The 72089-nt window shown below is 40.7% G+C and overlaps 4 protein-coding genes across 4 annotated transcripts; 3 read left to right on the top strand and 1 right to left on the bottom strand.

Moving 5' to 3' along the window:
* Positions 1-4583: 4583 nt before the first annotated feature.
* Positions 4584-18593, top strand: LOC145412997 (solute carrier family 49 member 4-like). The gene is made up of 9 exons (XM_080282818.1): positions 4584-4702; positions 9514-9758; positions 10508-10620; positions 11414-11542; positions 12389-12518; positions 13950-14058; positions 14687-14873; positions 16166-16348; positions 18478-18593. Exons 1-9 carry the CDS (start codon positions 4622-4624, stop codon positions 18591-18593), a joined length of 1293 nt encoding a protein of 430 aa, XP_080138944.1. The 5' UTR covers positions 4584-4621.
* Positions 18594-35286: 16693 nt separating this feature from the next.
* Positions 35287-51023, top strand: LOC145412996 (solute carrier family 49 member 4-like). The gene is made up of 7 exons (XM_080282817.1): positions 35287-35489; positions 36275-36387; positions 36837-36965; positions 39164-39293; positions 44951-45171; positions 46040-46222; positions 50938-51023. Exons 1-7 carry the CDS (start codon positions 35287-35289, stop codon positions 51021-51023), a joined length of 1065 nt encoding a protein of 354 aa, XP_080138943.1.
* A 307-nt stretch (positions 51024-51330) lies between these two features.
* On the top strand, positions 51331-61679 carry LOC145412995 (solute carrier family 49 member 4 homolog). The gene is made up of 10 exons (XM_080282816.1): positions 51331-51376; positions 51966-52144; positions 53215-53456; positions 54860-54972; positions 55925-56053; positions 56741-56870; positions 57462-57570; positions 59698-59884; positions 60187-60369; positions 61576-61679. Exons 1-10 carry the CDS (start codon positions 51331-51333, stop codon positions 61677-61679), a joined length of 1422 nt encoding a protein of 473 aa, XP_080138942.1.
* Positions 61680-66550: 4871 nt separating this feature from the next.
* On the bottom strand, positions 66551-71267 carry LOC145412994 (uncharacterized). Its single transcript, XM_080282815.1, has 3 exons — positions 71229-71267; positions 67759-67981; positions 66551-67347 (listed from the first exon to the last, which is right to left on the bottom strand). Exons 1-3 carry the CDS (start codon positions 71265-71267, stop codon positions 66551-66553), a joined length of 1059 nt encoding a protein of 352 aa, XP_080138941.1.
* Positions 71268-72089: the final 822 nt, after the last annotated feature.

Genomic DNA, 72089 nt, shown 5'->3' with positions numbered 1-72089 from the left:
TTCTTAGCATGTCTTCATTTATGTATGTGAATGCTATTCTCATATTTGCAAGCAGTGTATACATGTTCCGTACCTTCTCGCTGATGTGGTCAGCCAGAGATAGTCTGTTATTGATAATCACACCTAGGTCTTTCTCTCTTTCTGATGTGTATAGGGTTTTATTTCCTAACTTATAATCCCAATCAGGTCTTTTTCCACTTTTACCAAACTTGATTACAAGACACTTGTCCACATTGAATTCCATTTGCCATGTACTACTCCATTCATGAAGTTTATTTAATTCTTCTTGTAGCTCCCTACAAGAGTCTGAGCTAGTAATTCTCCTTTGTATTTTTGTATCATCTGCAAACATATTCAGATAGCTCTCATTTCCAGTGTTACTGTTTATATCATTTATGTACACTAGAAACATGATTGGTGCCAGCACCGAACCCTGTGGTACTCCACTAGTCACTTCTTTCCATGATGAGTAGTTTCCTCTTAGTACTGTCCTCATTTCTCTTTTTATGAGAAAGTCTTGCATCCAACAAAACAGTTTGCCTCGAATTCCTCCTTGATGGTACAGCTTCCATAAAAGTCTTTGGTGTGGTACTGTGTCAAAAGCTTTCTTGAAATCTAAATAGATACTGTCCACCCATCCTTCCCTTTCCTGTATTGTGTTTGTTACTCTGTCATAGTAGCTCAACAGATTAGTAACACATGATTTTCCTTTTCTGAAACCAAACTGTCTTTCTGTTATCATACTGTGTTCTTCTAGATGATTTACCCAAGCTTTTCTTATAAGTTTTTCTAATACCTTGCTTACAACACTGGTCAGTGATACTGGTCGGTAGTTGAGAGGATTTTGTCTATTTCCTTTCTTGAATAAGGGGACTATATTTGCTTTTTTCCAAATATCAGGTAGTTTCCCTTGACTCAAGGATTTCTTGAAAATTAAAAATAATGGTTTACTTAACTCCTTTGCACATTCTCGTAACACCCAACATGAAATTTCATCAGGACCACTTGCTTTTCCTCTGTCTAATCTACTTAACTCCTCCTGTATTACTTTTTCTGCTATTTGTATATCTGGTAGTATGTGTGGACATGCGTGTTCCACATATTCCCTCTCAAAATTTTTTTCTTCTGTAAAAACTAATTGGAAATTCTTATTTAGTGCTTCACAAATATCTTTCTCTTGTGTATAAGTGATTCCCTCGTCCGTGATGGATTGTATTATATCTTTTACTTTGGTTTTGCTTCTGATATAGCTGTAAAACTGCTTTGGTTGATCACTACTTTTATTTATTATATCCTCCTCAAACTGTTTTTGGGATTCCCTCCTTATTCTTGTATAGTCGTTTCTTGCCTGTTTGTAATTATTATACGCCCTTTCACTATTGTGTCTTCTGTATCTATTCCACAACAAATCTCTTCTTTCTTTTAATTTTTTACATTCTGTATTGAACCATTTCTGTATTTTCTTATCTGCTTCTTTGTGCTGTGGGATGTACTTCTGGACTCCTATTTCATAAAATTCACAAAAATTTTTATATACAGCATTTAAATCTTGTCCTCTAAGCTCATTTTCCCGATCAACTTCTAAGAAATACTTCTTTAGGTCTTGATAATTTCCCTTTTTATAGTTTAGTCTCTTTTTGTAACTGTCATTGCTGTTTACTATGTCATATGCTATCCTGAAGTTATAATTTAGTACTGCATGATCGCTTTTGCCGAGTGGAGGGTGATATATTAAACTGTCAATGTCATTTTCTTGCCTAGTAAATATTAGATCTAGCACTGAAGGTACATCAAGTCCTCTTTTTCTAGTGGTTTCCCTCACATGCTGCGTTAAGAAAAACTCTTGTACGAGATCCAGGAGCTTTTGGTCCCAACAGCTTTCTTGGCTATTTATATCTAGAGTATTCCAATTTATATTTGTATTGAAATCCCCAGTTAGTATAATTCCTTCCGATTTCTCTTCCATTTTATGTAGCAAGGATCTTATACTCTGAATTGTACTCTCTGCCAGGTCCTCATATTCGTCTCTTTCCCATGTGTTTGATCTGGGTGGCATATACAAATTGGCTACAATTACTTTACCTTCAGATGTGTCGATCTCTACTGCAATCAGTTCTACTTGTGATGGTATATCTAGGTTTAATTCCTTGACTTTTAGATTTTTCTTAGTTAATATAATAATTCCTCTTCCTTTTTTTTAAATTTCTGTCTCTTCTCCATATATTGTATTCCTCTAAGTTTAGTATGTCATTGGATATCCTTGGTGTTAATTTTGTCTGTTAGGCATATTATTTGTGGTTCATTTTCTCTGACATAATCATTCATCTCTAGTAATTTAGATACCATTCCATCCACATTTGAGTGCATCAACTTTATCATCTTGTTTATATACTTGTCATGACATGGTTCTACTAACTTCCTCCTTTTTCTTCCGTCCTGTTTGTGTACCACTTTCGTACCTGCAATCCTATTACTTTGTAAAAAAAATTTCTTCTTGTCCTCTTCTGATCTTCCCTCATTTTTTGTTTTTGCTTCCTCCCTTTTCTCTTTCAGTAATTCCAGTTCCTCTTGTGTTAGACATCTTTTTATCCATACATTTTTGAACTCCTCTTTTTCCATAAGATTCTTTGCATTTTTTAGTATCTCTTCCACAGTGTTTACACTCTGGAAAGTCACCTTTAGAGGTCTTGTCTTGCTTTTCTCGTATTTCCCTAACCTTTTGTGTTCCTCTATGTCTTTACTACAGATTTCCTCTGATACTTCTTTCAGTAAGCTCATTACATTTGCCATCTCCTTTTTGTCTCTAGTGATTTTGTTTTTAATTTCTTCCTCTTCTATACCAGTGATTACTATTGATTTATTTATTTCTACTGAATCTCTGACTAACTTTGGATTGTTTTGGATTATTCTTTTCACTTCCTTTTTAATGTTTTTTTCCTCCACCCTTGTTTCTAAGTCTTTCTTTACTTTCACCATTTCAGCATACGTGATTTCTACATCAATTTTGTAGCTTTGCACAGCTTCATTCACCTGTGTTATCTTCTCCTCAATATCACTGCTCTGGTCCATAAGACTGCTTGCTTGTCTAATTGTCTCTGTGTCATTTTTTAACTCTTCCATAACACTCTCGTGATTAACTACTGTACTTCCCATTTCACTCACTTTCTTCCTAAGCGTATTCAATTCCACTGTTAGTTCACTGATGGTTGTGTCTTTCTTACTGGCCTCCCTTCCCAGTTTTTCTATCTCTTCCTTTTGCAAGTGCATTTGCTTCTTTATTTCATCAATTTCATTTTTGAAAGCCATTTCTAGTTTGTGTACACGTTCAACCAGTCTATTGTGAGTCTCCACTTCAACCAGTTCTTGGTAGAAATCATCATTTTGCTTTTTACTTTTATCCCTTTTCTTTTCCAAATTTGTTTTACTGAAGTATGGATCCATTTTGTAATACTAAATGAACAGAGTGTGTACTTACAAAGTATGCACGCTTTCCCCGTGTTGCTGTAGTATAAACAAACCCAGCTGACTCAAGGCATCGTGGTTCTTTGTTGTTTGAACCAGTCTTATTTAAACTTATTATTTCTTTTCCTTTTAATAATGAAAAATCATTTAGTCTAACCTGGTACAGAGCTTGACTCATTCAAAGATACTTATTTAGGTAATGCCTCTGGCCGTGTTGAGCTGGTATGGAGCGCCGGTAACAGACGTCTACCTCCGACGATGCCGTGTGTGTGGAGAGAGAGAGAGAGAGAGAGAGAGAGAGAGAAATACATACGAGTATATACGTACATAAACTAGAAACACCACATTATCCACATTCCTGTGTCTGATGTACTTTAATAATCTCACTAATCCCTATAATGATCAACCCAAGACTCAGTGCAACACTGTCCGACTTGCAGATCAGCGCACGGGCAGAATGGAGGACAAAAATAATCAGCAACTCATCAAATCGGCTGACTCAGGTATGCAGCAGCAACCACGAAGATTTACTAATCTACTTAGTTAATACTAATGAACTGTTCTCACTTTTTTGCATATCAACATCCTTTTTATGGTAACTTGGCCTAAAACTATCAAACCCCCATCATCACCACAGAGTTGAAAGAAAAGATTAACACTAGGATATGGTGCTAGTCATGATGAAGTGATAAGGAAAGGATATAGAGCTATTGCACTGTCATATTCTGGGACTGAGCAAAGGGAAACAAGTAGCACAAAGACAAACATTTGGCCAAAGTTAAGGTGAAAAGACTTCTACACAACTACATAAAATTCATATTAAGTATCTGGTAAGGCCCCACCATAGTGGAATGTAAAAGTTTACAAAGAAAGCAATATATTATACATTAAAGACTATGAGAAACGGCCGACGGTAGACAAATGTGCTCTATATTGTTACATAGGAAACAAGATGCAAGGTACTTTGTAAGAGAGTCTTGTAAGCTTATATTCCCTTATATTCCCATCTCTCTCTCTCTCTCTCTCTCTCTCTCTCTCTTTCTCTCTCTCTCTCATCACAACAGAAAGTGTAGAATCGCTGAGTAAGCAGGTAAAAGAGAGCAGGCTCAGTAGCGGCTATGGTGCTTGCAACTACCCTCACAACGAAAATGACAGCCACATGCCCAAGGTAGAATCTGTCAGAGTCTACAATGCCAGATTCTGGATCCTGGCTGTGTTCTCCTTCATGAGTTTTGTGCATGTAAGTAGATGTGATTTAAAGTATCTTCCTTCTTGAGTTGATGCCATTTAAAGTGTTCTCCTACAAGAGTTTCACGAATGTAAGTAGATGTGATTTAATGCGTTCTCCCTCATGAATTTCGTGCATGTACAGTAGCCTAACTTTCCACCTGGGCCACCTAGCCGCGAGAGGTGGGTAACGGGTGCTGGCAACACTGCATCTGTTTGTTCGTGTGTACAAGCTCGACGAAAGTTCGGATCATCGACTCTCGTCTTCCGTAGTGAACCTCAGTCAGAGTTCAACCCAGTATTCAGTCGACAATTTTTAGCCGAAGAATTTCAAAGGAACTTCTTGAAAATGTTGGATAATGCGAGTATTGAAAACAATAAGTAAAATAATCTAAATGATCGCATCTTTACATATATTACATATTTATAAACGTAATCTTTATCATTGTTACATGATAAACCCATGGCTAAAAACTGTCAACTGAATACTGAGGGGAAGAACCGTCGTGTGACCGGTCCTTACGGTGGAAAAATAGACACCGGTGTCAGACTTCGTTATGCATTTCGCCAGTCCTGGGACGGTCTCGATTAAACCTACTGAAATACCATTCTTGATCCGAGACATGATTAGATAAGCTGTCATTAATCGTTACAGGATTACTCACTGGGCGAATACTAATTTAAACGAAGTAGGAGGGATAGGAACTGTAGATGTCGGAGGCTGAAACTCGTTCGTTGAGGCAGAATACTACCTCGAGTCAGCCGATCCGTGTGACGTGGTTCCACCCCCGTCAAGAGAGATGGATTTCTCCTATTAAACGCCAAGCCCTTATCTTATGACCTAGGTCTTAGTAGCAGCCAGCCAGCCAAACATCACATATCATCGCACCCCGGACCTCGGTGACGGGCGCTAAAGTGCCTAGGTTCTTGGGATAAAAAAAAATAAATAAAATAAATAAATAAATAAATAAACAGTGTTCCAGCCTTTAATGATAATTTCATGTTCGTTATGTTGCATTTACCAATTACATAAATAATATCACAGGCAGTGGTGATATAAATGTCCCAGCAATTCAGGAATCAATAGCAATTGTGCTTAAAATGACTGGAAGCTTTTGCATACTGTGATGGAGAGGTGGTGTCTTTATCTTGCTATAATGTGAGATAATGTTGTTCGGTGGATAATAAATGAGCATGTAAATGTGTGACCTCACACATTAGCGGCACCGCTCACAATCAACTTTCCTTGTAATGTGTAATTCAGTCATTCGTTAGATGAATGGACTATAAAGGTGTGCTGTAATGACCATAGTCATATGGAATATGATACGGTATGTATAATAACCACATTCGACAACAGTATGCATAAACTCTTTGCCTGTTGAGGTTACAGTATTTTAACCTCCTACCTCCTCGTGGTGCACCACAGAACACATAAAAACATCTACCTGAAGTACTACCAACGAGGAAATAAGCAACCGTTAACAAAGTCTGAACATCATCCTGATGTTTATTTGTCAGTGTCATTCACGATGTGAATATGGCAATTAATCTTACTTGTAAATGGACATAGATGTTAGGTAAATGCATTCCTCTTCAACCTATACTGATAATGGTATCAAGTGAAAAGTGAAAACCCTATGAAATGGAATTACTGATATAAGGAGAGAGAGAGAGAGAGAGAGAGAGAGGGGGGGGGGGCTTGGAGCGATTCCAGTGCACAGTGCATTAACATGTTATGATAACCATGTAAAACCAAAATAGAAAATAAAATGTTTAGTATTAAGAATGCAAATATTTAGAAGAATGCTAATGGATCTCAAAAACTAGTTCGGCAATTATTATCCCTGGCGGTATGAATAACGTAACCGCCCCCCCTCCCTCCCTGTCCGGCGCCTGCTCTGGCTTTCACTATGCCAAGCTCCTCCCTTAAGCAGGTCCCCCACCGGCTCGACCAGTTGCAGGAAACCGGTCGCATGGAATTGTTGCGTGCCACAGGTTGCACGGGCCAAGGCCAAATAAGTATAGTATAATATATATTATTGTATTATACGTAATAGTATATGTTTATATCATAACATTATATATATTACCTTATAATAAAATTAATATAGTCATTTATTTGGCCTTGGTCAGCGAGACCTGTGGCACACAACAATTTTCCGTGCGACCAGTTTCATGCGACTGGCTGAGTCGATGGGAGAGCCGCCTTACTCCTGAGGCATTTTTCACCCCACCCAACTCAGAACCCAGCCATCTATGGGATGAACTCTGACTCTGACTGAGGTTCACCACGGACGAAGAGAGTTATGATCAGAACTTTCGTCGAGCTAGTACACACGAACAAACAGATACACTGTTGCCATCACCCGTTACCCACCTCTCGCGGCTAGGTGGCCCAGGTGGAAAGTTTGGCGACCGTACGAAGATGTGATTTAAAGTGTTGTCCTTCAAGAGTTTTGTGCATGTCAGATGCAATTTAAAGTGATCTCCTTCATGAGTCTCAAGCATGTAAGTAGATGTGATTTAAGGTGTTCTCCTTCATGAGTTTGGTACACGTAAGTTGATGTGATTTATGTACAGTAACCCCACGATTATCTTTCATAATTCAGCAAAAGCCATGTCGGATAATACAACTTTTCAGATAATGCCCAACTACCACCCCAACCCCTCTATGGAGTATAACCCCTACAAAAACCCTGTGCTGTACTGTGCAACTATCCGAACATAGAAAAAACACCCCCAAATACATTTTTCCTGAAAAAAAAAAAAAAAAAATCATGCTGCACTATATTATACAGTGTACTGTACTGTACCATACAGTAATTCATGCGGAGAAAAATAAACTAATGCAAAAAATGAAAGGCACTACCGTACAGTATTTTACTGTAAAATATATCGTTACTGTATACTGTACTCACCATATTGTAGTACTGAAGAAGAGTTTGTTGTAGTACTGTAAAAGATTTTGTTGATTACTCCCGTATGGTTAATGGCACTGAGGAGACGCCATAGTGCATAACCATGCAAATTGCCTGATTATCTCCTTCTTCTCGAGGGACGCGTCTCGTGTGTTTGGTAGGAGGGGAACCCAAGTACACACATGCCTGCACAAAAAGGAAGCAACATAAAGGTAAAGGCGGGGCAGACGACATGAGGTGCTCATCTCCACAACTTAGGACTCTGAGCTTGTCATGGGTCTTTCACTCAATACCCTAGGATACAAGGGCACTGCATCATCCAGGTTAGCACAGCTACCTCCCCTAAGTGTTATCCTAGGTATTCATTTCACCTAACAACTCATTAAAGTGGCTGAACACCCAAATCGTGTGATGCCAACAGCCCACACCAGGATTTGAACTCTGGTGCTAACAGCCCGGCAGCTTCACAGTCAGTGACACTGACCACCTACCCACCGAAAACAGCATAACCCCTTGCTATCAGACCATCTTACCCGATGTACAGAATTTATGGTTCTTGAGTTCTAAAACTTGCACCTTTCTTTAAGTATTTTCAGTGATGGAAATACTGTGTAGAGCGAGATAATGTGTGAGGATAATGACAAGCTAGGAAGCGACTGGGAGGCAAGCTAGGAAGCAACTGAGTGACAACCATGGGTGAAAATCATAAAGCACCAGATCTGAGAATCTTGGAGAAACTGTGGAATTTAATAATGGGTAAGGAAAGAATGTGGAAGAGGGGAGATTAAAATGTAACAAGGTTCTCTACGGGAGAGATCACTGAGCCTTTCAAAGAGGCTGACATTAGATGGGGATGTGTGAGTGGAAGTCAGAACGAATATGTTTGTTTTTTTGGTACGCGGTGTAGTGAACTACCACCAGAATTTACCTTGCTCCTTGTTGTACTGCTCATTTCAAATGCATCACTACATCATCAGCGACATACTTTTAATATCATAACACTAATCCTGTGTGAGAAAAAGCATTCCTCACCCTCACAGCAGTGACAGCGTGCTTCAGGACACAACTTGTGTACAGTACATTGTCAATGTATGGCACTACATGATCCCAGAACTGATCCCCCATACCTATATCCAGAATCTTACAAAAAATATGAATAAAAATAAAAATAAATACAAAAATAAATAAAGCTTGAAAATAAGAAATTCTAAATTCAGTTCCCATTAATGGATATCAATATTTAATAACATAAATGCTGTAATAAACGGCAGCTAGTTTTATTAATAATACATAAACTACATTAAAATCATTGAACGAGATCACTAAGTTCACCTCAGTATCAGCAGCACTCAAGACTGGAATGTCACACAGACATATTGCAGAACTTCTGCCAATTAGAATTCTTCTATTGCCCGAACTGCATTTCTCTGGAACTCACTTCCCCGAGTCCCCCCAAAGTTAAATGTACAACTGTTTAGATTTTTTATGAATAAAGGATGCCAGCAATCTGGTGTATGAATTATTTTTTTTTTTTTTATTCATTTGTTTTTCTTTCTTCTGTTCTGTTATTTAAAAAAAAAAAATCAGATGAACATTACATTATGGTAAGAACGGTGGTGACTACACTCTATACCTTGAGAGAATAAACAAGGCTTCCTGTGAAAAGAAAGCTATAACTCATTAATACGGCATTCTCTTCTGCCCGTGACAGTGTGAACTGATGTGCTTCTTGGCTAATTTTCTGCTCTATATGACATGCAAAAATATATGTAGCTGAAATTGCTGTGAAATGTTTATGTACAGTACGTCTACATATGGTCCTTTTTTCAAACTAATACAGCCTGATAACTAAACTTTCTGGCTGTGCATGTCCACTAACCTCAAGCTCTGTGTTATTATGAAGAACCTTGTGTGGATCACGTGGGGTCCAATCAGCGAGAGCATGGAGAAGGCATTCCAAGGGTGGAATTCATCCACAGTATCTCTACTAACCAACTGGATCACCATCATGTACGTGATCTGGGTGTTGCCTACCTGCTGGGCCACTCAGCGCTGGGGCCTCCGGGTGGGCACAGTTGTCAGCGCTCTTCTGATGGCCATGGGAACAGCCGTTCGCTGCATTACCCCTGTCACACCTGCCTTCACTGTGTATGGGTTTCATTATCAGTTCATTTAATGATGGATATCCTTTTTTTGTATACAGTACATTTATAACTGGTATTCTGAAGAAAATAAGTTCCTTACACTAAGCATACCACATACCTGACCTTATCTCAAAAACATCATATTCAAGCAAGCTTATGGTTTACACATCATTTTAGCAACGAAATGCAATCATATAAACAACAACCAAAATTTTCACCTACATAGCAATTTATGAGGCTGAATGTACCCAAAAAGGAACAAAGAAGAAAAAGAGAATATGATAATGTTATACAATTAAGTAGCTTGACAGGAAGGAGAAAAACTGACAAAAGGTTAAATACATGTAATGCCTGGAAACTTAAACGTCTGAGGACATAGCTAGAAATTGCATAGTGTAAAAGGTGATAAAAATGTATGGATGTATTATATCAAATGAGGGCAACTGACTCATATTATCAGCTTCCAAAAGAAGTTGTGCGTGCGACAACCATTCATAACTTAGAAGAAATGCATGAACAAACAGTATCAGAAATATATAATAAAATAGTACAGTATTACATGACGGAATGTTATGAGCTCAACCCTCTCTTGCAAAAATACAATTAGGTAAACACACACACACACACACACACACACACACACACACACACACACACACACACACACACACACACACATACACAAAATATATATTTTCAAAACTTATGGCCCACCCGCTGCATCAGAGAGTGATGTAGACAGTGTGTTTACAGGTTGTGCCATGTGTGCGCTATCATGACGGGGATAGCAGGGGCATTCATTATCACAGCCCCCTCCATCGTGGCCGCCCAGTGGTTTCCTGCCAAAGAGCGTACCACTGCTATGGGTGAGACTGCTCTTCTCTGTTCTGTTGGTATAATTCTATCCCTTCAGTTCAATGACCATCTTTTATGTTTTGATTTTGCTACCTACTGATAATTTTACTCACTTTAGGATAGAATTTTTTCAACTAGAGGGGTTAGGTATTCTGCTCATTAATTCTTTCACGGCATGAGTCTACCTCCAAGCTGAATACTGTAATAGTATCTAATGGTAACAAGAATAATAATAATAATTTTTAAAATCCCAACAGTAAATGGGTTAAAAATCAGCCAATTTAAATATTAATCTATTACAGACAATCCTGATTAAAAGTTAGGGATGTGTTTCCAAAATATCACAATTTTTTCCATGCAACTGCTATTGTTATTTAAGGGAACTGGCAAATCAGCTTTATGGATAACAACAGAACAATTATTGGTAGTCTCTCTGGAATTTAATGTTGACTTAATTGCAAAAAAAGGACATGGACACAGACATTATATACAAAGTAATCATTTTACTGAGGCCATGGTCAGCTCTCATCACTCAAGATATATTGTTGCAGGAGGAACATGGAGACTGCAGAATCTCTCCATCTCTCTTGTTCTTTCAGCAAAGATGAACCTTTTTCTATGAGATGCAAATCATCGTAAGCTGATCCTGTCTTATCAGGAAGGACAAGGATGCAGGAATGCAGAAACTCCGCATGTCCCCTGTTCTACCTGCAAATCAAAATCTGAGGTACAAGAGGTAGTTGACTGTTAAATATCGGAAATAACACCTCTGACCAGTGACCTCCATTACCTCAACTCCAACAGCCGTGATGATAGGGAGCCACCAGCTAGGGGGTGTAGGCAGCTACTTGGAACCACTACTGGTGCACGTCCCCTCCTCCTCCAGTGCCAACTCACAGACTGTCCATGAGGTCATGACACTCCTCTACATCGGTCAGTCTTTCACTTTACATCGGTCAGTCATTCATGCTTCAGACTGCACACTCTCCAATCAGGCAGGAGAGTTAACCAGTTACTTGATCCATCAGCTATGTTGAATTATCATGAAATGAATATCATCATCCATCATATGCTGAAATAAAACATAAGTTCCTTATTCTTGGTCAAGACATTACTCATGACAGTTTTTACATTTTGGATACTCTACACTTCTCTTAAGCACTGGGAAATCATATGACATTAGTCAGAACAGAATGCAATGAAGCAAACTTCCAGCAAAAGGGTGAATCATTCTGTACCACACAAGTCAGCCACTAACATTCTTTAAACACTGTATTTATCATCATTAAAAATATTCTGATACATTTCACAGTGATTCTGTTCTGTGTTGTGCACAAAAGCATGATTAAAAGAACATAAGTCTTTAAAAATCAAACCAAGAACATTACTGTTGCACTGTCAGTATTTTGTAGGAGGGTAGTGTCGCTGTTGCCATTTTATTAAGGGGTTTTCCTAAGGAAAATTAACCACAACCTTGTATAATTACTTTTTTTTTTTTTTTGGCTGAGCAGAGGGGAAACACTCACAATGCTCTCTTAATTGCTTACTAAATTATCTTTAAAGAGACATTACCTCCTGTAAGGAGTACCACATAAGGAGTTACTAAAATTATTAGAAATATATAGTACTGAAAATAATAATCTCATCGAAATTACAATACTTCCTGTACAATGAGAATGCTGAAGTGTAACGTGAACAATAAATTTCTAAGAAAAATATCCTATGAAACCTCTTATGCCTCCTAAAAACTGGCCTAACCTGCAGCCCCTGTGCTTTCAGTTGCCGGGGTGTGCGCTGCTCTGCTGGTGGCAGTGGTGGTGTACTACCCTGACAAACCACCCTCACCACCCTCACTCTCCTCAGCCGCCACCCGCTTCCCCATCACTCCAGGACTTAAAACTCTAGCCACGTTAGTATCTTGGTTACTGTTCTGTCTGCTTGTTATTATGGTATATAAATTTCATTTTAAAAAAGTAATGAATGTTTAGCACAGATGTACTAGGCTTCCCTCACCATTTTTTATTTTCTTACTCCACACAAGGAAAAGTACTTTTGAGGAGAAGTCCTTCCTATTCAGACTGGTCACTTTGCAACTGGTTAACAGTGACAGCTTATGACAGATTTTTTTTGTTAAGGTATTGTGCACTCTCATACCCATTATCTCTCACTAAACACAGGCCACCTTGAAACTACAATACTGAGAGAATGTAGAGAAAATGTGTCTGACGCAGAATATTGCAGTGGTGGGAGGACGAATGAAAGGAATAGGTTATATTTAAATAATGAAGTTATATGTATTAATATGGCTATGGATGGGTGATACTCGCCTACATATCCCTGCCGAAGTGATGTTGCCACTTAAGTAACTTCCCAATAATACTCCTGACCAAGGAAGAGATATACTGTACAGTAAACTTCCAAATATCTCTTATACTTCAGCCAATGCTGTGTCAAATAACGCATTTTTTCAGATAATGTAGTACTGCCCCCGGCCCCTCAACAGGGGGCATAATCCTTACAAAAACCCTATCTTATATACGATAATACTCGTCTGTGTGTGTGTGTGTGTGTGTATGTGCAAGAGAGAGAGAGAGAGAGAGAGAGAGAGAGAGAGAAAGGGGGTGGGGGGCACAGCCCAAACTGGAAAATGGATTTTGATGAAACTTGAGATAGTGGTTGCAACTGGGCCACAGATGGATCTGTTTCAATTTTATGTCGGTAGATATTTTCCAAGAAGATGTTTTGACTCCAAATTTCCCCACTGGTTGCAAGAGCAACTGCTGAAAGGCCCGACAGAACCATTCAGTACTTGCTCCTGTGTCAACGCATTAATCGTTGGTTTCAAGCAAAGCGAAGAATGAACCAGAAATGGCTCTCGTTGGGGTAAGAGCTAAGCAGCCTGACGGATGCACTAATATTGTACTAAAACTATTTGAACAGAGAAAAAACGAAAACATTTTCTGATAAAGAGTACAGTACGTTACAGTGAAATATACAACTACAGTATACCCTTCTCAAGATTTTTTTCATTATTCCCATGTAGTTGGCGGCGTGCTGTCAGTTAATGCTGTAAAAAATGGATAATGCATTAATTCAACCAGATGTTTGCTTATTGGATAATGAGACGTGTTGGTTAATGTGGCATCAGATAATCGAGAGTTTACTGTACTAGATCAGATGTAAAAGTTTAACAGGCTTAGTCATCATAAAATAAGACCGCTGAGTCACACTGAAAACCATGAAAAAAGACATTCCAGTGAAACCATATATACTTAACAGAAATTTGACAGCAAGAACACAGAAACCGCACCCAACAAATGTGTATTCCTTGTCTTGACAGACACAAAAAGTTCCTGGTGTTCCTGGTGTTCTATGGGATTTTTGTGGGACCCCCCATCGCCTGGCTCACTGTTCTCCCTTACTCCCTCAAGTCCTTGGACTTTCACCAGGTACAAGACAGGATTGGACAATGTGTGTAGTGTTCCACTGTACCAATATACCATAAGGTATCTATTGATAATAAACATGCTGCAGTTTTAAGTATTTAAATTTTGATGCGTGAATTCCATTATTAAGATGTACAATTATACAGTACAGGCTCCCAAGACTCACAGTTGAATGTAGGCCTAATCATCTGATGTTGCCTGGAATAGACTACTAGAGTTATCCTTACCACGGTATGGTTAATTACCTGTAACTGCAATTATTAAGTAGTATCATTAACATTCTATGGGTCCCATAACTCAAATGAACAAAATCGTCTGATATAACTGGAATCTAATACTAGAGCTATCCCAACAACAAGAAGGTTAAGTAACTAATTCTAAAACATATCCATACAAAAGGGTAAAGTTGTCTGTAATTCAAAACCAAATCCTAAAAGGGTTGTTACTTGTAATTCTAAAACAGAAAAGTAATTTATAAAGCAAGCCCTTATGAGAGAGTTAAAGTTATCAGTCACTCTAAAACAAATCCTTATGACAGGATTAAGTTATCCATAATTCTAAAAACAAAATCCTTAAGAGAGGGTTAAGTTATCCGTATTTCTGAAACAAAATCCTTCCAATGCCCCCTCAGGATTCCGCTATGTGGGTGGGTCTGGTGTCCATGTTGGCGTCCAGTGTGTCGCCGGTCATTGTGGGTCGCCTCAATGACCTGGTTCAGGGCCACATCAAGCTACTACTCTTTTCCCTCATGGCCATCACCACCGTCTGTTTCTACTGGTTCCTCCTGCTCACTTACGGGGTCCTCCCAGTCTCTACATGTGAGTCTCATTGCTGGGCCGTACTCTTGTTGGCTTGGTAGAACCCGTAGCAACTCTTCCTTAGCGATCTATTTTGCACATTACTTCATAATCCCTTCCATCTGACAACTTATTGTTTAGTTTATTCTTATCTCCAGAAAACTTTACTTATTTATTTACCGAGAGAGAGAGAGAGAGAGAGAGAGAGAGAGAGAGAGAGAGAATTGTATTAAATATGCATCAGTATTCACTAGTGTCACTGATTACATACAACTACTCAACCTTACAATCGAAGAATTATCATACTTAAGGTTGCTTTTGGCATAACTTCAGTACAAAAACACGATTTAAAAGATATAAATGGCATTCCCTCCGTACAACAATATCTAATAAGTAATCGTATTGTATTGTTTATAAAGAAGACCAGAAGACCCGCCGACATGCCATAAAAGTACCCCTGCTAATACCAGTACACCAGTCCTGTATGAGACAGCCCTAGCATGTATTCAGTATGGACGGTGGGTGTCAGCGCCGAAGTGGTGACATGTGGAGATGTAGGAGGACTACTGGGCCTTGGGGATAGGCCCTGAAGCATTTGCCGAGTCGGACACGGAAAGAAAAAAAAAAAAGTCTCCAACATGCTTGCATGCGTCGGCCTTCGTCGCCTAATGGCGGCTCTACACCCTGCTTGGTATCTGGCAGCCTCCCTTTTCAGTCCCATAACCTTAAGGTCACATTCTATGACCTCGTCCCAGGTCTTTTTCGGTCTGCTTCTCACAACCCTACCCTCAACGTTAACACTTTTCACCTCCCTCACTTAATTGTCATCTTTCATTCTCTTAACATGCCCAAACCATCTCAGTCTACCCTTCCTAATCACAACACCAATATATAATAACTATGGGAATGAAACAGTATATAGCACTTCCACCCAACTAGGCAATCTAAAATGTCAATCATCACTGAGAGCATTCCCCTTTTCACGTCATGACTTGCAGCCAACCAGGCATCCTAAAAATGCACAGCTTCACAAAGAATAAATCCCCCGACACGTTATACCCTAAAAATGCCCAACTTCACAGAGAATAAATTCCTCGTCATGTCATTTCTAAGACCTGCACCCAACCAAGCAATATCAAACGCCCAACTTTATAGAGAATATTCCCCCTTTTACGCCATTTCTAGAACTTAAATGCCCAGCTTCACAAACAATACTCACCTTGTCACATCACCTGTAAGACTTAAAACTCAACCATCCACCCTAAAAATGCCTATCTTCACAGAGCATACTCCTCACTTCACGCTCCACACAGGGCAGGTGTATGTGACTGTGGTGGGTGCTGTGTCCTTCAGTTATGCCGCAATGCCACTCTTCTGGGAGGCCGCCATAGACTTTTCCTACCCGGTACCGGAGATCCTGGTGACTGGAGTGCTGGTGGCAATAGACAGCCTCTTCATTGCCTTGTTCCTCCTTGTCCTCAACATTCCCAACGTTGGTGAGTGGTCGGTTACACGTAGTCAAGGTTACGCTCCATATTCTAGGTGGAACTGGAGACTTCTTGTCATTCGTGTCATATGTTTAAACCTTAAATTTAGACGTGGGATGCAAAATGCAAAATTGTGATAATTTTTTAAGTACTGTAATTGACAATTAACGAAAGTATTTGCCCTTCCTTTAAGTCTGCTGACTGTATTCTTTTCTATGGAATGCAGGCTGACCATACATAATAACCACAGGAACTCCATAAATGAGTTAAAAATTAAGGCTTGGCACTCCACTTTGCGATATAAGGCTTAAGCATACGACCTTTAGGAGTACACCTTCCTTACAGGTTTATTAGTCTAATACGTGGAGACTATTGTTTTCACTGGTAGTATTATTATTCTCACCTCAGAGTCTCGCAACGATTCCAGGAGAAACGGAGACTGCGCGAGAAATCTGAAGGGCCCAGGTTATGTGTCCTGGCATGGGCCACTGCTGACAGAAAAAAAATCCAAATCCTATATGCACAGTGGAAGAGCATGTCAGAGTCATATCAGTATTATGCTGGAAACGAGATATGTTGGTCGTGTCAACTGGATATTTCAATACGACCTACGCAAGGAATCTGAGTGACGCAGGTTATGTGGCCTGGTGTGGGCCATTGCTGATTGAAAAAAATCCAAATCTCCCCAATGGAGTCAAAGTCACTGTAAGGGAAAGTAGACGGTGACTAGTGACTGTCCGCAGGACAGTTACAGAGTTCTAGTTTTTATACTGAACCTAAATATTCTTCTGTACGCTATTCATATAATTTTCATGAAGCAATAGCTTACATCAGTAACACATAAGAGGATAATGAGGTTTAATGTGCTGAATAAATCGCCAAGGAAGAAATGTTACAAAGTCTCCTATGCCACTTCAAAAACGAGCTTTTAAGAGCCTCATCACACTACAAAGGTAAGAATCGGTCATATTTTGATGCATATTATACACGTATGTGGGTCGCTGTAAATTGTAAAATATGACCATTCTGTTTCACTGGTACACGTTCTGGTCACCTACATCGTGTAGACCACTGAGAAATACACAGGCAAACTCACTCTCGACCAATACTGATAAACAACTTGTCATTTCGTAACAATTCTTCCTTTGCGATTTATTCAGCACATTCCACTGAATACTGTTTTCCATGTCACTGATGTAAGGGGTAAAATAAAATGGTAAAAATACGTAAAAAGCAAAGAGGCGAAACATGTAAAATAAATCGCAAAGGAAGAGATGCTACGAAGCCTCCTATGAAATGAGCCCATGTCTGATTCAGACCTCAGTGCGACGAGGCCCTAAAGGGCCAGACTGACCACAGAGAAACAGAGACAGACAGACAACACGGAAGCCAGACTGTCTACAGATTAACCAGTCTGGAACTTATCTCCCCTCTCTCCTGTCTCCCCTTTAGATGTGGGAGCAACTCTTGGACCAAGGCAGTCCATCAGTCACTCACTATGATTTTTCGGAATTGATATGCTTCACTCTTGCAGACTTCAGCAAAACCCTATTGATGGCCTTGATGCTCCAGCATCTAGTAGAGGAGCCACTTTACTGTATGAGTGAACATGAAATTCTAAACAAACAATCTTACACATAACTTCAGCTCATGAAAGTTTATGAATACGTCCCCTGACTCAACAATCTTATACACAACCTCCTCCAAACAAAAGGTTATGAATACTTACATCCAACAAACAATATTATCTGCAACTTCAGCTCAAGAAATGTTATGAATACTTCTGCTGACCCAACAAACAATATTATCCGCAACTTCCGCTCAAGAAAACTGATAAATACTTCCCTTGACCCCACGGCAATGGTCTTAAACACAACTTCAGCTGAAGAAAATTTACGAATACTCACCCCGACCCAACATAAAATCATACACACAACCTCAGCTCAAGAAGGTTTATGAGTACTTTCCTTAACCCATCTTACCTGCAACTTTAACTAAAGAAAGTTTATGAATGCAACAAATAATCTCATACAACCTCAACTCAAAATGTTATAAATTCTTCGCCAGACGCAAGAAACAATCGTAACATAACTTCAGCCCAAGAACATTTATAACACTTCCCTATTATCCCACCCCAGGTTATGACTGGATGGCACCTACGCAGACTCTCACCTCTTCCCTCCCCGTCCTCCCTCTGCTCTGGCTCAAGCTGCGCAACACCAGAGCAGACATTGACAGCTCATCTCGCATATAATCAAGAAATACTTGTGATAGTGTGCATCCGTGAGCAAAAGTTCGCCTGTGGCACTGGACGGTGTGAACATGTATTATTTTAATGTGGTAGTACTAGTCGCACACCAAAGGAGTGCGTGAATGAATGAAGGATGCTTTCTGTCGCTTGGGGAAAAATGAAGATATGACAGACAGACAGAATGCTGGCAGAGGATTGTCGGTGAACTTAGACTTACGGCTGTACTTCATGCTGTCCGGTACATTTCAAGCTTCTATTACGGTGATATTATATTTAGTTAATTCTTGCTTTCTCCAGACAATATTATTTAATTTACAAAAAAAAAAAAAAAAAATCGAACCTAAGGTGTTTGATGTAGCCTTCATTAATCCATTCAGTACCATAAGTTCTCCCAAGTAATAAAACAAGGGGAGGGGGGGGGTGCCAGGCACAACAAATCTCGTCCGACAGCAGTTATTTTACTGCTGTTCAATACTGAAAGCCCACATGAGACTTCCTATATCTTGATAATAGTAAATATTTCTATCTTCAACCAGTTTCGGGTTATAATCACCTGAATATCCGTGACCTTGAGTTTGACCTTTCAAGGTCACTTAATGTCAAACGTCATGGTACCAATTAAAAACCCATATGGGACTTTGTGTATGTTGATAATAGTAAATATCTCTCTATCTTCAACCAGTTTCGCGTTATAGCCCACTGAATATCCGTGACCTTGAGTTTGACCTTTACAGGTCACTTAAGGTCAAAGGTCACGGTACCAACTGAAAGCCCATTTGGGACTTCCTAGATGTTGATAATAGTATATATCTATGTGCAACCAGTTTCAAGTTACAGCCCCTGAATATCCGTGACCTTGAGTTTGACCTTTCAAAGTCACTCAAGGTCAAAGGTCTTGGCACCAAATGAAAGCCCATATGGGATTTCCTGTACAATGATAATGGAAAATATCTCTATCTTCAACCGATTTCAAGTTATTGCCCTCTGAAAATCCGTGACCTAGATTTTGACCTTTCAAGGTCACTCGATTACCTTCAAAATTTAATAACTTCCTTTTGGGACCAGTGCCCACATATCCTTTAAAGTTTCATGTAATTTCACTCAGCTGTTTTTCCGCAATGTTGCTAACAAACAAAGAAACAAAAAAACTCGACCAAAAACAATACCTCGCCGGACTCCGTCCAGGGCGAAGTAAAAAAAAAAAAAGGGGGGGGGGGCACTAAAAGAAAAATGTCATCACAGTGCGGGGACTCAGAATTACAGTTTCACCTATGACATCTTTATTGTAATGATCTGTGTATAATTTCTAAAAATATTGATTTGTCTCTGAGCCCCCAATAGCACGTGTAGTCCCACATGAAGTATTTAACAAAAAAATAAATAAATAAATCGCCTACTATTACACTCTGTCTATTTCACACTTTGGGCATGTCCGTCCTTTGACTTCCCGAAGCATCTTAACAAAGAATCATTGACGGGCAAACAAAAATACCAAGCCTCTCTCAGCTTTGCAACAGTAGCTAGCAAAGAAGAGGAGGTGACTCATAAGTAACGCTTTTATCCCTAACTATACACATAACAGCTTGGTCAGACCTCACACGCCACTCCCCTCTTTGTGGGTACATATCCAATCCTGAGTACTTCATCTCTATTCCTATCATCTTTGTCCACCACGCAGGAAGCGTCATGGGGTTAAAGGGATTAGGTCTAACATAAGTTTTTCACTTATCCTTAATTAAACTTTGCAATTTGTTTCAACTATGTTATTCCTCGCTAGTGTAGTTAATACGATATAATAAACTTCTGTTTCACACACAAAAATGTTGCTCTTCATTAACTGAGTCATTCACTATGTGCATGATCTGCTGCTCTCAGGTAAAGCCAATTGTTGAAATAAACATGACGCGCAAAAACTACAAATCTTGAAATAAATGTTTATTGTACTTGTAATAATAAAATGTTACGTCACGCATGGTAAAATTCATCACCCCATGCAAAGCACTGTAATATGCTTGCTTTTATCTGAAGGAACTGGCTCACTCTCACAATTTGAACACAGTGTCGTGGTTGCGTGAAATCTGATGAGACTAGGTCCGTATTCTGTGCAATAACGAAGGCTTCGTTGAACCTCTTCCTAAGCGATTTATTATGCATATTACACGTGGACAGTACCTTGGATGCTACTTATGTTGTTTTCATATCGACATAGTTTGCATTGATAACATACATGAGGATACTGAGGTGTAATGTGCAGAACAATTCACTATGGAAGAGATGTTACGATACCTCCAAAACCACTTGAAATACAGTCTACTTATACGAGGTACACTCAATCCAGAAAGTGTCAGTGCACTGTGGGTCCGATGCCATCCGGACTGATTCCACTATGAGGCAGTGACAGCCCGTTGATACCTGTATGCGTTATAACATTTAATGCCATTCCCTACTCATTATGAAGGACACAAGAGGTATCTGATATAACAGTCATCTATCGTCTGAGATGTCTCCGTGTGGGATTACTGAACCGCGATCTCCAGTTTCTTTTGTTCCGCGTGTCATAATATTTAACATATATTCTGCACCGATACTTTCTGAAGCGAGTGTACAAATGAGTGTCCTTGGTCACGCCTTAGATCTATCCTCCAATCTAACTGCACTTGGCCATCAGCTGAGCTGATAATAGGTTGGGATCTTTGTTAGATTAGAACAAATGTTCTGTAACATCTAACATTACATTCCAACCCTTTTTGCGCTAGGTAATGGGTAGGCTAGGAACGACAGCTCCGTATACGAGTGTATAAAGGACTTCGTCCAACAAAATTTCTTACTACTGTAGAGGGTGCTTCACTACGTTCATGCCTCGGAACAATTTAATTTTTTTGCAATCAATGAACCAAATAACATGGAACATGATACGTACTTTCTTCAATACAATTTATTAACAGTTATACGAAGTTCTGAAAGTGGTTTCCTGAAGGCGGTTCCCTGCAGGGTTTAAACGTAATTGAGCTCCGGTGTTCCGAACTTGCTATTTTCCAGAACGGTTTATTTACTAGGATGGCTACACTGTCCACATAATCTGTCCTCTTTCTGCTGATATGAGTTCTGAGAGAGAGAGAGAGAGAGAGAGAGAGAGAGAGAGAGAGTGTGTGTGTGTGTGTGTGTGTGTGTGTGTGTGTGTGTGTGTGTGTGTGTGTGTGTGTGTGTGTGTGTGTGTGTGTGTGTGTGTGTGTGTTTCATGATGTAGAACATCTTTGGCAACCTGTAGTGCTCCTAAGTGTTTCCCTCAGTCATGCCTGTCATGACAGCCGTGGTTATTGCAAGAACTTGACATTTTTTTAGATTCGGACGCTTATTTCCTCCGTCATGAAGGAGAATTTCAGGTTTAATGACGTCCCGTGAAAACATTTTACAGTCGGTTTGTTTTCATATGGGGAAACTGGGCCACACTCAACTTGTGCATCAAGTACGAAGCTGTGGTTGTCTTAAATTCAGTGAGCTTTGGTTATGAGGTAAAAATGATTTTTTTTTTTTTTGGTTTATAGTCAAATCAACCCTCCAACGAAACTACACTTAGCTATGAACCAAGCTACAAGGGGTTAAAGATCTTTGTCTGTTAGAGTGAATATTACAGTAAAAGAAAAAATGATATCAGTAAGACTTAATATTAATCCGGTAAATCAGTCACTCCCTTTCCACTCAGTGACGCGTTTTACTGATTTTTGCAACTGACAGGTGCTAGAAAAGGATGCCTTCATGGGTGGCACCCATATTACTGGACAGCTCCAATGCAGGTAAAACGTTCTTCAGTTCCCACCTAGGAGGTTGGACTACAAGAAATGGGCAACTTCAGCCTGCAGTCCAACGGGTTAACGTCCAGATGAGCTTGGGGTTACTAGTACTACTACCAACCGCATATGATGAATGTGCAGTTTGGCTTATCTCATGGTTAAAAAATAGTGTGGTCTAGTCAGGACTCATCATAACTCCACTAAACCGCAAATGTATTTTATCAGATTTTTACACCTGCACGCGAGATAAGAGTGGGGCTTTGTTTTGCTAGGCGTCTCTCTCATTCTCTCTCTCTCTCTCTCTCTCTCATACACACACACACACACACACACACACACACACACACACACACACACACACTCAACCAGCGTCATCACAAATCATACGGACTTTACTTTCGATCCCTTGAAACAGGCGTTACATGTTCTAGATTATTCTAACTATTTTTTTATATAATTTTTTTTTCACTTTAAACTGAATGGGTCAATGAGGGCTTTATCTAACCCGTCCAGTTCCAAAAGCCTCCAGTAAGTTTATCAAAATCGTCTGGTGGTAGGATGAATTAGGTGGAAGTTATGTTAGTTGGAAAACGAATACTTCAGTTCCAGGATCATTTGTTTATTGTGATGTTCTTATCTGTGCGACAAATATGTATGCTATTGTCATAAACACATGAGAGACCTACGCTATTGTTCTGTACTGATAAACTCCATAAATCATCCATAAATTACGATAAAGGTGCGCCGAAAACAATAGAGCGTGCTCAATGCTTAGATCTGTATCATACCAGTACGTAAACTCCATTGTTGTGACGCTGGCATATCAGTGGCGATCTAGTAACGACCTAGACAGCTGTGAAGACCTGAACAGCTGTGAAACTCCGTATAACTGTGAAAGCCTGTATAACTGTGAAGACCTTGTCAACTGAAGTACAAACTCATCTGCACTGACACCAACCTCTCGAGATACGACGTGAGAGCAACCGATCATCTTCTAACCCTTCTGCAATGTAGGTTTTTCCCTCACCTTAATTAATGAACTTTTTTTTTTATATATATATATCGGCAAGTGTAGCTGGTGTACATCGGCAAGTGTTACCCCGTACGCAGTCAGACAGACAAACAAATGAGGAAGTGAAGGAACGTTATGGTATTCCTGTGGATGTGCTGGAAAGCAAGAGAAGAATAATATATCTTCAAATGGTTTGGATAGGCGGAATGAATGGAGAATGGGACAGTGAATCAGACAGTTTTTGTAAGTGAGGTGAAAAGTGAATGGGCGAAATCAAGAATGAGGTGGAGGGATGGGGTGGAGGTATATGAAAGAGGGGGTAGGTGAAGGGAGGGCAGCGTGATGATGGAGGACTGGGTAAGATGAAGGCGATTCGTTCGTGGCCACCCTTTCAAGGATTACGGTGTCTGACTATAGACAGACAGCCAGACAGACAGTGACTGACATTTTGATAGACATTTCAATAAGAACGAGCGAAAGTATAAAAGTGTGTGTGCGAGGTTGGCGTGTCGCGGGAAGAGATGTAGCTGGTATTGCTGCTGAGCAGACAGAATCGCCTAGAGATCCTTTTGTCAGGGCCAGCCTTCGAAGAGAATGCGTGGGGCAACAGATAAATAGATAACTACTGTAAATTTGAAGTGACAATTTTAGCTGCAGAACAATTCTCTAGCTGAATAATTCGTCTGAGACTCCTGAGAATAAAACGCCCGTGTTTAGCCATCGTAGAATGAGTTATAAAGACAGCCTTTAACCTTAAGCTGCGTAGAAATTCTTTCTCTATCTCTTTCAAAAAATGAAAAATAAAATAAAATAAATAAATAATAATAATAATAATAAAATTGTTTGACATGCTGAGAACAGAATACTCAAGTTTAACCATGTTTTAATCATTCAACTATGTAGAAATTCTCACAGTCGATTAAAATCGTCCCGCATCACCAAGATCCAGATATCCAGTTCAACCATCTATTAACGATTCATCTAAGTACCCTACAAAGTCGCTCAACTGAACATAATCGCCTGGCATACTCAAGAATAAAATAACCCACTTCAATCATCTTTTACCTCTGCAGCTGCGTATAAATTCCCTTAGCTTAATAAAATCGTCTGGCGTCACTGAGATCAACATGCCTTACTTCAATCATCTTCTAACCCTTCTGCCATGTAGGCTTTTCTCTTACCTTAATTAATGAACTTTTTTTTTTCCTTCTCCCGGTGTAAATGAAACAGAACGGAGGTTGTAATTACTATGATGGCAGTATTCATACTGTCCGTATACTGTATTTAATTCCATCAGCATTTTACAAGACTGAGTTATGAATACTGTCATGTCACCTTAGTTCTTAATATTACGACAGCCGTTTTCTAACTTCAGCAAAACCATCCAGAAAGAGAGAGAGAGAGAGAGAGAGAGAGAGAGAGAGAGAGAGAGAGACGGGGGGGGGGGGTTCTGGCACAGCTAGGAATCTTACTGTACTCTTTTCACCTTAACCTGACCCACATTTTCGTCTTTTTAAGCTTATTTCACGTAGCTCAATGGCATACAAACATAGTATTACAACTCAACATCGTTTCCACAGCAGCTCTTGTTAACTGGCATCATATTCATGTGTTATTCTCCTACCACAACTCAGCATTCAAGATGGCGAAACGGCACTTTCAGGCCAAGTCCACCTGGTGAACAAGCCTACATCTTTTCTATCCTTAATGACCTAGAGCAGCTTGTACAGCACCCTACCCGTATCCCTGATCGCCTTGGAGAGAGCTCCAACATACTTGACCTCTTCCTCACAACTAATCCTTCTGCTTACTCTGTTAATCTTTTCTCTCCGTTGGGCTCCTCCGATCACAACCTTATTACCTTAACCTGTCCTATCACTCCGGTATGGCCTGTGGACCCTCCAGGGAAACGTCGTCTGTGGCATTTTGGAGCTGCGAACTGGGAGGCCCTCAGGCAGTACTTCTTTGATTTTCCCTGGAATGATTATTGCTTCCATGGCCGTGAGCCATCTGAGTGTGCCTTGCGCATTACAGAGGTTATTCTCTCGGGCATGGAAGCATACATTCCTTTCTCATATCCTTTGACTAACGCAAGAAAGCCTTGGTTTAATCACGCTTGTTCTAATGCTGTCCGCAACAAGGAGAAGGCCTACAAAAGGTACCGGAGCCAACCCACCCCTGAATCACATCATCTTTACGTTTCTGCCCGGAATCGTGCTAAGTCTGTTCTTCGCTCTACTAAAAATAATTTCATCCATACTAAATGCTCTCAACTCTCCAACTCGAATTCTTCCCGCTCCTTCTGGCACCTTGCCAAAAATCTATCTAACAACTTTACCTCATCATCCTTCCCTCCTCTTTTCTACTCTGATGGTTCTGTAGCTATTTCTTCTACTGAGAAAGCAGATCTCTTCGCACAGACTTTCTCCTCCAATTCCACCTTAGACGATTCCGGTGCTGTTCCTCCATCTCTTCCCCCCTCTGACTTCCTCATGGCTGACATTAAAATTTCTTCAGTTGATGTATTTTCTGCCATCACTGGCCTCAGTACTAACAAGGCATATGGGCCTGATGGGGTCCCTCCTGTTGTTCTCAAGAACTGTGCTTCTTTGCTTACACCCTGCCTAGGCAAACTCTTTCGCCTTTGTCTGTCAACTTGTACCTTTCCTTCTTGCTGGAAGTTTGCTCTCATTCAGCCAGTCCCAAAGAAGGGTGACCACTCCCAACCCTCCAACTATCGTCCAATTGCTTTAACGTCCTGTATTTCAAAAGTTTTCGAGTCAATTCTTAATAGAAAAATTTTAAGGCATCTTTCCTATCACAACCTTCTTTCCGATCGTCAGTGTGGGTTCCGTCTGGGACGCTCCACTGGCGATCTTCTCACCTACCTTTCAGACTCCTGGTCATCCTTCTTTCGGGACTTTGGCGAAAGCTTTGCCATTGCACTTGACATCTCAAAGGCTTTCGATCGAGTCTGGCATAAATCTTTAATTTCCAAACTGCCCTCCTACGGTTTCTATCCTTCTATCTGTGCCTTCATCGCTAGCTTCCTTTCTGGTCGTTCTATAGCCGCTGTTGTAGACGGCCATCGTTCTTCTCCTAGATCTATCAACCGTGGTGTTCCTCAGGGCTCTGTCCTATCACCTACTCTCTTCTTTTTATTCATCAATGATCTTCTAAGCTGTACATCTAACCCTATCCACTCATACGCTGATGACTCCACCCTTCACCTTTCCATTCGGTTCCCACAACGCCCATCCCAACAGTTACTTCAAGAAACAAGGGATGAGGCTATGGCACACCTAATGTCTGACTTGGCTCGTATCTCTGACTGGGGTAAAAATAATATGGTTGTCTTTAATGCATCTAAGACTCAGTTCTTACACCTATCAACCCAACTAAATCTTCCACACGTATACCCATTAATGTTTAATAATATTCAGCTTAATCCTGCATCATCCTTGAACATGCTTGGGGTTTCATTTACTCGGGACTTATCTTGGAAAGATCATATTACATCTCTTGTAAAATCTGCTTCCAAGAGATTGGGTGTGCTAAGCCGACTCCGCTCTTTCTTTACCCCTGCACAATTGTTGACTCTATACAGGGGTTTTATCCGCCCCTGTGTGGAGTACAACTCTCATGTGTGGGGAGGCTCCCCACATACAGCTCTTCTCAACAGGGTGGAGTCAAAGGCTTTTCGTCTCATTAACTCTCCTCCTCTTACTGACTCCCTTCAACCTCTGTCTCTTCGCCGCACTGTTGCATCTTTATCTCTATTCTATCGCTACTTTAATGGTCACTGCTCCTCTGAACTGTCTGCTTGCATTCCTCCACCTCTACGACGGGCGCGTAGCACCCGTCTGGCAGCAAACTCTCATCCCTTTTCTGTCTAACTCTCTAATGCAAGAGTTAACCGTTACTCCCAGTCTTTCATTTATGCAACAGGTCAGCTCTGGAACTGTCTCCCTCTATCTGTATTTCCTGCTGCCTATGATCTCCAGTCTTTCAAACGCAGTGTGTCCAGGCATCTCAAAATGATCTCAAAATGATCGGATCTTGAATTTGGCTCTCTATTGTATTTTGTTTTTCTCTTGGAGAGAACTGTTACTGCGGGCTCATGGCCTTTGGTTCCTTCTTCCTCGCATAAAAAAAAATAGAAAAATAAAAAAATAAAAAAAAGTGGAGTATATAACCTCCCTTCCCAGCCAGTTTATTATGGAGGCTGCACCTTAATATTTTCTTGTATGTTATTTATGTTAATCAAATAACGGCAGAGACTGCATACCTATTCTATCTACCTACCTATCTATCTATGTCTATCTACCTATCTATAATTAGACGCTTTGATCCCTGAAAGAGTGGCATCAAACGAATCGCTTCCATGCCACCTTCTCCCGCCATCAGGTTGCCTTCTCTTCTACTCACCCTCCTCCCATTCTTCATGCAGTGTTACACGGCGCAATTTTTTTTTTTTTTTTTCTGCAGCTTATTTCCCGTAGGTCAGTGGCAGAAACAGACAATGCTATGGCTCAACGTCCTTTCCATTGCACTACTTTGTGACTATTTTATTCTACTTTCATTCTTATTGTAGTTCGGCATTCAAGATGGAGAGGTGTCACATTCACGCCAAGCTACAGTGGACAGAGAATGGGCAAGCGAAAAGAGGTCACGAGAATTTTAAAATAATACTAAGGCCCTGCTTCCTCTTCATAGCACTTCTTCGTGAGTAGTATCCTGTTCTAGTGTCAATCTTTTGCTGTAACTCACCATTCAAGATGGAAAGATGTCACGTTTATGCCTAGTTAAAGTAGAGAGAGTATAGATGAGTGAAAAGAGGGTTACCGTGTGTGTGTGTGTGTGTGTGTGTGTGTGTGTGTGTGTTGGGATGAGTGTACAGTGCAGCTCTTGTGCTCCCTCGCTTGTCATCAAATTTACACCAAATTTTCACATGACAGGCAAGAGACTCGTGTTTATTCCCACCAAAAGGAATTAATTCATTTTTGGCTCGTATTGTCGCTAGCTTACAAGCCTTTCTAGCGTCTACTTACCAATTTATTTCCACAGTATACAGTACAGGGTGGTCCGTACATAGCGCTCCCTAGTATCTAATCTGGCTGTATCTTATTTCAAGAGTCTTTCTACGGTTTTGTATTTACTTATTCCATTAACACTTAAGTTGCTGTATTCTGTTTGTCATGTCTCCATGGTTGTTCAGTCTGTATATGGATGGGGTTATGAAAGAGATACAAGGTAGGGCAGTGGATGTTGGAGCGGCTTTAGTGAGAGAGGGCAGTGTTTGGAGACTACCGGTACTGTTGTTTGCAGATGATACTGTGTTATTAAGTGAAGACGAAGGGGAGCTGCAAGGCTTGGTGGATGAGATTGGGAGAGTGCAAGAAACGGAATCTAAAGGTGAATATAGGGAAGAGTAAAGTTATGGTCTTCGAGATAAGTGAAGTCAGTGAATGCACAGTGAGGTTGGATGAGGAGGAAATAGAAAATGTGAGTGCATTTAGGTGCTTGGATAGTTTGATGTGTAAGGATGGAAGTTTAGAGGGCGAAGTGCTTGAAAGGGTACAAACAAGGAAGAAAAGTTGATGGTTCCTTGAAAGCAATGATAAAAAACAGGGAAGTGTGCATGGAAGTGAAAAAGTTACTACATGACATGTAGTATTGTGATACCAACCCTAACGTATGGAAGTAAAGCTTGGACCTTGCTGGAGGAACAGAAGTCAAGAGTGAGCGCAGCGGAAATGAGTTATTTGAGAGGAGCATGTGGAGTCACATGGAGAGATTGACTGACAAATGAGGAAGTGAAAGTGCACTGTGGTGTGGATGTGGATGTGATAAGATGCGTTAGGAGAAACACAATGAGGTGGTTCGGCCATGTGGAAAGGATGGAGAGTGAGAGACTGACGAGGAGAGTTTATGTGAGTGAGGTGGAGGGGAGAGAGGGAGGAGGAGGCCAAGGATCAGATGGAGGGATAGAGTGGAGACGTATATGAGAGAGGGGTGTGTGAGCGGGGAGGAGGGCAGTGAAATGGCGGGGGACAGGGCGACGTGGAGGCGATTTATTTGTGGCCACCCCTTACGGGATTGAGGCATCTGGCAATAGAGAGATAGATAGACTTTTGGCCATCCTATCCTATATTCAGACATACCAAGTATATACAACGATATATATTTTACAATCATTTCTATATTCCGAACTTGACCAGATAATCTAGTAACAGGGTGACGTGGTGGCTCTCCTGCGTCCCCTACTCCATCTCTCCCAAAACTATCCCGGTCGTAACGGTATTATGAAAACAGCATAATATTTTTAGCCATTTAGCTCGAGTACGTAATCACTAACATCTTCGCCAGCACGGTTATCTCGCGACCTACATAAACTGTTCCGAATACGAAAAGAAAAACGTCATCGTGGAGTTGATAAAGAACACGACTGCGCGTACAACATAAAGTCTCTCTCTCTCTCTCTCTCTCTGTATACAGTATACTGTATGTATATGTTGTGCGTCTGTGTGTATCTATGTATGTATGTATGTATGTATCTATCTATCTATCTATCTATCTATCTATATCTATTTATCTCTATCTATCTATCTATCTATCTATCTATATATATATATATATATATATATATAACTATATACATATATATATATATATATAAACAAAAGCACCACGTTAAACACCTTATCCGAGGAAAGTGAGTGAGGCCTGAAGGAAGAGTGAAGTGTCAACCTGTCGTAAAAAGAATGGACCGTGTGAGGGTGTCAGATGAGTGACACTGGTGTTGACGTACTGGTACGCGTTGGTGGTGCTCACATATTGGAAAACGTTGTGCGTGTTTGAGTTTGAAAGTGGCAGAAGTGGAAATTAACAGGGTGGGGTTACTGATACATATATTTTTTTGGACGTGGAAGGGAGTACACTCTTTTCACTTTAACTTGGTCTAAAATTTGTTATCTCTCCATCTTGAATGTTCAGCTGTAACATGAGATGAACTCAAGAAAATGATGCTACACAAGAAGTGCTATGGAAAGGACGCAGAGCTGCAACACTGTCTTATTCTGCTAGTGAAATACGGAAAATATACTGCAAAATGACAAAAGCTTCCGTCTCTAGACGAAAGAACTGTGGTGCTGACATACCGGTAAACGTTCTAGATGTGTGAATATGAAAGTGCTTGGGGCGGTAATTAGCACTGTGCCTGATATCCACACATTTTTTGGACGTGGGAGGGACTAATGGTGCTGTGAGAGATTTTACCCTTTTCCTGCGACATTACAATTTCCTTATATTTTAATCTGATTATTCCTAAGGTGCTGGAGAACAACGCCTTCGCGTGGTGGTAAAAGTATAGCCGGCCGTCTCCACTGTCTGGTTATAAAACGTCCCTCAACTGCCTCCCAATCTCCCCCTCCCCCCCCAAAAAAAAAAGAGGAGGGTGAATCGCAGAACAACAACTTCAGACTACGCTCAACCAAGTTCGTTTAGATGAGCATGATGCCACAAAAACAAAAACAAAAACAAAAACCGGCAACAACACTTTCTAGCCGATTTTATATGGCTCTGGCAATCTCTGAGCAGTAGGAGTGTGGACGAGCATCTACATCCTTTTTTACTCTGACTTGGCCTGAAATTACCATATCTCCATCTTGAACACTGAGTTGTAACAAGAGATTAACAATGGAATATTACGCCAGGAACGAAAAAGTCCTATGGAAACCATCCTGAGTCATAGCATTGCCTTAGTCTACCACTGGGCTGAGTGAAAAAAGTTGCAAAACGACACAAATCTGGGTCATGTTAAGGTGAAAGGACTACAGTTTATGGCTGTTAACTACAAACCATGCACATAATTCTGGCTGACTACACACGAGTTTATTCATACCAAGAAAAAACACCGCAGCAAATGCGTTATGGAAGCGAGAGAAAAAAATGACCCTTTGAATCCGGTAACTTTTCATTCATTAGTTTATTTAGTAATTGCTTACTGTTGTTTGGGAGAGAAACTTCGATTTGAAAAGGATAAGATTTGGTCTTCATTTACTCGTTTTTTAGTAAGGGGCTCTATTAAGCAAAGAAAAACTGTCTGGTAGCAGCAATAACAAAAAGTCATCTACTTGAATGGGTTAATGGGCTGAATATTGAACGTATGCGTGGAGTGAGGTGATGAACAACGAAGGTAATGAATGGTAGTCCCCCCACTCCACCCGTTTCGCAGACAGGTAGGCTTTAAGTTTCCAGTAATATCTTCAAATTCAGAAACTTTTTTTAAAGTAATTCTTTATCACCCAGGGTCGTACTCTTAAACCTTCAGCCTTTTCTTGAAGTGGAAAGCAGGGTCCCAATATCTGACGGATATCTCCATTGAATATAGAGAAGATGGAACGTTTTCGACATTTCTGTATCGATGCTGACTGCACTCTGTAATGTGGAATGCAGACAGACCAAACCTTACAGCCAAAGTCGTTATATAAATGCCCGCCCTCACATCCCCCCCCCCTCCAAAAAAAAAGGGGGGGCTTGTATTCCACTTTATTATATAATATTTAAGCATACGGCCCCTGGATTCAAGTGCCTTCTTAAAAAAAAAAAACAATAAGGTGGAATTAAAATAAACACAGCTGTGCCACTTTGCTCCAAACTTGAAACTTGCCTGTAAACGCGACGCTGTAAAGGGCCGTACATAACATGACAAAAGACTTTAAACCCTTTCAATAGTGACTGTGTGTGTGTGTGTGTGTGTGTGTGTGTGTGTGTGTGTGTGTGTGTGTGTGTGTGTGTGTGTGTGTGTGTGTGTGTGTGTGTGTGTGTGTGTGTGTGTTTTTACTTTCAGAAGATTTTATTCAGCTTAGGGAAAACCTTTCGAAATGGTATACTGTACATAACTTTAATCACCTCCTTCAGTACAAGAGTTGAATACATTTGCTGAATAAAATCATCCGGATAACAAAAATGAAAAAAATACGTAATCGGCCTGAGGTAGTTAATTTACAAACGCTGAACTTTGTACATTCCCAGATACTAGATAGCAGTTACCATACTTACAAGATAAGAGGAGACAGAGTGAAGAGGAAAAGTATAAATGGAAGGGAAGGTGAGATAAGGAGAGGGAAAGGTTAGGTTACAAAAAGGAGGGCAAAGGTGAAAAGAGGGGAACCACACACACACACACACACACACACACACACACACACACACACACACACACACACACACACACACACACACACACGCACGCACAAAATCTATGACGATCGGAAAGACCTAATAAACCCCTTGTAAATGTGTCAGACGGTAGCCTAGAAAGTGGAGGGTTATCAGAAAGGGTCTCTCTCTCTCTCTCTCTCTTCTCTTAACCACTCTTTTGAAATTGTAGGAAACTGCGTTAGGTGTAGTAGGATTTTTTTTTTCTATCACAACGTTGTGAATTTCTCGTCTTTACACAATAACCCCATAGCTAACACATACACTTTCTTTTTTTTCCAGAGTCAGCCAGAAGCCGTCAGCTCAGCCTAACGACCCACCGGCTTCAACGATCAATCAAAGACAATGATATGCAATTAAGTCAGTCCAATTCGGGCCGAAATTGCTGAGTCCCATATATAATACGTTTTCTAAATCTGAATATCTATTATATTTCATCAAGCCATGGCAATTCAACCCAACGACAACCGACTTCACTAAGCAACCAGCCAACCAAGCTGTCATCAACCAACCAACCAACTACTGAACAAAACAACCTACCATTAACCAACTACCATCCATCCATCCTTCCAGCCAATCAATCAACCAACCAACCAAGCTGCTACCAGTCACCCATCACACCAAACAGCCAATAACCATTCAACCAACCTATCAACCAACCAACGAACCATCCATACATTGAACCAACCAACCAACCATCCATACACTCACCCAACCCGCCAACCATCCATCCCAACCAACCAACCATCCATTCATCCATCCATCCATCCATCCATCCAACCAACCAACCAACCAACCAACCATCCATCCAATCAACCAACAACGCAATCAGCTAATCAACCAATCCTCCAACAACTATAGCTGCAGATTAATTAGGAGGACATGATGGAGGAAAGCAACAAGGGCCTAATCGCCTCGAGAGAAACAGGTGTGTGTGTGTGTGTTGGGCGGGGGGGGGGGGGGAGAAGCTAGCTGACAAATGGATCTCGCAAATGGAATCGCAGGTAAATACCGTAGTAGAAGAAAAATATATTAAATATGTGGCACTACCTGATGGCATAATTATGGTAAGTGACAGCATGTAACAGTATGAGTCTGTAGGAACACTCTGCACAAAAAGTTTTCCCTATTGACAGGTATTTAAGCTAAATATATGAAATAAGACCACGTATTAATATATTCTATTAATGGCTGTATTTGCTATTCTAATGTCGCAGACAGTCTGGTGTCCATCAGAGACAAGGAGACAGGGAGGGAAGGCAACGCCGGGCACAACTACGGCACCTATCACGATCAAAGCAACAGCTCGTCAGAAGCTGAGCCATGGAAGGTCTACAAAACCAGATTTTGGATACTGACCATCTCATCAATGATGGGATTTATACGCGTAAGTACCAGTAGATGAAAACATGATTACTAATAAATATGATAAAATGGCATGGTATACCGTACCTCACCTAGCGCCACAGTTCATTCTCCGTAACTAATTGCAGCAACACTTAGTGAGTCTGCATGCAAGCATGACTTCCTAAGAAGAAATCATCATTCTATAGTTGTGATTATCTCAGACAGGGTGGATTGGTTTCAATGGTTTAAACCAAGTGGTTCAAACAATTTTTGATTTTTTTTTTTAATAAACCATGTTTTTTTTAATGTCTTTAATTTTCAAACTTTTAATACGATTCAAGGAATTTCAGGGTAGTATAACATTATATTTAGGGTATTGTTACATAATGTTTACTGTACGAAATTCTGCAAGAATTGTTAGACAACGGAAAGTTTTGTTAACATTCTAGCAAAGGGATGACTGATATTCTTATAATTATATTGTATTTTACTACTACAGATATTAAATGATCAAAACTGGGTATCGGTAATTCACAATACTGCATTTTATCCAGCATCAATTTCTATTAAAGATGTAGAGCTATTATCAGATTTAACGGTAGCAACTGATACCCACTACTGTACTTCATAATCTAATAATGGAAAAAAGACATACCTCAACATTAGGGAAAAACAACGAACTTTAAAACAAGACTATTTATGCCTATTATTTGCACATGTATATAGTACAGTATAGCTACAAATAGTTGCGGAACTGGTGCAGGTTCTTAACTTACAAACTTAATTGAAAATGCCAAGAATCATACACCGATATTAATCTGTCTCCAAAGAAAAATACATACAGTAGTACAAAAAAATTAAGAAAAAAAAAATAGTATTCCTTGCCAAAAGGAATTAGCTTAATCATTTTATTTCAGTGTTCTCGGTAATATAAGATAATCGCACTTTTTTAATATATATATATATATATATATATATATATATATATATATATATATATATATATATATATATGGACAATCAATGCAATTAATACAGAAAAAATATTAAACCAAATAAACCATTAAAAAAATAATCAAGTTTGTTTAAAAACACGGGTTTTGTTTTTTATGAAAAACCCGTTTTTTTTTTTTTTCCACCCTGATAGCAGACCCACGAATTGCCTACATGTCTTGTATAAGCCACATACAACAGAATGTTGCGGTGTAATATGAAAAACAATTAGCTAGGGATGAGGTGCTAAGACGTCTTCCACGGGACTTAAAATGCGGCCGTAAATCAACAGGATGTGATATGGATAACATGGGGACCGATCAGCGAGAGCATGAAAGCGTTCCCGGGTTGGGGTCCGTCTATGGTGTCTCTACTCACCAACTGGGCCAACATCATGTTCATGGTGAGCGTGGGGCCGACCTGCTGGGCTATACAACGATGGGGTCTCCGCGTGGTCACGATCGCCAGTGCCACCCTGATGGCCGTGGGAACTGCTTTCCGCTGCATCACCTTCACCACGCCCGCCTTCACTGTGTACGAATTCATGTATATGGGTCTTTTTCTTCAAACAAAGGAAGCGAAGATTTAATCTAGCATTCATCTTTGCCATCCTCACATATATAGTTCAAAATTAGTACACCAAATCTGTTGTAGCTGACTTGTTTGTGAATTGCTTTGTCTACACCTAGCTCCTATACAGGTGGACATATTTTCACTAAACTTACAAAGCATGTACAATTGGTCTATGCTCATGCTGGTCAACGAAATGAGTATCTCCTCCCTTTCCTTCCATGCACCGCCATCTCTCCTATGAATTCCTTAACATTTTTAATATTCGGAAATTATCTCTATTTCATTTTAAAGTCTGCTGTCACTGAAGGAAGTTATGCGAAAAATCTGTGTTACAGAGATAAGCTACAATGACCATACGTCAATATAAAAACAAAGACAATTATAAGTTTGTGGGATGAACATATTATATATATATATATATATATATATATATATATATATATATATATATATATATATATATATATATATATTGACATTTCAACCTATTTTAGCGGTCAAAAAAATAAAAAAGGTCATATATATATATATATATATATATATATATATATAATGACATCTCAACCTATTTTAGCGGTCAAAATAATAAAAAAGGTCCAAAATACAGACGCTTTTCACTAGGTGAGAATTCTTCAGAGTCCAATGATCATTCATTCTACCTACCTACAGACGTCTTTATTCAACTAAAGAAAGATTCCAGGTACTTAAAAGGGTACAGATCGGGTGTAACTGTATGCTGTGAACAGGCTGTGCAACGTGGGGGCCATCCTGGCGGGGATAGGGGGTACGTTTGTCATCACGGCGCCGCCCCTCATCGCTACTGTGTGGTTCCCCGCGCATGAGCGAACTACTGCCATGGGTGAGGAGGCTCTAGTAGTTGCAATATCAATCTGTCTATTCATCTATCAATCTATCTATCTACCTATCTATCTATTTATTTATCTGTCTGTCTAGTGCTGAATGCCACTTGGTGCTCTTGCAGTCGTGATGAAAACAAGTGTCAAGCCATTCCTCCCGAACAGTGAGTAAGGTAGGCTAATTAGCAAAATGGCCATAAAATGAGAAGAAAATAATAATTTCTTTTTTTTCCTCCGCAGTCGTAAGCAAAGTAGTTACCTGAAATAGTAACAGGGAGTGATAAAAACAGTAGTCCTGTCATTCTCTCGGCATCGGCGATAAAAATAAATTAAAATAGTCAGAAAAAGTGACGGAAATAATAGCCATGCCATTCTACGCGCAGTCGAGATAAAAAGTAAGTTGAAATAGACATACAAAGTGATACTGATAATCCTGCCCTTCCCTCCGCAGCCGTGATGATGGGCACCAACCAGATGGGATCAATGGCCAGCTTCCTCGTGCCGCTCGTGGTGCAGATCCCGTCACCCACAGTATCCGTGGCCCTCGTTCGGCACCAGGTCATGATGGTCCTTTATATTGGTCAGTCGTGCACACTTTGGTTGAGATTGGGGGGGGGGGTTCTGGTGGTGAACATTCGTCTGCAATAGTTCTTTTCCTTTCTGACGCGTATTTCCTGGAGTTTTGAGAGAGAGAGAGAGAGAGAGAGAGAGAGAGAGAGAGAGAGAGATTCCAACAAACCCTCCATTAACAATCGTAGATACTATAACCCCATACACTGGCAACATATATTCTAAAACCCGGTTAGCTGGACATGGAAAGGAACTGCTGCTGACAACTCCACACTGGTTAACCGCTTCAAAACAATGACGTCCTTTTTTTTATCGGCCAGCCTCACGCTTCAACTGCGGGTGGGAAAGATGTGCATTGGGTAGTCTCTTCAACACGATGACGTTTTTTATATTATCTTATATATTTTTTTCTTTCAAGTTCCGGACGATTAATTCAAATTAGGAGAGACTTCTCGAAACAGAGGTATTAGATATGGCTTTCTGCATGGTCCCAAGAACAAAATGTGACCATAGTGTATATGCAAGCAGCGAGGCCAATATGATACCCAAACTAAGGCGTGAGCATAGTGTATAAGAAAGCAATGAAGTCAATATAGTCCCCAAACTAAGGTGTTACCACGGTGTGTAAGCAAGCTGTGAAGTCAATATAATCCCCAAACTATGGTGTGACCACACCACAGTGTATATGGCTCCCCACATACAGCTCTTCTCAATAGGGTGGAGTCAAAGGCTTTTCGTCTCATTAACTCTCCTCCACTTACTGACTCTCTTCAACCTCCGTCTCTTCGCCACACTGTTGCATCTTTATCTCTTTTCTATCGCTACTTTAATGGTCACTGCTCCTCTGAACTGTCTGCATGCATTCCTCCACCTCTGCGACGGGCGCGTAGCACCCGTCTAGCAGCAAACTCTCATCCCTTTTCTGTCCAACTCTCTAATGCAAGAGTTAACCGTTACTCCCAGTCCTTCAATTATGCAACAGGTCAACTCTGGAGCTGTCTCCCTCTGTCTGTATTTCCTGCTGCCTATGATCTCCAGTCTTTCAAACGCAGTGTGTCCAGACATCTCGAAATGATCGGATCTTGAATTTGGCTCTCTATCGTATTTTGTTTTTCTCTTGGAGGCTCATGGCCTTTGGTTCCTTCTTCCTCGCATTAAAAAAAAAAAAAATACCAGTGTATTCGTATAAGCAAGCAGTGAAGGCAAAGTTATCCCCAAACTAAGGTGTGACCAGACCATACTGCATAACCAAGCAGTAAGGCCAATGTGATCCTCAAACTAAGGTATGACCAGACCATACTGCATAACCAAGCAGTAGGGTCAATGTGATCCCCAAACTAAGGTGTGACAAGATCATACTGCATAAGCATGCAGTAAGGCCACTGTGATCCCCAAACTAAGGTGTGACCAGACCACAGTGTATACGCAAGCAGTGAAGTCAGTATGATCCCCAAACTAAAGTGTGACCAGACCACAGTGTACGCAAGCAGTGAAGTCAATATAATACCCAAACTAAGGTGTGGCATGACCATAGTGATAAACAAGTAGTGAAGGCAATATGATATCCAAACTAAGGTGTGACCACCGTACACTGGCAGGGATTGCTTGAAGCATCCTAGGCCATATTAACTCTCTCAGGGTTTAAGGGCTGGGAAATTCCTGACGTGTCTGGAGATTCTGCCTACCTTATCCAAATTAAATTCACTGCCTCCTCCACCCCCCCTCCATCCTCCCTACAAGGCCCTTCCCATCCCTCCCTGATACAAACCGCTAGTGTGCTCAATGAAAAAGAATATGAACGCACTTTATAGTGTATCTACTTCCTACTATCCCTTCAGTCCGATGATGTATTTTGCAATTATTACTATTGTCAGAGAATTCTACTGATCTTAGAAGCGTCTTTTCTACCTGGAGGGATTAGATATACTCTCCATTCCTAAGTTGATTAAAAGCTTCTGGATACAGGAAGAATAAACTAAATTCATACGTCATCGGATTCAAAGGGTTTATGACAAACTTCACACATGTAACGCGTATGAAAACCCTCAACAGGAGAAACTTCGTACACACAGACACACACACACACACACACACACACACACACACACACACACACACACACACACACACACACACACACACACACGTGCTATAAGTACGTAGTACGTCTGAAACGCATGCTAATAAGGCGTGCCTTCTGTGCCTCAGTTGCCGGTGTGTGCGGGACGCTGCTGGTGGCGGTAGTAGTGTACTTCCCTGCAAAGCCCCCGTCACCCCCATCACTCTCGTCAACAATGGAGCGCTTTCAGATTATCCCAGGACTCAAAACTCTCGCAACGTACGTATTTCTATGTCAGTACTTTATTTGGGTATTGTTGCGCTCTCATTCACATTCATAACTGCTTCACGCCTAACTAAATTACAGTACTTCTCATTCTTCCATCAGCTTCATAGTCTCTACGCAGTAAAGCTAAACATAAAGCCATATGGAGTGTAGGGTGATAAAACCTCACCCAAAGACGCGCACCCGAAATGGGCAGCGTTATAGCTGAATTCATGATTCACGGGGCACGGTGTGTGACTGGGAATTTGAGGGAGGGGGGGAAGTCATTCATGCTTCATCTAAGGTCCTAATTATGTTTGATGAATTACTTTCCATGACTATAGCGAAGCATATACTTCAAATGATCTTGGGTAGCACGCCACTGATTAGCAGCCAAGAATGCAATGAACAATATCAATTTAAATACAAGTTTTTGTCCTTTTCAAGGTACAAATTCATCAGCAGTTAGAGACGGACAACAGTGGCCGCAACATGAAAAATAAAACATTACGAACTACAAATAAAAACCTTAATGCAGCACCGTCATTAACCCCTTCAATCCGATGACGTATTTTTCATTTCATTCTTGCTACTACCACCTGACGATTTTGTTCAATTTTGGAGAGACCACTTGGGCTATGCTAGGCAACAGCCTCCACTACCTTCTTTACAACCTAATTTCTCATCCTAACTGAAGAGAATCGTTTGAGGGTGGTTAGAATAAAATATGAAAGCAACTGTATTTACTGTAGAAACTATCTATCTATCTATATACCTAGGCTGCTTCCCCCAAGGAAAGGGAGGTAGCCGAGACAGGACGACTCACTCTCCATTTACTCATCCATTCAAACACATTCATTAGCATCTTAGCCCCAAAGGGGAGAACGGACAGATCCTCACCGCATCACACCGCACAAGGGTCAACTGCGCAATGCAATCAGTGACATCCACAGCAGGGCCTGACAGCAGAACTGGTTTACCCCTGCCACATCATAACAGACCCATCCCCTTACCCGCACCTGACATGACTAGCTGATCAGACCAAATGCGGGAGAATATCCCCTCAGGGCTGCGTCATCACTTATTCATTCACAATTTCTCTCCATTTATTTCTGTCACGCACAGCCACTCTTCCTTGCTCAACAGACATCCCTCTCGCATCCAGTGCTCTCTTCACACTGTCCATCCATCCTATTCGTGGTCTCCCTCTCAGCCTTACACCTCTCACATCAGATCTAGTTATCTTTTTCACCAATCGTTCATTATCCATTCTCTCCATATGCCCAAACCATTGCAACACCCTCTGCTCAACTCTACCAGCCATCTCCCGAACAACTCCAGTTCTCCTTCGCACTTCATCATTTCGCACTCGATCCATACACGTCACTCCACACATACACCTCAGACATCTCATCTCCATTACATTCAAACTTTTCCTCTCTGCTACACCCACATTCCATGTTTCAGCCCCATATAATGCAGTCGGTACCACAACACCCTCATACAGCCTTCTCTTTACATCCATTCTAAGCGAACGACATTTAAACACTTTTTTCATTCCTCCCAGCACCTTTCCTACTTCATTTATTCTAAACTTCACTTCTGCATCTATTCTTCCATCCACAGCAACATGTGACCCTAGATATTTAAAACAATCTACCTCCTCAAGCAACTCACCATTCAAAACTATATTCATCCCCCTACCATCTATCAACCTCGTACACTTCATCACTTTACTCTTATTCTCATTTACTTTCAATTTCCTCCTTTCACACACCCTTCCAAACTCCTCTACCAACTGTCTCAATCTCTCCTCTGAATCAGTCACCAGTGCAGTATCATCTGCAAACAGCAGCTGCTTCAGATTCCACTCTCCTCCATCAACATTTACCAGACTCAGACCACCTAAAACTCTTGCATTCACCTCCCTTACAACACCATCCATGTAAATATTAAACAACCAAGGCGACATCACACATCCCTGTCGCAGCCCCACTCTCACGGGAAACCAATCACTCACAGCATTTCCCACTCTTACACACGCTCTACTATTTACATAAAAACTTTTCACCCCTTTTAGTAACCTACCATCAAGTCCATACAATCTTAAAACAGTCCACAAAGCCTCCCTATCAATTCTATCATACGCTTTCTCTAAATCCATAAATGCCCAAAACACATCCTTGCCTTTCGCTAAATACTTTTCACACACTTGTCTCACAGCAAACACCTGATCAACGCATCCCCTCCCTCTCCTAAAGCCACACTGTTCATCACTAATCACTCCCTCTGTACCCTCTCTAACTCTCATAATTAACACTCTACCATACACTTTACCTACAACACTCAACAGACTTATACCCCTAAAGCTAGTACATTCATACTTATCACCCTTGCCTTCATACAACGGGACCACACAAGCACTTGCCCAGTCAATTGGCACCATACCTTTCTCAAAGCACACATTCAACAATCTTACTAACCAGTCAACAATAGTCACTCCACCACCCTTCAGGCATTCCACAGCACACCCATCCATACCTGCAGCTTTCCCTGTTTTCATATCCTTTACTGCCTTCTCCACTTCTTCCTTCGTGATCAAAGAATCATTCAACTCTCCCAACACATTTATTCCTTGCACCCTTCCATCCGCCACAATCTCAGCCACCCTTTCCTCCTCTACATTTAACAATCTTTCAAAATACTCTGCCCATCTCTTCCTTACTGCATCCATCTCAATTAACATACTTCCATCCTCTGCTTTTACTCGTTCTTCCTTCCCAGACTCTCCCTTTCGCACCCTTTTCACCTCCTTCCAAAACATTTTCTTATTCTGTTGAAAATTCTCTGTCAGCCGCCTACCCCACCTCTCATCTGCTGCCACTTTAGCATCACGCACAGCCCTTCTCGCTCTATTCCTCTTTTCCTTATACCTTTCATATGACATCTCATCCTTCCTCTGCAGCCACACTTCATATGCCCGTCTCTTCTCAGCCACAGCCATACTTACTTCCTCGCACCACCATTCACTTCCTTTTCTTACACCACCACCCACACGTCTCACACCACACACCTCTTCTGCATGCCCCACCACAGCACTCTTAAACAACTGCCATTCCTCCTCCACACTGCCATTTTCCCGATCTTTCACTGCGTTCCACTCATCTTTCAATTTCTCCTGATACTCTATCTTTTTCTCTCTTTTATCCAACTCACTCACTTTCAAAACCTCCCTGCCACACCTAACCCTCCTAGCTCTCACCCATCTCTTACCTACTCTTAACTTTCCCTCCACCAGGTAGTGGTCAGACATACCTCCACCCTCCCCTCTCAGAACCCTCACATCCAACAATCTTCCTATTACATTCCTAGACACAACCACATAGTCCATCAAGGCTCTATCAACAACCCTTCCACCCTCCTGTCTCACTCATGTATACTTATAAATATCTTTCTTCTCAAACAGCGTATTCCCAATCACCATCTCTCGCTCAACACACATCGCTATCATTCGTTCCCCATTTTCATTTCTACCAGGCACACCATGCATACCAACTACGCCTTCAACTGCTACATTTCCCACTCTAGCATTCATATCTCCCATCATTACCACATTCACATTCGCTCCAAAACTCTGCAGACACTCATCAACATCATTCCAGAAAGACTCCCTCTCTTGTTCATCCCTTTCACTACCAGGCCCATATGCACTCACAAACACCCACAATTCACGTTCAAATTTCGCTTTCACCCACATCAGTCTCGATGACACCTCCTTCCATTCAATCACACACTGCTGTACTTCCGGACTCACTAACAAGGCCACACCTTCTCTTGCCCTTCCTCTATCAACACCTGACAATCTTCCATTCACACTTCCAAACATAGATTCCCCCTTCCCTTTCATCTTCGTTTCACTCAAAGCTAACACATCCAACTTTCTTCTCACAAACATTCTTCCAATCTCCTCCCTTTTAGCCTCAATTGTACTACATCCACGCACATTCATAGACCCAATCTTCAGGGTACGGGGATAACTCCATCCCCCATCCCTTTCTCTGGCCTGTCTCTTTTTAGGAACTTAAAAACAGAGGAGGGGGTCCCTAGTCCCCTCACCCCGCCCCTTTTAGTCGCCTTTTACGACACGCAGGGAATACGGTGGCAGTATTCTTCCTAACACAACCTGGCCGCAGAGTAGTAGTACCACCCCATAGTGTGGCCAGGTTGTGTAGAAACAACCGCCATTAAATTCTTCACAATCTGATTACTTTCCCTAAACTGAACAGAATCGTCTGAAGACAGCAAGAATAATAGATATAATACGCCATCGGATTGAAGGGGTATATACTGTACTCACTAATGCTTCTGTCCTCCGGATATGCAGCAACAAAACATTCCTACTCGTGACGCTGTCCTACTCCGTATTCGTGGGGACGCCCATCGGTTGGCTCACAATGCTTAACTACTCTCTCCTTCCACTGGGATTCCATGAGGTACAGTACACTACCGTATTGTTCAAGAACTAAATAATGAAACTGATAACCGACTCACATCAAACAAACAACTCTTTATCCTGAGATCCAAAGTTACCTATTCTAATTAAATTTATGACCAAAACACATCCAACTATTCTTCATCGGGAGTTCCGATACACGCCTGTTTTAGGAGTCACTCATTCCAACCAAATTTATAATCAAGTCGCTTCAAGACAAACTTTCCTTTATCCTGAGGTCCGATACAAGTCTCTGTTTTCGAAGCTACCTGTTCTACTCAAATGTATAACCAAATAATTTTTCTTAATTTTTATTCTGGGTCCGATACAAGTTTCATTTTCGAAGCTACCTGTTCTAATCAAATGTATAACCAAACAGCAAAAATAAATAAATAAATAAAACATTCTAAGGCCTGATACACGTCTGTGTTCGAACTTCTATACTCTAATCTAACGTATAGCCAACACCCCCCCCCCCCAAAAAAAAAAAAAAAAAAAAAAAAAACTGAGGTCCAATTTACGTTTGTTTTCGAAGTTACCGATTCTAATAAAATGTAAAATCAAACCACATAAAGAAACGGCCCTTTATCCTAAGTTTCAACATAATTTCCTGTTCAAAGTTACTTGTTATGATCAAACGTATAATCGTCACATAAATAAATACCCCGAGGTCCGATACACGTCTGTTTTCGAATTCACCTGCACATAATAAGCAAGCACGACAGTTACTCACTTTTATCAACCTCTCCAGCTCTTAAAACTGTGGCAATAAAATATGCTATTCAGTAACAAGGACTACAGTACATAAAAATCTGCTATCTTCCTAAATGGCTCGTGTTCACCCAGAAGTACAAATGGACACCTGGATGTTAATGTGACTGATGCATGCAGTATTCTAGGGGAAGACTGGGAACCGCAAAAACTAACTGTTTGCCATAATGATGCCCGCGTAATCGATAGGCATTAATACGTTTTATTTCTCCAGGATGCATTGATTCTACTTCTTTTTCCAGGATGCAGTGATTCTAAGACTTCTTTTTCCAGGATGCATTATTTCTAAGCCTTCTCTTTCCAGGGCGCATCACTTGTAAGTCTTCTTATATTTCCAGACTGCATTACTTCTATCATGCCTTCTGCTTTTTTCCAAGACGCATTACTTCTAAGCCTTCTTCTTTTCCAGGAAGCATTACGTCTTAGCATTCTTCTTCCTCCAGGGCGATACGATGTGGGTGGGTTTGGCGTCGGTGATTGCATCTGGTTTGTTGCCTGTGGTGCTGGGTCGCTTTTATGACTTCAATCAGGGACACATCAAGTTAATGATCCTCCTCCACATGTTCCTCGTCACGGCATGCTTCTACTGGTTCCTGCTACTTACTTACGAAATTATCCCCCTTTCAACATGTACGTATATATGCTAAGTTCTACTGGCTCATACCCCTTACATATAAAATTATCCCACGTTCAGCATGTACCTGTAAGTATTTGTGTTAATGCAAGGATTTACTGTAGTCCGAGAGGTGAGAAGGGGTACTGTTAGTGAGTCCAACTAGGTTTTAACTGTCTCAAGGGTAATCCTGGCCAACATCAACTACTGTATGTGAATCACAAATAGTTTGTATGGATGAATTATACGGGGGAGGGGATGGCAGAGTCGGTAGAGCGACGGCCCGCAATCCTAATGGACCCAGGTTCGAACCCCGGCTGGGGCAGGGAACAGTTTAAGAATTTGAATTTCATTAAAAGCAGACATTTCTGTGCTAGCAGATGACCCCGCCGACATGTCATAAACGTATCCCCACTAATACCAGTACACCAGTTCTGTATGAGACAGCCCTAGAATGTATTCAATATGGATGGTGAGTGTTAGCGCCGAAGTGGTGACATGTGGAGATGTAGGAGGACTACTGGGACTTGTGAATAGGCCCTGAAGCCTTTGCCCAGAGTCGGACACGTAAAAAAAAAAAAAAAAAAAAAAAAAAAAAAGTACAAAAGCTCCAAACTCTGACAATCGTTTTCAACACACAACCGCTGGTGGTTGTAAGTGTACAGTTTTTCAAGTCTGGTCACCACCTGCGTGGCTGCTTCAAGTCCTTGGCAGGACAAGGGTTGAACAAGCGAAGGTACTTGTTACAGCCACTGGAAAAAAAAAAAAATGCACAAATTCATTTGGCAGTTGCAACAATAAAATGAAAACTACATCATCGTAGTGAAATTGTTAAAGATTACTCACGTTCCGAAGGAGTAGGCCTAATTGTCTCTGGATGTACAGGGCAGGTGTACGTGACGGTGGTGGGCGCTATATCCCTTAGTTACGCGTCCATGCCACTCTTCTTTGAGGCCGCCATGGACATAGTCTACCCCGTGCCGGAGATATTGGCGTCGGCCTTCATGGTGGCAGGTGACAGCCTCGTTATCACCGTCTTCCTCCTCATCATGAATATTCCTAACGCTGGTAAGTCCTGTATATCTGTTGGGTCGAAGAAATATAAGGAATTTAGTGTGACAATATCCTCAACGTTTGCGAGCAAAAATGTAATAAATCAACGTTCGAGAATCCCATCCCCTGTATTTCTGCGAGTAAACAAGTAATAAATCAACGTTCGAAAATTCCACCCCCTGTATTATTTTTATTTTTTTATTTACCTACACTTAATTATATTTACTTAATTATTTTTTTTGCCACTGCAAAGGGGTGGAGTGGATGGTCTACACGCAGCTTGTTACCTCCTCCCTCACCGCCCTGCCGCTTCTCTGTTGCAAATTGGACACCACCAGAGCCAACATTGACAACAATATGAACCAAAGTGGCCGACCACCACCACCACCATCACCACCACCACGTCATACTGCCGCTTAGTTTCTCTCTTTCTCTCTCTCTGTGTGTGTGTGTGTGTGTGTGTGTGTGTGTGTGTGTGTGTGTGTGTGTGTGTGTGTGTGTGTGTGTGTGTGTGTGTGTGTGTGTGTGTGTGTGTGTGTGTGTGTGTGTGTGTGTGTGTGTGTGTGTGTGTGTGTGTGTGTGTGTGTGTGTGTGTGTGTGTGATAATCGCTGTCGTTTTAATTATCACGGTATTACAGCGTGGTGGATGTTCCTGATACCTAGGTTTTAAACATGTAATGGTAATCTCTGTTTAGGAGAGTTTCAACACATCCTTCACTATATTATAAAGGATTCTGATGAGGGTTGCACTATATACTATTTACCATGAAAATTGCAAAAGTCTGAGTGATGCTGCCTAAACAGTCTTGTAATACGTAAATAAATAAATTACATATATCTATATCTATCTATCTATCTATATTAACCATTTGTTTCACTCTTTTTCCGATCAAGCTATCCACACTCAGCTGAACGAATTCGTTCGGTCCGAGAAGGAACATAGTATCCCACCATGAGAGGGTTAATCGCGACTATATTAACACTCTGGCTCCTATGACTTACTCTCAGCTGAATAAAGGAGCAGCTGGAACAGAGTACGGTACTAAAGTTGTCCTTACCATGAAAGACGAGCAATAAAATTTTGTTTTGAAAGTCAATTATAATTTCACCAAGCAATGGCTACATATAAGGTATTATAGTGATAAACATTAACGGATGTCTTTAGATGCAGGGCACGGTAGGCAGGTAGAGCAGGGAGGAAAAGAATGTAAAGGCGGACCATGGAAAATAAATCGCTAAGAAAATAGTGAATGAGACCTTCCTAAAATGATAAGAATACAAGCCTATAAATCAGTAAATCTTCCATAAGCTCATCAACCAGCCATAAAATCACCAATACTGTTGCCAACAAAGTAGCCTATAGCTACACTATTGCTCGAAACTCCCCAATCTCAAGAAATAAAATTAGCAAATTCAATGACGGCATGTTAACGTGAAAGATACTGAGGAGAAACTCCCTTTGTTGGCACGCCGAAAAAAAAAAAAAATACTCTGGGAACGGAATAACAAGTGTATGCCCAGCATATGAAAAATGGAAACCGTACGTATCAAAAGGAGAGGGGCAGATACACTAGCGGTAGTTTTCCGCTTACTTGAAGTGATATAAAAACATAATGGAGACAGTCTCTAACCCCTCCAAAAGCCGAACGATCATGATGCAGTTCCTCTGATCAATGCAGACCTGGCCTCAAGGTTATGTTTAAATCAGTCACCACTACTTACGAAGGCACAGTCAGATAGCTTTGGTTTTGTTCAAATTTCTTTCATTTAGGTCACGAATGGAAATATAATGCATGTATCTACCTCGTGTATCATTCGTGGCAAACTCTACCCTGTTCACTTTGAGGCTTAAAACTGGCACCTCACACTCGTGAATGCTCAACTACTGCCATATGATGGTAGCCATGAAGAAGTGCTATGGAAAGGAGGTGGAATCGTTGTACTGTCGTATTTTGCCAGTGAGCTACGGGGATGCTACAAAGGGCCAAAAATCTCCACCTAGTTCAAGTAAATGAACCATAGAAGTGATACAAAGTGGTGATGTAATTACGTACGCCTGATGGTTTAGTGGTATAAAGGCACATGTCGGAGTGTAGATTTTATCTTACGCACATAGGTTCATAACTTTTTTTTTTTTTTTTAATGCCACCAGGGCTTTGGATGATCGTCTACCTCCAGCACCCTCTTGAGGGGACCAGTATGCGACTGGGTGTTTGTCGTTTTATTATTATTTACTGTAGAGGTGCTGGGGAGGGACGCCTTCATGTGGCCCCGATATAACTGGGCGGCTCACCCTGTCTGGTTATAAAAACGTCCCTCGACTACTTTCCTAACCTCCAGGAGGAGGATGGTGGGCTGCTGGAGAAGGCCAAGATAAGCCTGCAGTCCACCGGGTTCACGATTCAGATAAATCTAATGCTAACTCTTCATCATCATCATTACCATCAACACAAACAACAACAACAACAATTACTACTATTACTATTACTACTTCATTAATTAATTAATTACAGAAATGATTCATTAGTGTTACAATGGAGAGTGAAAAATAACATCCGTCACATTCTTATAATGCTAAGGTCTATTTGTCTGTCTGTCTTTGTCTCAAACCATTCTTGCCAGCAGTATTCTCCGTTTACGATAGTAAGTAATCTATAATGTGCTAACGTAGGCTTAGAATCAACATCCAATCACTCCCCTTATCTTATCGGTATCATCTTCCCAGCAGAAAAATCTCTCACTCGTGTGATTACCTTTAGAGATGTACGCAATCATCATCACATAGTTAACGAAGCGAGGTGGATCAATTCTGCTATTATGAAAAAAATTAATTGTTCAGTTTTGTACTTTTGGTGTTGACAAAATACAAAGTTAAAGTTCGTTAACCACCGGCACACAGCTGCGGTCACAGACATTAACTGGCAAGACGTTCTTCGGACAAGTTTAAATACAGGAAAGTAACAGCTGTCCGGTAAGTCATGCGACACTGATTTGTCTGTATTAGAAAACAGCAGTGGATACTGACTTGAGAAATAATAGAAAAGCTATTGAATCTACGAAACAATACAATTACTGGATCTAAGGAATAATACAAATGTTACTGAATCTAAGAAATAATGTAAGTGTTACGCTACTTAATCTAATATCATCATCCACTGAGCTCGAATTATCCTTTAGTTGTGAAACGACAAGACAAACATGCAAAATTTGTGCAATGCAGACCGTGCTTCTTGCATAAACTACACTCCATTCACCCTAACTTGGTGAATTTTTTCCTCCATTTGTAACTCATTTCTCGCTCCTCAATGGCAGAAAAAAAAAAAAACACTAGCTTTACAACCTTTCCACAGTCCTTCGTAGCTAGCACCATAAACTAGTGTATCTCGTTATGACTCAGCATTTAGTTGGAGCGGTGCCAATTTTACACCTATGCTCGTTTTACCGTAACCTGGCCTCGATTATCGCCCGTTTACAGGTTAATTCAAGCATACCTGTGGCAAAATATGACAATACTATGACTACATCCTTTCAATAGCACTGCTTCGTGACTAAAATAATATTCTAATGTTAATCTCTAGTTACAACTCAATATTCATGATAGAGAGATAGCAGTTTTACGTCCGTACTCTTATTATCCTCCTTCCATCCTTCACCCAATCCTATGGCGCCCCATAAGGAGCGCAGGAACCCGGGGCTATGCAAGTTGGTCCTGACATTTAAGATGAGAGTGGCCTAAAATTGCCGTCTCGTCACTCAGAATGCCCATTGTAAAAAAATATAAAATAAATAAATAAATAAAATGTTATGCTGGTCAATAAGAAGTCCCATGCAAAGATAGTACAATTACAACAATGTCTTTTTGTTGAGCTGCGGGAAATAAACTGCAAATGGGCGAAAAGTTAGGCGGAGTAAAAATTAAAAGTAAAGTGGGTATAGTTAAAGTAAAGAGAGTATATATACGAAGAGGTGTAACAAAGGTGAGCTCAGTGATATATTTTTAGCTCTTGCTTTAATGACCTATTGTATTATGTCACGGTCGTTTTCCTGAGTCTTGAGAGAATTACAACCAAAGTGCTAACCAGACACTGTGTATTCACTTACTAATGTGTCGGAATTACTTCTGAGGTATAAAAATACAAAAAGAAAAAAGGAAGAAGAAACGAAGAAAAAAGAAGGAAAAATGTAAAAGGAAAAAGAGAAAAGAAAAAGGAAGAGTAAAAACGAAAAAGGAAGAATAACAAGGCACATGAAAAATGGAAAGTTAGAAAAGAAAAGGAAGGAAAAAAAGGAAGGTGAAAAAAGAGAAAAATGCAGTGATCAGGTTTTGGTCCGGTATTTCTCATCGGTTAAGGACACTCTGGAGCAATTCTCCCTTATCAGTTTATTTTTCTATCTGCTGCGTTCATATATTTTGCAAGGTATTTACATAACTGATCAATGTTAGTATAAAGAAGTATACAATACAAAGGAGACTACTGATGTGCAAATTTCAAGGAGACTACTGATGTGTAAATTTCAAGTTAAATCGCTAAGAAAAATGCGTCAGAAACCCTCCCCCACAGAATACGGCCGTTTGGCAGTTCTTAATTATCTCAAGAGAAATTAATCACACGATACGAAAACAGTAATGTGAACTATACAGCACCCGAAAATGCATTAACACTGACACTCACGATTATACTGTAGGCCTATTATACACCACAAAAACAACACTCTGAAACTGTACACAGAAGAGCTGCGCCTATATGTGATGGCGCTGCACACCCTGGGTGGAGCGAAGCAGCTGCGGCACCCACCCAGGAGTCAAACCTCTTAATGTTTAACTGTACCTCCATGTGAAGATGACTGGTCTGACCACTGTATGGCCCTGTCTACCACATAGGGACACCGGTTTCCCGCAAGGTGTGTGTGTATTAAATCCGTAAGACGACCCTAGAGAAGCAGTTGCTTATCTAATGTCGACGGGTTTGCTTGGCCTGATAGACCGTGGATAAACAACAACAAGATAAGTGTAACATAGCGGGGCTTAGTTCTCAACAGCAATACAAAATATGATGCACAGTATAAGCACATCAATAAACTAAACGCAAATTACTGTCATTCATTTCAGCGATCTGTGAAGGATGAATGACAGCGGCTTCAGACACCTTGGAACCTCTGATGAAACAGGTAAGCACTTACTAAGGTGGGTACCTGAACGTAACTGACTCAACCTTTTCGCTGCAGTGGTCAGGTGCTGCAGAGGAACTCCTTCATGTGATGGTACGGATATACCGCTGACTGGTTATAAACGCGTCCCTCCATTACCTTCCTCTCCGCCGAAAGGATAGTGGAGAGCAGGGGAGGAAAACTTCAGCCTGCAGTCTACTAGGTTAACATTCAGATGAACCAGGGGCCACACCTACTATTGGGGTGTTTGGAATGGGCACCCTACAACAACAGTACTTCAATGTCGCTAACACCAGGCGATTTTAATTAGCAGTGACTAACCCTTCACAGCGAATGGGTTTAAAAACTCCAGGTCACTCCATTAAAAGGCGCGAAGTAGTATAATGTGTGTGTGTGTGTGTGTGTGTGTGTGTGTGTGTGTGTGTGTGTGTGTGTGTGTGTGTGTGTGTGTGTGTGTGTGTGTGTGTGTGTGTGTGTGTGTGTGTGTGTGTGTGTGTGTGTGTGTGTGTGTGTGTGTGTGTGTGTGTGTGTGTGTGTGTTTACATATAATTTCGCCTCTCCATGCCCTTGCTGTTCTCACTGCTATCAGAATGTCTGGTGTCTGGTAGTGACGGGGGGCCACAGAGGGACGGCCGTGACGGACATTGCAGCTACGACGCCTGTGAGAGCCACGAGTCAGAGCCCACGCGTGATGATGCCCTACCCGTCAGATCCTATAGGTCGAGATTCTGGATTCTGGCCGTGTTCTCCATGATGAACTTTATAAGGGTATGTGTGTAATAAGGGTGTTGAGTGCAGAGTAAGGGTATCAGGTGACGATATGAGGTGTTGGGTGAAGGTATGGGGTACAGGGTGAGGGTATGAGGTGTGTGTGTATGAGGTGCAGGCTAAAGGTATGAGGTGCAGGGTGAAAGCATGAGCTGTCGAAAGAAGGCAATAGATGAGGGTATGAAGTGTAGGGCGAAGGTATAAGGTGAGCGTATGAGGCTAGGGTATGAGGTGTAGGGTGAAGGTATGCGGTAAGGATATGAGGTGAAGGGTGAAGGTGGTGTGGGTTGAAGGTATGAAGTGAGGCTATGAAGTTGGGTATGAGATGTAGGGTGAAGGTATGAGGTGAGAATATGAGGCAGAGGAGGTGCAGAATAAAGGAATGAGGAGTAGCGTGAGGTATGGTGTAGAGTGAGGATATGAGGTGAGGGTAAGAGTATTTGGTGTTGGATGAGGATACGAGATGTTGGGTAAGAGTATGAGGTGACAGCATGATGTGTAGGGTGAGAGTATCATGTGCTAGGTGAGGATATGAGGTATGGCACAACGTGAAGGGTGAAAGTAGGAAGTAATAGGTGAGGGTATGAGGTGTATAGGGTTTAGGGTAAGAGTATGTGATGTCTCTAAATCCTTATCTGCCTCGTGTGCATATTTCATCTGTTATCTCGTATTCTTCTACTACTACCTTCATTATCACAATCTGACATATTCTACCGAACAACATGGAGTAATGGCTAAACGTGGATCAACTGGGGTCTGTTCGCCTAGAGTATGGAGGTTTAATAGGCATATTTTAATTTGCAGTGGAATTAATGGCGAAAAAAAGGAAAGGAAGACATCTCGAGGCTTACCGTATCATGATTCTCGCATATCCAAACAATCCAGTATATGACAACATAAACTGCTTAGTTGTAGCGACTCTCATGTTTCTACGGACATTCTATCTAAACTAAACAAAGGGTGGAGTTGTAGCAATTCCCACATTTCAACATATATTCTTAGGGGAAAAAAAGACTCAAATGTTGCGATTCTCATATGTCAACATATGTTCTATCTAACCTCAACAAAAGGGGTTGGTCTGGGTCACCTGGGGTCCGATCTCCAAGAGCATGGAGTCTGCGTTCGGGTGGGAGTCGTCCACAGTGGCTCTGCTCACTAACTGGGGCACCATCATGATAGTGACGCTGATGCTGCCTACCTGCTGGGCCACTCAGCGCTACGGCCTCAGGGTGGGTATGATCGTAAGCGCCGTCCTCATGGCTGCTGGCACTGGGGTCCGCTGCATCACTTCCACCACGCCCGCCTTCACCATGTACGTTTTTCATATAATGCTGTATTACTTCATATCCTCCGAAAGACTGCTTCCAGGACCTGAAGGCTGTCAATGGCATAGTCACTATACAAGCATGTATACAGTGGTCAGAATGAATCTAATAAGAGACAAAAGAACGGTTTACTCCATATTATATAGTTATCATGCAAAACCAAGTGGGAAATAGAGTGGTGAAAAAATCTGGAGTAAATCGACCAGTAGTTTGCCAAAATAATCAAGAAAATAACCCCAAGGCGCAACGCAACCAGAGGCAAAAAGACTGATTAATACAAATGACACGCTAAATGAAAAGCCACTTTGGCGTATCTGACCCTAAGTGTATTAATGACGTAACGTGTGCTGTGAGAGACCATGTCACTTGAGTCAATATGTTAGTGTGTGTGTGTGTGTGTGTGTGTGTGTGTGGTGAGACTGTGTCATCATATCGTTGTGTATATGGTGACAGACTGTCATCATATCGTTGTGTATATGGTGACAGACTGTGTCATCATATCGTAGTGTATATGGTGACAGACTGTGTCATCATATCGTTGTGTATATGGTGACAGACTGTGTCATCATATCGTTGTGTATATGGTGACAGACTGTGTCATCATATCGTTGTGTATATGGTGACAGCCTGTGTCATCATATCGTTGTGTATATGGTGACAGACTGTGTCATCATATCGTTGTGTATATGGTGACAGACTGTGTCATCATATCGTAGTGTATATGGTGACAGACTGTGTCATCATATCGTTGTGTATATGGTGACAGACTGTGTCACCATATCGTAGTGTATATGGTGACAGCCTGTCATCATATCGTTGTGTATATGGTGACAGACTGTGTCATCATATCGTTGTGTATATGGTGACAGACTGTGTCACCATATCGTTGTGTATATGGTGACAGACTGTGTCATCATATCGTTGTGTATATGGTGACAGACTGTGTCATCATATCGTTGTGTATATGGTGACAGACTGTGTCATCATATCGTAGTGTATATGGTGACAGACTGTGTCATCATATCGTAGTGTATATGGTGACAGACTGTGTCATCATATCGTTGTGTATATGGTGACAGACTGTGTCATCATATCGTTGTGTATATGGTGACAGCCTGTCATCATATCGTTGTGTATATGGTGACAGACAGTGTCATCATATCGTTGTGTATATGGTGACAGACTGTCATCATATCGTTGTGTATATGGTGACAGACTGTGTCATCATATCGTTGTGTATATGGTGACAGACTGTGTCATCATATCGTTGTGTATATGGTGACAGACTGTGTCATCATATCGTTGTGTATATGGTGACAGACTGTGTCATCATATCGTTGTGTATATGGTGACAGACTGTGTCATCATATCGTTGTGTATATGGTGACAGACTGTGCCATGTGTGCGCCATCGTGACCGGTGGGGCCGCCTCCTTCATACTCACTGCTCCCCCCGTCATCGCAGCTACCTGGTTCCCCATCAACGAGCGCACCACGGCACTAGGTGAGGTTAGGAAGGTGTAGAGGTTAGTAGAGAGTGAGGTTAGCAGGATGGTGATGTTGGCTGGATGGTGAGGTTGGCAACGTGGCGAGTTTACTCGTTCAGTGGAGGTTAGGAGGGTGGTCAGGTTAGGGAGGTAGTGAGGTTGGGAAGCTGATGAGATTAGTATGGTGGTGGTGCTAGGAAGGTGGAGGAGTTAGGGAGATGGTGAGGTTGGGAAGGCGGTAGTGTTACCATGGTAGTGAAGTTAGCAAGTTCTCGTTTTATGCAGCTTTTTTGTAATAATAAAACAACAATAATAGCAGCAGCAGCAGCAGCACTAATAGTAGTAGTAGTAGTAGTAGTAGTAGTAGTAGTAGTAGTAGTAATAATAATAATAATAATAATAATAATAATAATAATAATAATAATAATAATAAAATAATAATAATAATAATAAAATAATAATAATAATAATAATAATAATAATAATAATAATGAATAATAATAATCTATAGTTATCCGATTTGTGTATGTTTGTTGGTTTGTGTGGTACCGCAACACAGGAAAAAATGCGCAACGTAGCGCAATTTTTGTTACAGGAAGGTACCGTTAAAATGCCCATCAAGAATAAAACCGTTTCCAGTTCAATCGGGCCACCGGTTCCCGAATTACGGCTCATTTCTGGCCTTCTGACATCAAGCGAAGACGGCCGAAGGCTGCCTTTAAGCGATTAATAATAGTAATAATAGTAATAATAATAATAATAATAATAATAATGATGATGATAATAATAAAAATCCATTCATCCATCATTCAATCCTGTATTGCCTCATGAGGAGCGTAGAAGCCCGGGGGTAAGCAAATTGGTCCTGACATTTAAGATGAAATAATAATAATAATAATAATAATAATAATAATAACAGCAGCAGCAGCAGCCTAATACCTTCCTTCTATTGACTCATCACCTCCTCAGCCGTCGCACTGGGCGCCAACCAGCTGGGAACCATGGGTAGCTTCCTGGAGCCGCTGATCGTAAGTGTCCCCTTCAGTGGCGTCCCCGTCACCCAGGTCGTCCAACAAGTCATGCTCCTCCTCTACATCGGTTAGTATTACGGTTTTCTGGTTCCTTTGTTTTGTTATGCGGGGAACTTAATTTGTCACACGATCAGTTTCCAATCTCAGTTTCGTTATGCAATGAAAGTTAGTTAATCACACTATCAGGTTCCAATGTCTGATGCTGTGCAGTGAAAGCCAGTTTATCACACTATTAGGTTCCAATGCCTGTGTTATCCACGAAAAGTTTGTTTATTCTAACCCCTTAACGCCGATAACTCAATTCTCTGTTTATTCTTGCAACCTCCAGCTCTCTTTACTCAAACTGAGAGAATATTCGAAATGGTGAGATTAGATAACAGCTTACATTTACCCCTTCACAACACCGTCTCCCCAAAGCTAAGTAAAATCATCCGGAGGCAACAAGGATAAATCAAGAAAATACGTCATCACACTGAATGGATTAATGACACGATCAATTACCAGTGTCTGGTGTTTATGCAGGAAGAGTTGCTTGCTTGTAGTTTTTCATTCATACAGACACCAAACACTTCACAAACATGCGAATATGTAAGCGAAAAAATACGAGAAACAATGTGACTTCTGATAGTATTTTATTCCTACGGAGATCTGTATAGTTTAGAAATTATTTAAAGGTCCTTGATAATAATTCACTGCTATGGAGAACTGTTTATCCTAGAAATTAACTAAAGATCCTCGAAAACTTCTGTCCCAGTTGCGGGGGTGTGCGGCGTCCTGCTTGTTGCAGTGGTGGTGTATTTTCCCGCCAAGCCGCCCTCGCCACCATCACTCTCCGCAGCTATTGAGCGCTTCAAGGTCATCCATGGACTCAAAACTCTGGCAACGTCAGTAACTATAGCTTTCTTACTGTACACCGGGGATGATCTACTATCACCACTACCAATGCTACTACTACTGTACTACTGCTACTATTACTATACTACTACTACTGCTACTGTTACTGTACTACTACTACTACTACTACTAATAATAATAATAATAATAATAATAATAATACACTTCAATACTGTTTTCAGATTATACTGTTCATACGACTTTTAAAACTTCTTAAATATTCATCAGCTATCATAATCCAGTTAATCATCCCCAAGAGTTCGGGAGGATGAATCATGTGGGAAACCATTTCCGTCCATAAGGTCATTAGTATGTAACTGTAATCCGTAGCTGTTGAAAAATGAAACAATGTTGAAAGTGCATTTTTAAATCAAAACTTACCCCAAAATAATGTTTCATTTTCTCGCACATTCCCTGGGGTCTCCTCTCTGCCTCGTAATACTGTCATAATTAACTTAAGTGGATCTTTGTAAAAAAAAAAAAAAAAAAAAAAAAAATCGTGAAACTGTGTCTACCACGAAATAATGACAGCCAAACAATTATCGTTGCATCCAGCCAAACTCTGTTCCTCGTCTTTACAGAAACAAGACATTTCTGGTCTTACTGATAACTTATGCAGTCTTCGTGGGTCCGCCTATCGCCTGGTTCACCGTGGTCGACTTTTCCCTTTTTCCTCTAGGATTCAACCAGGTAAGGAACAACAGCGTGGTGTTCAGTTTCCGGACACAGTAATGCTGTGTGGTCCATATACTGCGCCTCTCGAAACACTAACTGCAGGCAATCCTCAAAACTATGTCATGGATGTGTTTTAAATATATCATAATTTTCCATTCAACTGATACTGCAGACTAGGGGAACTGGTAATCAGCATTACCGGTATGCACTCGAACACTAACAGGCAATTTTTCAGTAATTCGCTGTGGACTTCCGATAAAAAGAACCTCATAACAAAACGACGACTTACTGTATCTTGTGTTGTGGGGACGGCTAGGTCTATAGGTGAGGGTGTTGGAATGGGTTATCCACACGTATTGAACTGACGCGGCACTATAAAGCAAACATGAATGGATTATGGAAAATATACAGACAATGAAGCAAGGCAAACGTTGGTAACAGCCGTCTCCTCAACACACTAGGCTTTGTTGGCCGAGATCCACGACTACGGTGGCAAAACAAATGAACCACCCTTTATAACATTTATATCCCACATTATTGTTGCTATGACCCAAGTTCATTTGAGCATGAACCCATTGGACTACACGCTAAGGTTACCTTATCCTGTAGTCCACCATCCTCTTTAAGGGGGGAGGGGGGAAGTTGAGGGATGTGTGTATAACAGGGCAGTGGAGCCGCCCGGTTTTATAGAAGCTATCACGTGAAGGTGTCCCTTTCCGGCAACACATCCCATACTTCAGTAATCATTAAAAAGTCCAACCGACCGTAGGCAAGTTTCAGGTGTTAAGCAATGTGTTAAACCAACACGCTGCATTATGCTCTCAATACCAGCCATAGCCTCCAGGAATGAAAACTATTTATCCATGTAAAATGGAAATTATTCAAACGGGATAATAGTAGTGTGCCAGTAACTTACACCTTCCTTCCCCCCCCCCCTTCCACACACACACACCTACTGATATACTGTTACAACTTCGACCCTCAAGTTTAAAGTAATTCAATAATTCGCCAGTCATTTGAAAGGACGACTATACAGCAAACTGTGTGTGTGTGTGTGTGTGTGTGTGTGTGTGTGTGTGTGTGTGTGTGTGTGTGTGTGTGTGTGTGTGTGTGTGTGTGTGTGTGTGTGTGTGTGTGTGTGTGTGTGTGTGTGTGTGTGTGTGTGTGTGTGTGTGTGTGTGTGTAGTCAGATTAAAACAGTAAAAGAAATAAAAACGAGTTTCTCACGTCAAGGGTTGTCAGGAAGTAAGATGGGTGGAGGACTTCATTATATCACACAGTGCTTGAGCATTTGTTATAAACAGACATCTTCAAAATCTCATCGGTATTGATGAGTAGTGATTTTTATGCTGTAATTACTGCTGAATACTTTGAACACAGAAAAATATCTATACCCCACGATGCAGACTAACAACTGTCATGTAGTGTATAACGTGGCATGAAAAAGTGTAAATCTAAAGCAATTTATATAAACAAGGCGGTGTGGCGCATCATGTGATAGTACTGCTAAAGATCCCACCCATCTCCTTGACCGCCAATGAAAAGTAAGAGAATAACCAATGGGGTGCGGCTCGTAAACTCTACACTCACAACCAACCTAATTTCACCTCCCCCACCGAAGAGGAAGGGAAATGTTCCCCCGAGCTAGACCTTATTAGGTCATATAGCCCTGCTAGGTGACAGAAGGGCGCTACCCCTCCCGGCATGGCACCTGCCGGGCATGGGTCGAACTCACGACCCCTCCGGTCTTTAGTCCAACGCTCTACCACTGAGCCACCCTGCCACCCCCCCCCCCTCTTCCGCCGAGATGATGACGGTATTACAGTTTAAGGAACCAACAATATAAGTATGCTCTATATTCCTGGAATCAGACCATTCATGAACAGTCACGAAGTCTTAATACATTACAACATACCCCGAGAACGTTTCAACAACCAAACACAGTACCAAAATACTTACTACCCAACTGTTCTCACAATTGTAAAAATAAAAAGCCTGTGCTAATATGAAACCGAAGAGCTAATGGGTCATTAGTACGGCAAAGACATTCATATATCAGGGAAGTGATACAAACCAAGATGACCTGATGTGAAAAACAGAGGATAATTTTGTGTAATATCCCCCCCGGTTGGCTATCTGCAGAACTCTGCCATGTGGGTGGGGACGGTGTCCGTTCTGGCCTCCGGTGTGTTGCCGGTCATCGCAGGTCGCCTCAATGACCTGATTCAAGGTCACATAAAGCTGCTGCTCATCTCCCTCATGATCGCCACCACTGCCTGCTTCTACTGGTTCCTCCTGCTCACCTACCAGATCATCCCGGTCTCAACATGTGAGATAATCGTCATTTCCTAAATTCTGGTATTATCCGTGTATTCACTCTCAATTATATTAATACACTGCATAGAAGATGCTGAATACTGCAGAACATATTCTGCTTCAAGCTTCATAGCAGATGCCGGCGAAAACACCAGAATTCTGATGCAAACGTTTGAGTTGATGCTACTGACCACTTAAGTGACAATTTATTTCCAAGTTCACTGACCAACTACCTAGGACATACAGACGAACTGTACATATAATCTTTCTCATCCAGGGCACCCTATCATAAATGTTTATTATCTCCACGAACAGGGCAGGTGTATGTGTCGGTGGTGGGCGGAGTAACTTTCAGCTACGCAGCAATACCTCTGTTTTTTGAGGCAGCCATTGACCTTGCCTTCCCGGTGTCAGAGTTATTGGTGTCGGGAGTGCTGATCGCCACGGACGGAGTCGTCATCACCGCTGTCCTTTTCGTCCTTAATAACCCTAGTCTTGGTGAGTGATTGGCTTTTTTTTTTTTTTCTTGAATGCATCCGACCTAGAACCTACGAGGGTGCAGGCACCTAACGTGGTGCACAGCATGATCACAACAGCCCCATGCAAATGCAATGAATGGACGAATATATAACTCCCTCCATCCATCCTCCCCGGCCCCTTGTAACTGTCACTGATGACACGGATACATGGTAACATTATACAGTATATCGGCATATTATATAGCCAATATACAGGAGAGAGAGAGAGAGAGAGAGAGAGAGAGAGAGAGAGAGAGAGAGACAGACAGACAGACAGAGTAAAGCTCGGCTGCATCACTTCTAAAATGTTATTGTTTGCCTATATATGTTATTTTTTTTTTTAATGTGCCCGACTTTGGGAAAAGGCTTTAGGGCCACTCCCAAGGCCCAGACGTCCTCCTACACACCTCCTAATGTCACCACTTCGGCGCTAACATCCACCGTCCATACTGAATACATGCTAGGGCTGTCTCATACAGGACTGGTGTACCGGTTTTAGCGGGGGTATTTTTACATGTCGGCCGGTCTTCTTGTAGATCGTACGGTCTCCTTTTATGAAATTCAAATCCTTAAGCTGTCCCCTGTCCCAGCCAGGATTCGATCCTGGGTCCATTAGCACTGCTGGTCGCTTCTCTACCGATTCAGTCACCGCCCCCCCCCAAAAAAAAAAAAAAATGCATTAAAAACATAGTTTTCAGTGTTTCTCTGAAAACATTTGAAACTGTTTATGGGGCTGTTTCATTTGAAAAACACTGTATATGTATATATATATATATATATATATATATATATATATATATATATATATATATATATATATATATATATATATAAAATTTCCTTAAAACTTATTTTCACTGTTTTGAAAAACTTTTGCACTTAGAGAAATTATGATGTTAACAATGTTATAGTATACTTTCTCCCCTTTCCCAAGACAAGCATATGACTACAGATGTTACATAAGCTACTAAAGCAATGCAATGGCAAGTCATCTTATATATATATATATATATATATATATATATATATATATATATATATATATATATATATATATATATATATATATATATATATATAAAGGCTTTTCTCATAACTATAAATTGAATGAGGAAAAAGGTGCTACCGAAGAAAATGTAATTTTAGAAACTTCACAACAAAGCCTCATGATGCTTCCCCTCCACAGGTTTCACGTGGATGGTAAGCACGATAGTCATCACTTCCTCCTTCACTATCCTGCCGCTCTACTACGTCAATATACACTCGACCAGGGCGAACATCGACAACTGAACACACCGACGGATATTATAGGATGCTTTGAGATTCAGTGTTCGTATCGTCATCTTATCCATCGACAACTGAACCTGGTCATCATCTCATCACTGAACTAGCGGACACAGACGACTGAATTCATCAACCATTTGTGTCCGTTTTGAGATCCACTGTCGAGTCCTCATCACCATCCTATCTATGAACCAGCAGACAGTGACAGCTGAACCAAATGTAAGATATGAAGTTCCTATTTTGAGATCTACTGTAGCGTTATCATGTTGTCTTAGAACTAGAGGACATCGACAACAGAAAACTGACGACTATCACGTCATGTTTTGAGATTCGCTGTCAAGTTCTGATCATCACCTTATCTTTGAACTCAAGGACATCGACAACTGAATCACCGCAGAGATATCATATTTGTCATATTTTGAGATCTATTGTAGTCCCCGTCATCTTGACTTGACCCTAACTTAAAACTCACTCCCATACAGTTCGTAGGCATCCTTTTTTATTATATTTGTATTTATTTGTTTGTTTTTCATTGTTTTTTTACTCCTGGCGATTTAACTCAGTTCAACAGATACTTTTCGAACATGAGGGGTTAATCACAGCCTTCAACCCCTTGAATCCCGTGACGTATTAGTTTATCGTCGCTATTTCCAGACGATTTTATTCAGCTTAGGCGAGTCCCCTGGTACAGTTAAAAAAGATTATTGAAGGCTATATCTAAACCCCCTTGACAGAAAAGACTCTTACAGTTGAAAAAAATCTACAGGAAGAACAAGAAAAAAAAAAAATCCTGAGACAGAATGGGTTGACATCTTCACTACCAGTACAATAATAAAGAATAAAAATGCGTCATCGGATTGAAAAGATTTATCCCCCTCGGTCCGGTGACGGACTTTTATATTTTATTCTAGCTTTCTCTAGATTAATAAGTTCTGGAGAGATTTCAAGCTTTCACTACTAGACGTCTGTCGTCAGATTGGGTTTGCTAAGCCGACTCCGCTCTTTCTTTACCCCTGCGCAATTGTTGACTCTATACAGGGGTTTTATCCGCCCCTGTGTGGAGTACAACTCTCATGTGTGGGGAGGCTCCCCACATACAGCTCTTCTCAATAGGGTGGAGTCAAAGGCTTTTCGTCTCATTAACTCTCCTCCTCTTACTGACTCCCTTCAACCTCTGTCTCTTCGCCGCACTGTTGCATCTTTATCTCTTTTCTATCGCTACTTTAATGGTCACTGCTCCTCTGAACTGTCTGCTTGCATTCCTCCACCTCTACGACGTGCGCGTAGCACCCGTCTGGCAGCAAACTCCCATCCTTTTTCTGTCCAACTCTCTAATGCAAGAGTTAACCGTTACTCCCAGTCTTTCATTTATGCAATAGGTCAGCTCTGGAACTGTCTCCCTCTGTCTGTATTTCCTGCTGCCTATGATCTCCAGTCTTTCAAACGCAGTGTGTCCAGGCATCTCAAAATGATCGGATCTTGAATTTGGCTCTATACTGTATTTTGTTTTTCTCTTGGAGGGAACTGTTACTACGGGCTCATGGCCTCTGGTTCCTTCTTCCTCGCATAAAAAAAAAAAATGAATAAAATCGTCTGGCGGTAGCATGAATACAAAAAATTCGTCATCGAGCTGAAAACATCAACACTTAACTCTGAACATCGGCTCCTATGATTAACCTCTTCAGTCTCATGACGTACATTTCATTCTTGTTACCTTTACTGTAGGAGTTTTATTCAGCCTGAGGAGATACTCTGTAAAGAGCCTAATGGAGACCTGCTTCTATGCCTGTCACTATTAATGGCTTCACCAAAGTTAACAAAATCGTCTGAAGATAGCATGAATAACCTAAAAAAAATAAAGAAGGAATTTAAAAAATAAACTGCAAGGGAAACGGCACGCTCCTAATTTTTGGCAGACATTTTTGGAACGACTGGTTAGATCTGGTCTGCCTGCATGCCAAAGTGATCAACCTGCATCCCTTATTATAGAATGTAGTCAGCAAAGATACAGAGTTGCTTTGACTTGTCCCATCTTCATCTCTTATTTTAGAAAGTACTGTCAAAAATTGGGGCCTCGTTAGTTTTCTTTTCGCGACTGAACACTTTTTTTGTTTTTCTATTCTAACAAATATCAGATGACTTATATAATTTACGAGAGCATCCTCGTAGAGAAGAGATTAATTGGGGTTAAAGCTAACACATCAGTTTTGAAAGATATCTACCGTATCTTATGATGAATAAAATAGTCTGGATCATAACTATAGTACACAGTTATATTTTTATCCCTTTTCCCAAGATATTGATTCACAAAGTCAATTATTGTCGAAAATTACCTCAAACAGTCTTTAATCATATTGAAACATTTACGGAAATATTATACACGACATACAGTACAGCCAACATAAAATAAAAAACAGCCGTGATTAATTTTATCTCTTCAGTCAGTGTGCGTCAATCATACTCTTCAGGTTAGGAACGACTCCAAAATGGATGGGTTCGATACACTTTTCATTAATCGCTTCAGCGAGATCCACTCTAAGCTGAATAAAATCGTCTTGACTTCACTTCGCACCTTAGGGTGGGGTAAACCGGTTTCATGATCATCAGCATCGACCCAACCTCTTTTTCCAATTAACGAAGTTTGAGAAACCATCGACTGGGTCGTGATCGCCGCCCTAACCTCAAAGAGAGGGTCACCAGCATCCCAGTCATGCCTCAATAAAATATAATCACCTGTCAAAGCTCTGACTCCATTACTACCGGAGTTGCAATAAGTAAAACCGTCTGGTGGTAGCAAACATATGAAAGTCGCCAGTGGCGTACCCAGGAAGTTGAAAGGGGGGGGACTTTTTTTTTTTTTTTTTACTGTGCAGCCTATGACTGGCGAGCGCAGCGAGCCCGTACAGCTGGCGGGTTCGGGAGGGCGCTGTAAGCCCCCCCCCCCCGAGAATATTGTGCATTTTAGTCAGTTTTATGATCATTTTTAGGCCATATGGAATGGGTATACGACATAAGTATAAAATATTCTAAATTCGTTTTTAAGTATTCTGTGCCACTGGATTAAGATTCAGTCTCTCCAATAACCTTATACTACTAAAATTCAGATGTTCAAATATCGATCAAACAACTTTAAAACTGTAATAAACTAATAACAATAACATTAAAAAATTATGATAATTTAATCACTATATTAGTCTCAATTACAAACAGTTAAAGACAAGACACATCCAACATAATTTTCTTGATATATATATATATATATATATATATATATATATATATATATATATAGCAAAAAGGGGGGGGGCATGACCGCATGGCCCTTCCCCTCGGTACGCCACTGAAAGTCGCCGTACCGATGGGGTTAATATGAACATGATCATATCAGTTTACAGTACAATATGAATTACGTAAATTACTACAGTGCCACTACTCTGTGTGTTAGTAATTTGGCAGATTCACAATGCATTATTTCTGGCATAATGATTCCTTACCTTTACAGTATGGTAGTGGAAGAATTAGCATGGGTCACAGCTTTTATCCCAGCACATCCTACTCCATCCCATATTCCCTCCAACCACATATCTCCATCAGCTACTGAAGATACCATAAGAATGTATGCTGTTTACTTGTGCATATCAAATAACATAAGGCAAAATGTGATAATATTCATTGTATTCAACACAGTAATGACTATATGAGAATGAAAAAGCCTGTCACTGAAAATGATTTGGTTGTTAATATTAAACAAAACAGGTTATTATATACATGTATATTACTGGCACCATGAGTTCATATGACATACTGGTACATTTGTAATTCGGAATTACCTGTACAGCAAACCAGAGTACTGCTTATGCTGAACACCCTATGATGGTCCCTAATTCCAGGATCAAAACCTCATTCAAAGCATTCATGTACATCATTATCATCATTGCCATCACCATCATTCTGACCTCTTTTTAAGGCTAGGGTGATGTAGGATCATGACACAAGGAGCAAGAAAGCACGAATGCAGGAGAAATATCGACACAATGACCAAGAAATGGGCCATTCACATTTAACATACCATACGACATTTCAAAAAAAAATATATATATATAGTTTTTTTTTTCTGCTACTAGACAGTATTACAAAAAAAGCACCCTCAGAGAAATAACAAATATGTTAAATAATCTAAGTTTGTACACTTACTGTGAACTGTACGAAGCACCGTACACATGATTACAGCATTGTTTGATTTTCGTAAAACTCTAATAATCTTTAGACAGTTCCTTTACAAAACACGGAAGATGGTATTAATTATAATACCGAATTATTTACGTTACATATGAATTGATACTTCAGAAAAATATATATACATGAGGATTTCTCAATGGGTAACTCTCTCTCTCTCTCTCTCTCTCTCTCACACACACACACACACACACACACACACAAACAAACAGACACACACACACACAAATATCAACAGACAGTTGGGAATATTTCTGATGGTCAAGAGTAGTCTTAATGCTTTATATATGCACATAAATTGTCATTATCACCTAATTACTAGTATATATAGTCTCTTAGCCCTGCATTTTTCTTAGTTTTTAATGACTCTATTAATGAGCACGACGTACCACAACAGCAACATAATTGTTAACGTTAAGTCACTGTAGTTACCACAGCCACATCACGGGCTGATACCAATATATGCTCACAAGGGAAGTATGCTAAGCGTCACAAATCTTTCGTCTTCTTCACATGGCCCGGATATCTAGTTTTTTTTTTTTCCCCTGTACCGAGCGCCGTCTTAGAGCCTTTGGATTTGGCACGGTTATTCAAGGATCATACATGCAGTCAACTAATATCAACTTAGCAAACCATAACGTTCACTTGGTTGGCGGATGAAGGAGTGACAGGGTGGGTCTCACTCGCACCGCCAATACGTATGGATGGAAGCGAGGGGTTGGAGGCGACACCACGTCATCAGGAGGTGGAGAGGACGACGACGACGGAGCTACAGATGACGACGTGACAGGTGCGGCTGGAGACGATGGAGAGGACGTGGTGGAGATCGTGGTGGTAGTGGATGTGGTGGTGACGGAGTGGTTAGGGGGCGAACAGCGAGTAACCACAGATGGAGAAGAGTAGGACAAAGATGGCGACGAGGATGTAGACGATGGGGAAGGTGGACGTGGGGAATGTGGGGAAGGCGGGGAAGAGGGGAGGGCTAAATATCGATAACGCAGTGGTGGAGTGTCCATATCAGGTGGGGACAGTGGTGACCCTCTCTGACTTGACATGTTGCGATTGCCCCTGGAGGTGTTATTGTTATTATTTGCACTGTTGTGATCCCTCGCCTCATCCTGCCGCTGCTGCCATTCCAGGACAGAGTTGAGGAGCTTGATGTACCTGATGGTGAGCCGCAAAATCTCGTTCTTGGAGAGCTTCTTGTCGGGTGGGTGTGTAGGGACCAGCCGGCGAAGCTCAGCAAATGCACCGCTCACATTCTGTTGACGCCAACGCTCCCTGGTGTTGGTGAAGACTTTTCTTATGCTCCTTTGCGGCCCCCCGCCCCCTCCACCACCGCCGCCATGCTCCTCACTGCACACGCTCACCCCACGCTCCTCACCCCCGCCCACTTCCACCACTATCCCACCCTCATTCTCGCCATCACGGCCACACCCTGTAAATTTACCCATCATCATCCTAACGCTAAATCCTACAAGAAAAATGCGTATACACTGTCTAAGTTTGTATATCAAGAACGACAATATGCAGAATGAATGCGTCAATACATACGATAAATGTTAATTAACAGGTATACTGAAGGTTCCAATATTACTGGTTACAATGAATTCTAATATGCATACCTAATGCTATTATACAGTACATACCGAATACTGCACTGCTTAATATCACTAAACTCTGCATGCCGCTGTATTAACTGAAAATCATGTAAGAATTTATGCATATATACGTGTGTGTGTGTGTGTGTGTGTGTGTGTGTGTGTGTGTGTGTGTGTGTGTGTGTGTGTGTGTGTGTGTGTGTGTGTGTGTGTGTGTGTCCGTCTGTCTGTCTGTTTAAAGTACGGACCATGACCACGGCGCCATGGCAAGTAGCGTCGGTGAAGCTGACGACTGGGGTGGTCCTGAGTGGCGTTGGAGTCGTCGCCATGGTCGTCCTCACTGGTGGAGTCGCGAGTGTCGTCTGAGAGGTCGTCCCCGAGGTCGAGGTCGCTGCTGTCGCCCCCGCTACACCCGCATCCGCACCCGCCCCCACACCCACACACACCGCGCGGGGAGGTCTCGTCCTCAACCTAGTCGACCAAACAAACGCCTACACTGATTCTGGAGACTTCGTAACACCTCTTTCTTAGCTATTTATTCTGCACATTACATAACACCTACATTGATAAACGTATTCTAAAGGCTCTGAGATTTTTGTAACACCCATTTCTTAGCTATTTATTCTGCACATTACTTAACACCTACATTGATAATCGTATTCTAAAAGACTTTGGAAATTTCGTAACACCTCTTCCTTAGCAATTTATTCTGCACATTGCTACACGCGTACACTGATGGTCGTGTTCTAAGTGGCCGTGGAGATTTCGTAACATCTCTTTCTTAGCTACTTATTCTGCATATTACCCCTCAATATCCGCTTGTATGTCACTGATGCAAAGTATGTCGCTATTAAAACGATATACAGTACCTGCAAATAACACAAAAGAGAATGTGATGTAACATGCAAAATACATTTCTAAGGAGGATGTGTTACGAAGCTGCGTACATCATTTAGAATAAGGGTCTGACAAAAATCAGTTGGGCATTTTTAAAGGCATTCTCGTAACGCTTTACCTTGACGAGTTACGGTAATTTGCAAGTTACACCTTACTTTTATCTAATATGACTTTGATCTGAACAAAAATTTGTTATTGTCAAGAAGACTTAAAAAAAAAAAAAAAAAAAAAAAAAAAGTTTTATGCCTGGTATCCGCGAAGAGTTAAGGCGTTGCCCCTGGGTAGAGGACTTTTGGATTGGAGCATGTAGCATTTTATGACCGGATGCCCTTCCTGATGTCTACCAAGGACCCTTCGGTGGATTCGACCATCGACTCTTCGGTCAGAGCGCAGCGCTCTAACCCACTGAGCCACGGCTGCTATAGAACAGCATGGAATATATATATATATATATATATATATATATAAGGCTGAGTGCAAGAAGGCCAAGGGCCAATGTCAAAAATTACTTATATGGAGCTAAGGGAACCAGGGAGCTTGTAAAATATAGGTCTTTCAGTGCTACTCGTACAAAGGCCAATGTCGCCAGAGTCCTAGGAAGGATGCTATAAAACAACTAGAACACGGACCACAGAAACTTGCGCCTAAAAAGCTGAAGGACCTAACTGATCTTCCTCTGATTTCTGCTGGAAGTAGACATTTCTACAGGAGTATACAGGCAGCAGATGGTGTAGATGATTCTTTAGATGATGACACCAGTGTAATTTCTCATTGGTCTTTAAATACTGAAAAATGAGATCTTGCTAATGCTTCAATTCTGGAATGATTTTTATGAAAAAAAAATATATATATAATTTTCAAATTTTTGTTTATAAACAATGGAAATATTAACTAAGATAAGGAAATTACACTTAGGTAAATTTAATATTTAGTTAAAAACATGTAAAAATAATTTTATTTTCAAAATGTGCTAATTATTACCGAATATGAAAAAATTATCAGAGGAAAATATTGTTTAAATTTAATTATTTTTTCCCAATGCAAAGCAGCTTTTAGTTACTGAAAAAAGGCATTATGTGATTGCTACTTGGCTTAAACAACAAAGAAAAAATTACATTTATGTCTCTTCTTCTTAGCTGAATTTTACTAAAGTCTGCAAACTTTTAAATGCATTTTTCTCAAAACCTCATTTTTTGACATTGGCCATTCTTGCACTCAGCCCTATATATATATATATATATATATATATATATATATATATATATATATATATATATATATATATATATATATATATATATATAATAATATATATATATATATATATATATATATATATATATATATATATATATATAGTATATAAGGAAGCGGTACGCGCAACGAAATCTATGTACGTCAACAAAAACATAGCCTATTATCTGGTCTACTATTGTGGCACTGGATCTTAATGGAAGGCTGAGAGCTTACCGAACTAATTATATTGCTTCAAGTACAAACCAGAATGATTAATAACAAAAGTTTACTGCTGACATTCTTAAAAGTGAAAAGTTACCAGAGTAAGAATAAACGTTGTATTACATAAGGTGATTTTTCAGTGTGTTGCATTATCTCGGGGAACAATTCTGGAGCAAATATGTATTGTATGAACATAACCCCCTAAATATATATATAGACAAAATGTATAAGGAATTCAAATACGAAAAACAAGTTCTTGCATGTAACTACTCAAGGCGGATCCAGCACACGTTTACAGCGGAAGAGCGCGGAGAGGCTTTTTTTTCTGCATTTATCTTCCTTTACGATAAATATATAGTGAAAATACTGTAAATTTGCAGTTTCAATTCACAGACACAGCTAGAATGACACACCAATCAGGTAAAAAAAAAAATCACAAGAACTGGATAACGCGCGCAGTATTATCGTTGTTTTATACAAAAAATATATAAACGTGTTTTTCAAAATAGATAAAATGGGAGTTCCAGACTCCTTTGACCTCCCCCCCCCCTCATCTGCTACTGACTACTGTTGATGAAGATTAAGCATTATGATTCAATATAATTGGAAATTATTAAAATGATTATATACGGCAGGAAATGGGTAGGAACAAGAATGATAATACTGCACTGAAAAAAAAAAAAAAAAAAAAAAAGGAAAAATAAGAGGTGAAAGAAACAAAAACTATTAGTGACGGATGTATGTTAGTAGCAGACTAGCAAATGATTAACATGATGAGGTACCATCAAAACGTTATTTCATATCCAATCGTTTCCTTGACAAAAAAGTTACTGAAAGTAAATAAACCTCAACGGAAAACACTTATTCTAAATCAAATGAAACTTGAAGAGTATCGTGTATTTAAAAATATAGTTTCCGTGCCCGTAGATTTCTTGAAAAAATTTTCTCAATAATCTTGGTACTATTACATCTTTAACATCTAAATTTAGTTTCATAATTTGTCACATTTAATGATCATCCTGTAATTTTCGCTCTTTGCTAAAAAAAAAAAAAAATCAGTCTCATCACTAGTTTAGAATACGCACAGCTTGTGAATTATGCCTATTTATACAGCCCATGCTGTGTAGGCTAGTTACAGAATTAGTGTCAGCGACTTTTTGCTCTGTTTTATCACAAACAAAACACATCAGCAATACCCAACCAACCTTGTCCATCATCTGGCCGGCGTTTATGTATATACTTTACCGGCGAGACAAAACTTCTTTCGTTACCAACACTCGTGTTATTTTCCAGGACAAGTTCACCTCAGGGCGCTGCCACCTGAACCTCCCACTTGACACGACAGCCGAGGGGAAACACTTACCCGTTTCCCCTCGCCGGCCATCACACCAGTTCGAGCCATTGTTGACAAATCGAGGGAAAAGGAGGTGGGTGGGCGGGGCTAAGGCATCGCCAGCCAATCCCGCGCCACTCCCATATCCCCCTTCTCCCAGCCCGACCAATAGAGTGCCGATATCCGTTACGTCGCGCAATGTGACTGGCCCACGAGGGAAAGCTATTGATTTTAAGTGACATAATAGATTCTCATGGAATATAAAACTGTTTCCCATGGGTATTAAGGGAATCAATTTGCTGGTTATTACACCCCGCACACCAGGATCATAAACTCGCCATCATAAAGACGCGATTATGGTCACCAGTACATACACCCTCATGAATTGAAGATGAGGTTTACACTTGGTTTTGGTTACATCTACTACCGTACTTTGTTACTTATTACTTTATACTCCGTAACGTTTACACCTAAAACTGTTGTATTGACTATTTCCATACAATGCATTTTTACAATTCAAGTTGTAGGCCTACGTACATATATATTTTTTCTAATCTGCACAGTCGAACGAGATCAATCAGCTCAAGTGAGACCTACCGCACTGATGCGGTTAAACAATTTCCATTAGTCTCCTCCACTAAGATAACGTCCTTCTTATTCCAATCTATCAATCACAGACTATTTTATTTAGCTCACGGGACGCCTCTCAGAGAAGGAATTAACTGTCCATGAAAATGGCTTACAAGTAAGGTATTCGGGTAGTTTATAACCTCTTCATTACGAGACGTCCTTCCTCAGCTGAGGTAAGTCGTCTTGCTGTTGCAAGAACAAGATTTTTAAATTCGACACTGGCATGAAATGGTTAATGGTGATTGTTACTAACTCCTTCAC

Source organism: Coenobita brevimanus, chromosome 94 (genome assembly GCF_032717465.1).
Source record: "Coenobita brevimanus isolate Jiangsu-jjx chromosome 94, ASM3271746v2, whole genome shotgun sequence".
NCBI classification, from domain to species: Eukaryota; Metazoa; Arthropoda; class Malacostraca; order Decapoda; family Coenobitidae; genus Coenobita; species Coenobita brevimanus.
The sequence above is the reverse complement of the archived record's forward strand: the minus strand, read 5'-3'. Positions and strand labels throughout refer to the sequence as shown.

Excerpts from the sequence above, each read along its gene's own strand:
- LOC145412995 (XM_080282816.1), top strand. The coding sequence starts at position 51,331 with ATGAATGACAGCGGCTTCAGACACCTTGGAACCTCTGATGAAACAG. Across the intron at positions 57,571-59,697 it reads TTCCTCTAGGATTCAACCAG|AACTCTGCCATGTGGGTGGG; the intron begins GTAAGGAACAAC and ends GGCTATCTGCAG. Across the intron at positions 60,370-61,575 it reads CCTTAATAACCCTAGTCTTG|GTTTCACGTGGATGGTAAGC; the intron begins GTGAGTGATTGG and ends TCCCCTCCACAG.
- LOC145412994 (XM_080282815.1), bottom strand. The coding sequence starts at position 71,267 with ATGGCTCGAACTGGTGTGATGGCCGGCGAGGGGAAACGG. Across the intron at positions 67,982-71,228 it reads TGGCCGGCGAGGGGAAACGG|GTTGAGGACGAGACCTCCCC; the intron begins GTAAGTGTTTCC and ends TTGGTCGACTAG. Across the intron at positions 67,348-67,758 it reads GCCATGGCGCCGTGGTCATG|GGTGTGGCCGTGATGGCGAG; the intron begins GTCCGTACTTTA and ends GTAAATTTACAG.
- LOC145412997 (XM_080282818.1), top strand. The coding sequence starts at position 4,622 with ATGCCCAAGGTAGAATCTGTCAGAGTCTACAATGCCAGATTCTGGATC. Across the intron at positions 4,703-9,513 it reads CCTTCATGAGTTTTGTGCAT|AACCTTGTGTGGATCACGTG; the intron begins GTAAGTAGATGT and ends GTTATTATGAAG. Across the intron at positions 16,349-18,477 it reads CCTCAACATTCCCAACGTTG|GTTATGACTGGATGGCACCT; the intron begins GTGAGTGGTCGG and ends ATCCCACCCCAG.
- LOC145412996 (XM_080282817.1), top strand. The coding sequence starts at position 35,287 with ATGAAAGCGTTCCCGGGTTGGGGTCCGTCTATGGTGTCTCTACTCACC. Across the intron at positions 36,388-36,836 it reads TGAGCGAACTACTGCCATGG|CCGTGATGATGGGCACCAAC; the intron begins GTGAGGAGGCTC and ends TTCCCTCCGCAG. Across the intron at positions 46,223-50,937 it reads CATGAATATTCCTAACGCTG|AAGAGCTGCGCCTATATGTG; the intron begins GTAAGTCCTGTA and ends AACTGTACACAG.